Below are 69919 nucleotides of genomic sequence, written 5' to 3' on the forward strand. Positions count from 1 at the left end.
TCTTGTTCATTTTGTATACTTTTCCAGTTCTGTAATTAAATAAGAGTTTCTAGTGGATGCGCACTTAAAAAGGATTTTGTAGGAAGTGGATGCACACTTACAAGGATTTTGTAGGAAGTATCACCTAATCATGGTGGATGCCAGATTCAACCATATTGTATGTTAAAACAAGAAGCGATAATTACCTATTTCTTTTGTGTTTTCCAGTGTTTTCGATTTAGCCTATTTGTCCCATGTGTTTATCTCAGCAATCAATGTGGTGCTTTCCTATGCTAAATCCCTTTAGCTAGTTTGGTGCCCGTGTTTTATCTCTTGAGCCCTTTCTATCCCTGTGGTGTACGATTTAACACCACAATCAAGGGATCATATTCCTTACCAGCGTTTACTACAGGAACCAATAATATACTCGACCCAAAAAAAATATGAGTATTTTATTCTCTCATATACATTAAGTGGTAGTACCACTTGATAATAATTAATGCAGACTTAGTAGCCACTATTGGTTATCACAGTGCTTTACCATCATATACTGCTGAAGTAATACAGTAGTCGAGCTTCAAGGTTGTAGTATACGGTGCCGGCCTGGCCCATTCGTAGTGGGCTTGGAGCTGGCTAGGTCGGGGCTTATTACATTTTTAAATAATAACGGGCCGGGCCAGACTTTATTGTAAATTGCAAGATCTAAGCCCATCCATATAAAGTGGGCCGGGCCTTGTGGGCTTTATTTATAAATAAGTCTTTAAAGATATTAATTTTTTATAAACCTATATTTATATATGGATTAAATACTTGTTACTCCTCAAACTTTTTCCTGAAAAACAGTTTAGTCCCTCGCCTTTCAAATTAAACTGGATAGTCCTTATTCTTTCTAATTCTCACACAACAGGTCCAAAACAGGTCTAAAATGACTATTCTACCCCCAAGATCCTTTTTTATTTTTCTCTCTTTTTTTATTTATTTTTTCTGCTTCTCTCTCTCTCTCTCTCTTCTCCTTCTTTCTTCGTTCTTCTTTTTTCTCTGCTATTTTTTTCCCCTTCTTACTCTACTCTATATTCCAATTTAATTTAATCTAGAGCCAATCCTCTCCACAAAATTCCTCCACCTCTCCAAATTCACACTCCCAAATCCAAGAGTAACCCCATACCCAAATTCACCTCCAGCCCCCTCCCCCTTTCTTTTCTCTTCTCCTCGGACTGGACCCAAATTCCGGCGAAATCACCGCAGCCGGACCCCAGTTGGACTCGACGTCGGCCATCAAAGCTTCCTCTCTTCCTCCTCCTCCATCTCTGGTGAGGATTTTAGGTGATTAAGCTTGGATTGAAGCAAATCGAAGAGGAGAGAAAACCGAAAATTTGTGATTTCTTAGTTGGGTTTTTGGTTTCAGGTGATTTTTCGGCTGGAAACCTTGGTGAATCTTGTTGTTGGAAGAACACTGATCTTGTGGGTATGCTTATTGCAGCTTGAATCGACCGGTAGAGGAGAAATTCGAAGGTGAACAGTAGCTCGCCGGAAATCCTTTTACTTGGGCTGTTTTCCGGCCTTTTTGTTTGGAATTGGACATTCTTGCAGGTATGAAAGTTGTTGGGCTTGTGGAAGAGCAGAGAAGAACAAAGACAGAAGCTAAACTAGTTGGGCTCATGAAAAAAAAAATAGCAGAGAAGAACGAAGAAAGAAGGAGAAGAGAGAGAGAGAGAGAGAGAGAGAGAGAGAGAGAGAAGCAGAAAAAATAAATAAAAAAAGAGAGAAAAATTAGAAAAAGAGAGAGAAAAAAATAAAAAAAGGATCTTGGGGGTAGAATAGTCATTTTAGACCTGTTTTGGACCTGTTGTGTGAGAATTAGAAAGAATAAGGATCATCCAGTTTAATTTGAAAGGCGAGGGACTAAACTGTTTTTCAGGGAAAAGTTTGAGGAGTAACAAGTATTTAATTCTTTATATATCATACACTTCAAAGAGCAATCTTTATTAATTCAAAGAAAATTTAGCCAATTTCACCATATTTTTGAATCCGATCGAATTGGTCAACCGTCGTCACTTGTATGTCTTTTTGGTTGACCGATGGCTTGACGACCATGAAACATGCTTATTTTTTCACATCACGTTTGTAAATATTCCATCGATGGATGTGTGTGGACATAAGATAAAAATTTCAATTTTAATTACAGAGACGTTGGCCTATACTAATTTGCCTCCTAAAATTGTATGACTTATACATTGCATTTAAATTGTTGAGGTTCATTCTAAAGCAACTATGAAGTGGAAAATAAATTTGGAGAAACCAACCACTCGATGGAGAGATTGTAATGTTTTATGGTGGTCATAGAAAATCCAACCAATTTGGTTCTCATTTCAAATTCGATCAACTAGGTCAAACTTAGTTACTTTTATATACCTATATTTATATATCATACACTCCAAAGGGCAACCTCTATCAATTCAACGAAAATAGGAAAACCGACCTTTGGATGAGATTATTACAATAAATTATGAGTGTGGTAAAAAATTTAGCCAATTTCACCATATTTTCGAATTCGATCGAATTGGTCAACCGTCCTCACTTGTATTCCTTCTTGGTTGACCGATGGCGTGACGACTGCGGATACGAGGCTTTGGATATAATAATAACACGCACTACATGACGAGTCTGTGAAATTTTTCTTTGATTATTTTGGACACCCAAGCTATTTTAACAATTTATGGGTGTAAAGTAAATAAAATTAAGCTAATTAAATTAATTTAAGAGCATTTTCGGGTAGGGCCAGGCAGAGTTTTAAACCCCTAAACCAAGCCCAACCCTTTACCCACCGAGGCAGGCTTTTATGCGGGCCGGACCGGGCTTTGAGCCCGCAGACCTTCATTGGCCCACTTGATCCTAAGAAACATCAAAACTAGATTCAAAATCCAGAAAATGCATTTTCTTAGGGTATGTTGATGGAGTTAAGGGGTACCGCCTATGGGATTCCACCACCCACAAGGTGATAATCAGCAGAGATGTAATATTTATAGAAGACAACGTAAAAGGAAAAGAAAATGATAGCACTTCAAGAGAGCAACCAGAGACTTTGCAGTTCAAGTTGAAGATAAACAAGAATAAGAAGTTCCAGATTCTTCTGAAGCAACACTTGATCACAAAGAACAAGAACAAGTTGAGTTTGAAACTCCACGAGTTCAACAGTCAACTCGAGAGAGAAAAGAACCAGCTTGGCACTCATAATACATTATGGAGGGAAATGTCGAATACTGTCTACTAATAGAGGATGGAGAGCCGTCAACTTTCCATGAGGCTACAAAAAGCCAACAAGCTTCTTTGTGGATGGCAGCAATGCATGAAAAATTGAAGCCCTCCATAAAAACAAGACATGGGATCATGTTCCACTACCATAAGGAAGGAAGGCCATTGGCAACAAATAGGTCTACAAGATCAAAGGAGATGGCAATGACCAAGTGGAGTGGTATCGTGTTAGATTGGTGGTGAAAGGATTCGCTCAGAAAGACGTGTAAGGTCCCGAACCTAAATTTACCAGTTTACGAGCCTTTTGATCTGTAAACAACATTTACATTTATTTTTCGGCTCCATTTCGATCTTTTAGGGGGCCTTAAAAGTTGACTTTTTGTTCGGGTTAAAATTTGAGAAAATTTTCTTCATGAGAGTCATAGAGGATGTTAAACAGAGTGCGTACATATGTGGTTCGTAAAAATTGGAGTTCGTATGTGAAAGTTATAAGTGAAAAGGTAAAGTTATTGTTCATGGTAAATTAGTATATATTCGAAAATTTACTGTGGTAGATCAGTTCTACCACTCTCTCTCTCCTCTCCGTTTCTCTCTCCCCGACCCCGTCAGCTTTGGCCGACAATTTCTCCCTCGTCTGGTGACTGATTGAGGCCCAGTCTGCGGCTATGAACTCGTTTCTTCATCCTCTTTATGATAGTGGCAGCTTGGTGGCACGATTTGGGCTGTGGGAGGCGCAGCAAGGCGGTGAACTCGAGGTGTTCAGTCGACGTTTCGGGTCGCCGATGTTTTCTCAATTTTTGGCCATTTCAGGCCGATCCACCACCACTCCTCAATGCTGTCTTCATGTTGGTTCGATCCATGACAGTGGGTATCAACAATTTGGCCGGATTAAGGCGGATCGACTGTGAGAAACCCTGTACGGATTTGAGGTAATTTCAACCCTTTAGACTTGAAATCTCACTTGGTCACAGTTATGAAAAATGCTTAGGATGATGAGATGGTGTTGCTGGTGAAATTTGGTAGCTAGATATGGTGGTTGACCCGGTGCGTGGGGCCCAAGCGTAGCCGCCTGTTTGGTCTATTGGGTTGTTTTGGTCTGTTGGATAGTACTTGTTTTTACTAATTTATAGATATGAGTTTGGTAAGAATCAGAAGAGATTTGGGTATCGATCGGAATTTTCAAAGTTCGATAGTTTGGTTATTGATTTATGAGAATCCCATCGTTGGATTTCTCTCAGTTCTGCCCTAGAAACTTTCAATTAAAGAATTGGTACAAATGATGAAGTTTTGGTTAAATCGGATAAGAAATGGAAATGTTGATTTATGAGGATTTGATGTGGGAATCGTATTTAATTTCTGGATTGTTATTCACAAATTGTAATTGTGTATAGGGCGACGTGCCGAGCTACTGCTCGACATAGGAAACCGGTAGCGTGGTCGCCTAAGTAGTACTGTGAGTGGACATTTGTTTTAAATTAATTATGCATGCAGTATTATTATTATTTTCCAATTGAGATTTAATTTATGATTGGAATTGTTGAGTTTTATGGTTTTATGAGCTTTGGTTTATTGAGATTTATTTATAAATTACGAGGTTAATATTGAAATTTGTTCCTGAGGGCTTTCAGTAGATTTTCGAGATAGTTATTTATGAGTTATTGAGTTGGGAAATGATTTCGGGAAGTGGTTGATTATGAAAATATTATGAGAATTATTGATTTCAAATATCGATTTATATGAGGATACACGGGCATGAATGTTCTATCAAATATTTGATCATGATTGAATTATCGAGACTTCTTGAGTTTTGAGTTCCGCACTTATCAGCTTTGAAGTTATATTGAGATTTCTTTCCTAAAACATTTATTGATTTATCGAGTATTGGATATATGCTTTCGAGGATTTATTGAGATATTGAGCTTTGAGTTATTGAGATATTCCTGAGTTATGCTTTCGATGAATTATTGAATTAATATCGAGTTTCTTTCTGAAAGCAATTATTTGAAAGAGGTTGATTCCAGTTTATTGAGGAGGTAAATAAGTCAACGCATGCATGCATTACCTGGTCAGTAGCCCCCTCCAGGTAAGTTTGGTCAGCAGTCCCCTCCAGATGGCATGAAGTAGTTAGTCGGCACTCCCCTTTAACTACCTATGGTTAGTCGGCAGTCCCTTCTAACCATCACCTCCTCGTCCGGTCGGCAGTCCCCTCCAGGTGGCATGAGATGACTAATCGGCAGTCCCTTTTAGTCATCGTCTATATTGAGATATGAGTAATTTAATGAGATGTTTCAAATATCATTATGTATTTGAGGGATTTGAAATTTTAGAGAGATTTTGAGATGTTCTATTTTACGTGATTGAGATTTCAGTAAAGATGATGATTAAGAGTGTTTTCAAGATTTTTATTGCATGAGAGCTTTTAGAGAATAACTTGGGAAAGCATTAAGTTTCACTTGTTTATTCGAAATTACTTATTTTTCGTCCACTCACTCTAACGGTTTTCAAATGCTTTTCCCCTGGGCCCTTCGGTTTCAAATGCCCAGTTTGCAGGCCAGATTAGCTTGAGGTTGAGCCTACATGGGGTTGAGGCATAGCTGTCATAGCTTCTGCATTATAAAAGTATCAGTCTTTTATCTTATATTCTATCCTCTTGTACGCCTGTACATTAGATTGCTCTAGCTGTCATAGCTTATGCATTATAAAAGTATCTGTCCTTTATCTTATATTCTATCATCTTGTACGCTTGTACATTAAATTGCTTTGATAACCCCTGAGATTAATATTCTTAAGTTCAGAATTGTTTTGTGAAATAGGAGATGTTGTGATTTAGGGAGCAGGGTGGCTCCAGAAGAATAAGGTTGGATTATTTTAGAAGTGTAAATGTCTTTCTACAGGTTTTGGGTAGTCCACTTTAAGAGGAAGTTCCGCCAAATTTTTGGAAGAATCTCTTCTAAGGTGGGCTCCACAGGGCCACTTCGGATTTCAAGGTGAAATCCGAGGCGGGTCGTGTCAAGAAGGCATTAACTTCAACGAAATATTCTCTCCTGTTGTTCGACTCACAACAGTTCGAGTAGTCATGCAATGTGTGCTACATTTGACTTGTGCTTAGAGCAGTTAGATGTGAAAACAACATTTCTTCATGGAGAACTTGAAGAAGAGATTTACATGCTCCAACCAGATGGATTTGAAAAAAAAAGAAAAAGAGAACTTGGTTTGCAGGTTGAACAAATCTCTATACGATCTCAAACATGCACTGAGATGTTGGTATAAGAGATTTGATTCCTTCATTATGAGCCTTGGATACAACAGACTCAGTACAGATCCTTGTGCTTACTACAAGAGATTTGGTGATGGTGATTTCATTATTCTGCTATTGTACATTGATGGCATGTTGGTAGCAGGCCCGAACAAAGATCATATTAAAGACTTGAAGGCACAGTTGGCTAGGGAGTTTGAAATGAAGGACTTGGGACAAGCAAACAAGATTCTAGGGATGCAAATTTATCGAGACAGATATGGTAGGAAGCTTTGGCTTTCTCAGAAGAACTACTTGAAGAAAATCTTGTGTCGCTTCAACATGCAAGATTGTGAGTCAATCTCTACCCCTCCTCCTATTAATTTCAAGTTATCCTCAAGTATGAGTCCTAGCAACGAAGCAGAGAGGATGGAAATGTCTCGAGTACTTGTACGCATCAATAGTGGGTAGCTTAATGTTTGATATGGTTTGCACAAGATCAGACATTGCACAAGTAGTGGGAGCAGTTAGTCGATACATGACTAATCCTGGTAAATAGCATTGGAGTGCTGAAAGAGGATACTAAGATATGTCAAAGGTACCTCAAATGCTGCATTATGTTATGGAGGATCAGATTTTACTGTTAGAGGTTATGTTGATTCAGATTATGCAGGTGATCTTGACAAGAGCAAGCCCACCACAGGTTATGTGTTTACTCTTGTTAGGGGAGCTGTAAGTTAGGTTTCGAAATTGCAGTCTATCGTGACTACTTCTACAACAGAGGCAGAATACGTCGCAGCTACACAAGCTAGCAAAGAGGCAATATGGTTGCAAATGCTACTAGAGGAGCTTGAACACAAACAAGAGAAGATTGCTCTATTTTGTGATAGTGAGAGCGCTTTGCACCTGGCAAAGAATCCAGCATTTCACTCAAAGACAAAGCACATACGAGTTCAATATCACTTCGTTCATGAGAAAGTGGAAGAAGCAAGTATGGATATACAGAAAATCCATACGAATGACAACATAGCAGATGCTCTAACAAAGCCGATTACCAATGACAAGTTTATTTGGTGCCGATCCTCTATTGACCTAGTAGAAATGTAAGCAGCATGGACATGGCAAGTGTAGAAAGGATGGAAGAATTGCAAAAGTGACTTTTACCGGGAGATATTTGGCGGTGAAGGCACTTTTACTTCTTGCTTAAGTTTTTGAAAAGTAAAAAATGGTGGATTCGGTGGATTCCCTGCAGTAATGTTGTGATTACAGCTAACCTCCAGCCAAGTATTCATATGCTGTAAGAATACTAGTTGTAAGCGCCTCTATCTAGTATAAATAGAGGTCCTATGTTATTGAGTCTTGATTCCATTTTATGAGTTAGTGTATTTCCTCCTGTTATAAGAGAGAGTGTACTGTCAATTGTGCTCTCCTTATTGTAGAGAGAGAAATTGTTGTATCTTTTTGTTATAGTAAAATCTTTCTGCAATTTGCCTATCAGTTTGTGCTCCATATCACAACATCCTAACAGTAATTGGAACACTGACATTGTATAAGAATATATAGGTTGGGCCACTGCCTTGATAAGCACATATTTACCTGCTTTTGATAAAAGCTTAGTTGCCAACCTCGAAGGTGACGGTCAAGCCTTTCATGAATCCATTCATCTAGCTTTGTGTGGTTTTTGTAATAGAAAAGAAGGAAGAGCTCCCTCATTGTCTTTTGGAAATTCTTATCTGCACTTTTTTTTTTTAATTCGACATATGTTTGGAAAGTTATTGTAGGAGAAAGATAATTCCAACAGTCTCTCTGTCGGAAAAAAAGAAAAAACAGGAAGAAGAAGCTAGTTTTATTGTTATTTAGGCTGAACATGACCATGGAAACTATGTCACTCCTATGTTTTCTGTGGTATATTATTACACCTATGTTCCTTTTAGCTCTTATCACTCCTTTCATTCTAAAAGCAACAAAAATGAAGTCAATGAATCAAAGTACAAAATAAGTTGAAAGCTAGAATATATTCTTGATATACTTGTTATTGTTTACAATAATTAACATCAGCCAATCCAACTCCTTCATTGCATAAATCCCAACTGCATTCCCATCAACTACAATTACATACTTAAACTCACAGTAACATTTCCTTTAAGAACCATCTCTTGCTTTCTCGCAATCTGCTTAATCATTTTGTTCAATGGTCTCATCCCTACAAGTCCAATTCAATCTTGAAATAGCCAGACATATAAGAAAGATGGCAGGCAAAAGGGAAACTTTGATCGGATCTTTACCATACCGAATGTAGTAAACATACTGAATCGTCGAGCAAATGCACTGAAAGATGCCACCAACTAATCCGAAACAATTGGGAAGGGTACCAAGAAGTACGTAACGGGAACGGGGATAATGAAACCACCATAACATTCCACAACGCCTCAGCACAACTCTTTCCTTTATACCCTTGTGAATGAGCTCACATATGCAAGTGAGTAGAGCTGCAATTGCTAATAGCATACCAAAGAAAGCATACAAGGGTTTACTTGGAGATGATTCCTGGTCAACGAATACTGAAGAAATCTCTAGGAAGAGACCAACGAGTAAAAAGGCCCAATCCGCTGAAGTAGCCTACATTACAAATCAATAATAGGAATTATCAACTAATTGGAGCTTTTAGATATATATATATATATATATATATATATATATATATATATATATACACGGAGGCGTTCCAAAGAGGACGTCCGCACTTTCGTTAAAGTGCGGACGGCGCTGCTGCAGCTCGGCTCGGGGCGCGACGGAGCAGCGAGGGTTGCCGGAAGGACGCCAGGGGTCGGGCGGAGCCGTCTGCAGTAGGTGGAGTCGCCGGCGACGTCGTTGGAGGGCTGCCCAGAAAACCTGCAGTTGCAGGTCGGGTTGCTGCCCAGAACCTGCAACCCCGACCTCCTCCGACCGTGAACACTGCCCAGAACAGTCCAAGATGCCTCCGGCCTCCCTCCTGCAAGCCGCGCGCCGCCGCCGCCTGGAACGCCTCCGCTGCATCGCCGTCCGCACTTTAGCGAAGTGCGGACGTCCGCTTCAGAACGGGACTCTATATATATATATATATATATATATATATATATATATATATAAGACAATTTTGGGATAAGAGTTCATGATTTTAGTGCTTTTAATTGAAGGACACAACATGAAAATGCAATTTGGAAAATGTGGACCAGAAGAACCGTATTCAAATTGTAACTAGAAGCCAAAACATCAACCCTGCATAATTGCGAATTCACAATAATTTGGTATATAGCTAGTCTAGTTGCTAATTTAGACCAATTTGAGTAGGATGTAATCAATCCGTTCTCGACAACATTTTACCATTAAAAAAAAATTCTGAATCTAAGTCTTAAAAATTAAAATTAGGCAATTTGACTTTGAAAATGCGCAACAAGCTTGGACTAATGAAATATGTTTTTAATTGTTTGAAATTTGAAAAGAAGAAGAATAACTGAAATATCTGTTCAAAGAAACGTTATATTTGAGGGTTAACTAAAATTTTAGCACTTTATATATTAATCATTAATTATTTTAACAACATTTTTTTTATAAGTAATTATTTTAACAACATTAATGTGGTAAAAATGATAAACAAGTGAATTATTTACATTTTTAACGAGCAGGCCTGTGGCAGATCGTGCTCAAGAGAAGCCCAGCCGGTCTGGCCTGCCCTGTCTTTAATTATGCCCATGCTATACCGCGCAAACCTCAAGCGGGCGGGACTCCTGCATGGTTTGCTTACCTCTACAACATTATTGTTGGAGACGTACTATTTTTTTTTTTTGGGTACAATGGGGGTACCCAGAACAGGAAAGGAAAAAAAAAAAAACTAACAATGTCGTCAAGCAACATGGTTTGACAAATAAAGGAAGGAGCTGAAGGACACCTGCATAATCCAAACTCTTGATCAGTACTTCTTTTAGCTAATCCATCAGCTACCATATTTCGCTCCCGATGAATGTGTTGTATGGAATGAAATTCAAAAGAATTGAGCATAGTTTGACAGTTGGATGATAAGGTTCTTAAAGGATATCCTTAATTTTTTTTTTTTTTGACAGTTGGAATTGAGCATATTTCGCTACCGTATTTTTTTTTTTTTATGTACACTAGAGCAGATCAAACCCTTGCTTTAACCTAATTCTAACATAATCACTCTCGGTAACCACTTAGGCTAACCCCAAATACGTTTGAGACGTGTTGGATGTAACAATTTTCCATGGACAAAAATTCGATGTCAAACATCATTAGGAACATCCAAACCAAGTAAAGGACCTGAACTCATTTAGAAATATATATATATATATATATATATATATATGTGCATGCATTATGTGAGTTATAGAAAGTTGAAGAAATCCACCTTTGAGAAACTTTTAGCAGTCAAGTATAAATCATCTGGTCTGGGCATCTTGATCACGATGTCTTTCCATGAATTCAGTCTATTTGTATCCTGAAAAAAAAAAAAAATGACACCTCAAGTCATTTAACAAATTAAAAGTGAAAATTTTCAAACATTTCTATTTTTTAAGATTTCAATAATTAAGTAATATTCTACATAAGGCCTTGCTTCCAGTATTAAATTTAGTAAAACAAAATATATGATTTTAAATATGAACTTACAGTGTTTTCCGTTAAAACATGGTTAACATCCTTGTAGAACCATAATCTACTAGGGTTTACAGGCTTTAATAGAGAGTCTTGACGAACTATGTCTTTGCCCATTTCTTCTAACAAGTCAATCATCTGAACATGATTTTCATTAATATATATCAGAGACTTTTCTCTGAGTACTTCAATACCATATTCCGGGTCGAAGTGGCAACTATCCAACATTTTTATCACATAGTTCTTATCTTTACCATTTAAGAAACATGCAATGTCAAGAAATACTTCTTTGACTGAGTCTTCCAGTGCATTATAACTTATTTTAAGAATTTCTTGAATCTTCAAGTTAGGTGCTCTTTTATAACCATCGAAAATTGTGTTCCATTGATCTATAGTTTTACCACATAGAAGTGATCCTAAAATTATGAGACCTAATGGAAGCCCCTGAGCATAGTTTACTATTGTAATTGTGAGTTTGGCAAAATCATCCGGAGGTTTACTTCTTCGGAAAACATTCCAACTAAAGAGCTCGAATGCTTCATCAAAATCTAATTCCTTAACCTCGTATATCAAGTTAACTTGATGAGAAGTTAGTAGATGTTTATCTCTTGTTGTCATGATAATTCTACTACCCAAGCCCAACCATTCAGAGCCTCCAATTAATTTACTTAACTTGTCCATTTGATTCACATCATCAAGAATCAAGAGAACCCTTTTGTGTCTCAACATTTCCCTTATCATGCTGATTCGTTCATCAACATTGGTGATCACCATCTGCTTTCCCCCTAAAATCTCATATGGAAGAATCTCTTGTGGTTGGATTGGCCCTCCATGTGTAGGTGAATTGTCTTGAATATTCTCCAAAAAATAGCCAACTTCAAACTTATGGACAATTGAATTATAAACTGCTTTGGCTATTGTTGACTTGCCTATTCCAGCAATCCCACATATACCTATCGTGCGAACATCATCTACACCAACGCCTAAAAGTTGATATATATCTCGTGAACGGGACTCTATTCCAATAGGATACTTAGCCACATTCAAATAGGTACGATTTAATACTTGTACTGAAATCTCTTCGATAATGTTTTCAATAAATTTAGACTCGTGCCTGCAATTTGAAAGAATCCAACATAAAGTAGAAAATAAGTACATTCAAAACAAAACAAAAACAAAAAAACAAAATTCCTACATATGATTTAAAACAATAGGGATATGAAGTGAAAAGACATAAATACCTTAATATTCTCTAAAATTTTATGAGCTAGTTTATCGTTATAGGGAGTTGGTTAACATTTGATGAGCTGATACCTTAATATAGTGTAAAATTTTTCATATTATGTAAATAAAGAGAAGCGTAGGGTCTTGAAACTTAGACCTCTTCTAATAAAAGGATAGAAAGATCACTAAAATATACTTAACAAAATAAAAAAATGTAGTAGCTAGCTAGGAGCACCAAGATAAATCACAGGTTGATATACTACAAAATTTTTTGGTTATTTCAAAACAGAAACAAATAAATTATTAATGTCCACAAATATTTGGTTTAATGACATAATTAGTCTACATTCATATATATATATATATATATATAAGTAGGACTGTAGGAGGTCCTAGATTTGATTATAGCAATAGCAGAGCACTTGGCTCTATAGTACTTAATTCAGAGAGTGACTGTTAGAAACCCAAGGGGTCATTCCCTAAGCAAGGTTAATTTCAAGCAGAATCGATCTTATTGGTAGTTTCTTTGAAAGTGGATTGTTCATGTAGCATTGGATACTTATTTCCAACGAGCAATGAACTATATAGTAATAATTACCAACCTGAACTCCTATTTGCACATTTCTAGTTTTTTAAGTAGAGTGAAAAAAGAAGAAAAATATGAATCAGTAATTAAAATGGTTAGAAGTTTACCCCTCCCTGAAATACCACCCAGGCAAATTTGCTGCATCTGTAAGGGCTGTTCTCCACCTCAGCACCTTCTCCATGTCATCCTTGAATTTGGATTCATGGTTAACAAGTGCCTCACCAAAACTACCTTGCTGGTTTCTTACATCCAAAGGATCCACCTTGTAATAAATTGGCCAAACAATTTGATTCTTTGATTCTTTACATTGCATGATCTCACCGAGTTCATCCAAGCACCACTCCGAGGAAGCAAAATTTTCAGAGAAAACAACGATAGAAATCCTGGACTCTCCAATAGCTTGGAAAAGCATTGGCAATGTTAGTTCCTCTCCTCTACTCATAACCTCATCAGCTAGGAAGGTTTTGATTCCCTTTTGAAGCAAATTGCTATGCAAATGGTCTGTAAAACCATTGCGTGTATCCGCGCCTCTATAACATATAAAGACATCGTATGTCCATGAATGAGCGAAAGAAGTAGAGGAAGAGGCTCTTAATCGAGTACTAGTCTTCATGGAACAGAATGGTGCTGATCAAGCCAAAGCCTTTTCTTGTTATAAATATGTATCTTGCGTAACTTCACAAATACAAATTAAGCAGTTTCCTGGTACCTTCAACAGACGTTATTCTTCTTCTTTGACATCAGCTACCTTCAATAATTAAATAGAGATGCATGAATGTCATGTCAACTGAATGTGAAGCAATACTGTCCTGGTACCTTCGTTGCAATTGCAGAGTTTACAAATTCAGTTTTAGGTGATCTGAAGATGACGTTTAGTTATTAACTTATTATTATTGGTGAGATATAGACTAATTCGTTTAACATGTTCAGTATTCTTTGATAATGGTTTCTCATAACATTAAAAGTAGGCAGAAATATCACTTTGGTCATCGAACTATGGCTCGCTCGACACTTTGGTCATCCAACTTTTAAAAACTTCATTTTGGTCATCGAACTTTATCATCGCATATCACTTTGGTCATTTCGTTTGTTTTTTCTGTTAACTCCAAGGGTATTTTGGAGATTTAAAGTTTTACTCGCCATTTTTTTAACTTAATCCAACTTTTTCCGTCTAAACATAAAACTCCATCCAATTTTGCCAACTTTTCCCTCCTTTTATAATTCCTTGATTTATTAAATCAATATTTTTCTTCCTCTTATATTCCCTCCCTTTGAATCATTCTCTGATTTGATTATTTTTCTCTGTTGTATGCTTTGATTACTGATGATGAATGCATGAATAAAAGGAGGGAAAAGTTGGCAAAATTGGATGAAGTTTTATGTTTAGGCGGGGAAAATTGGATTAAGTTATAAAAATGGTGGGTAAAACATTTCATCTCCAAAATACCCCTAGAATTAACAGAGAAAACGGAGAAAATTGACGGAATGACCAAAGTGATATACGGTGATATAGTTCGATGACCAAAATGAAGTTTTTAAAAGTTGGATGACCAAAGTGTCAAACGAGCCATAGTTCGATGACCAAAGTGATATTTCTCCCTTAAAAGTATTTACATACATTCAACTTGGCTTATAACATTAAAAGTATTTACATACATTCAACTTAGCTTATGACTCTCGATCATTTTTTCTTTCTTTTTTTTACAGCTTCAAATACCGAAACCGATCCCGTCTCATACCAAAACCGATCGGTTCGGTCCCAATCGGTTTCAACTCTGAAAATTACCTATCCCGACCCGTCCCGTACCGAAAAGAAAATTCAGGATCGGGCTCGGTTTCAGCTCAATCCTGGACCGTCCTGGCCCGTGCCCAGCCCTACCAGAAAGTGACCCAGAGTGACTTTTTATGAACAGTATCTGACCTGCCAACCTCAACGGGTAGACTTGCTCTAAACATGTAATCTACGCGGCATGAGTATGTCTTTCCAGCCAGAAATGTTTTTTTAGAAAATAAACGGTACAGAAAAGGAAATTTCTTTTAAGGAGAGAAAATTGAATGAATAATTTTCTTGTTTCCCAAACAAGATCACACAGACAGAAGCCTTTATATATTGTTTTAAATTTTTGGGAATCTCTCACAATTGTCAGCGAAAAAGTGTTCCGCATTGCTCTATTGCTGGTGCGCCAAACAGGGTCTTAGATCTGAATGAGAACCCACATTCTCTGTAAGTCGAACCAATTTCAATTCTTTCTGAATTTCATTTCAATGTCTGTTTTCATTTATCTGGTAAGAAACCCTTTTCCCCTGCTCTGTTGGGTTTCTCAGAAAAGCTGAAATCATTAAATTCGGGAAAACGGGTACTAGAAAATCGTGTTGCTTTGATTGAAATTGCTCGGAAACTCGGGGGTTTATCTAATTTTCTTCATTGGCTTTTCAGGGTTCAGGGAATGTGCATTCGAATTCTAGATCTTGAGCTGTAAATATATTGGATTTGTTTGAAACTAAGAGCTTAGAATTCTACTTGATTTTTTTTTTCTTCAAAAAAAGTGAGAAAAGATGGTGTTTTGGGAAGGGTATGTGAGTGATGAGGCAATGGGGACGTTTGCACCAATTGTGGTTTACTGGTTGTATGCGGGGTTTTACCAGTTGTTGCCGCCGTTGGACAGTTACCGGTTGCACACTCAAAAAGAGGAGGACGAGAAGAACTCGGTGCCCCTTCCCTCTGTTGTAAAGGGTGTTTTGCTTCAACAGCTCGCTCAGGCCACCGTCGCTCAGGGGCTCTTTGTGGTAAGTTACTTCAACTTCCACTCATTCATTTGGCTCGTTTCTGCTGAATGTGCTTCATTTTCATGGTCCACTTTTATATAATGTTTGGATTTGAATTAATGGCCGTGTTGAGAAGTAAGCATTACGCAAGTAAGCTGTTATTTCTGCATTTTAACATGGTTGAAGTCCTTAAGATTACGCAATCATTTTTTTAATCTATTTCATGTCAGTTTGTACTATGGGAGTGGGATCTTGCTCATTTTGTATACTTTTCCGGTTCTGTAATTAAATAAAAGAGTTTCTACCGAAAGCTAGTGGATGCGCACTTAAAAAGGATTTTGTAGGAAGGATCACCTAATCATGGTGGATGCCAGATTCAACCATATTGTACGTTAGAACAAGAAGGGATAATCACCTATTTGTTTTGTGTTTTATCCAGTGTTTCGATTTAGCCTATTTGTCCCATGTGTTTATCTCAGCCAATTAATGTGGTGCTTTCCGTCAATTTGGTGCTAAACACCCCCCCCCCCCCCCCCCCCCCCACAGCAGCTAGTTTGGTGCCTGTGTTTTACCTCTTGAGCCCTATCTATCCCTGTGGTGTACGATTTAACACCAAATTCAATCAAGGGATCATATTCCTTACCAGTGTTTACTACAGGAACCAATAATATACTCAACCCAAAAAAAATATGAATATTTTAATCTCTCATATACATTAAGTGGTAGTACCTCTTGATAATAATTAATACGGACTTAGTAGCCTCTATTGGTTATCACAGAGCTTTACTATCATATACTGCTGAAGTAATATAGTAGTCGAGCTTCAAGGTTGTAGTATACGGTGCCTTTTCTCTTTCAATTTGATGTGCCTGTACTGTGTAGACTTCTCAGGCATTTAGTTTATTTGCCACTTCGCAAGATACTTTAGCATTGCAACCTAGTGTATTGGATGTGTATGAACTTCGTCATGTTTATGTCACTAAAAGTACACACATGATGGTTTTGACACATATTCTGAGATATATTAGATTTCATTTTAATGAAGAAGGGTAAAGCTTCTGTACACCATACATATGAATTTAGTATGTTATTCTGAAGTCACAGTTTGATTTGTTAAGAAACAAGGATGAGACTTAAACTATTTATATATGATGGACAGCGCTTAATGCAAACAGCATTGGTGACTGATTGCAGTGACTTCAACAATTATGTTTTTTTTTTATAAATTTTTTATCTTTTACCCCTTTTGAGACATTGATTATGCAAAACAGGTTCTGCCCTTTTCCAAACAGATAAGGATATGACAAGAAGTTATGAATTTAGAGTCTCTACCCCTGTTCTATATGGGTTAGGTCCTTGTAAGATGGCATTACTTTTTTAGTCAGATTTATTCTCATTTTGAAGGAACAATGAAGTTTGTAAGGCTTTAGTTTCTATAACTAGTGACATCAGGGGAGAGGGCTCAGGATGTTGGATGTGGTGTAAATAAATGCTTTTAACTATTAGAGCTACAAGTCCACAATCACTGGAAGATAATTTTGCTATATTTCTCATGCTTAAGAAGGAATCATATTACCTTATATTGCTTAGGGTGAAATGACATGTCTTGCTGACTTGGTTTATTCATAATAATTTAAAAGACTTTCTTCCTTGTTCTTTTTGTCCATGTTGAATCTTCAAATTGTGTAATATTCCAATCTTTGTTGATCTGTAAAATTTGAGACTGTAAGTGATGGACTCCTTTTTCACTGTTATGTATTTCTTACTTTTCTTTTGTTTCTCATTAAAATAATGAAAATTGGTACTGTAGATCCTCTTGTTTGTTTTTATGTTTGACGGCTGGATTTAGTAGCTTTACTGTGGAATGTGCGGGACAGTTTACCTTCTGTATGATTGGACAACTGGACAAGTCATTTAACTTGGATAATTTTACATTAGCCAATTCATTTTCCGTAGTGATCTATGACTCATGAATACAAAATTTACTCTTCCTTTCAGAAAAGTAGGACTTTACTCTTAGGTATTTGGTTCCCTGGAATGAACCATGGGAGAAATGGTCATGACTATGCCATTATTTGGTTGTAAGAAAGAAATAAAGCAATGGACATTCAACCCAAATTATGGATACTAGCAATTACCTTCCATTCTTGTTTTGATTTCGATACATTCTAGTCTTGGTTCCTGTTCATTCCTGCAATCAAACAGTAAGCTAGGATGTCTGTGTTAGGTTGGAAGGTTACTTTAGCTGTCTTATGACTAATGCTCATGCATTTTTGCTGCAGTTAACCAAAAAGGCCAATACATCTGGTGTCACAAATCAGCCATCCATTCTTGTCCAGATTGTGCAGATTGTTGTTGCAATGCTAGTCATGGACACATGGCAATACTTTGTGCACCGCTACATGCATCAGAACAAGTTCTTGTACCGCCATGTCCACTCTCAGCACCACAGACTTGTTGTTCCCTACGCAATTGGAGCCCTTTATAACCACCCACTTGAGGGTCTCTTACTTGACACTTTCGGCGGGGCTATCTCTTTTCTAGTCTCAGGAATGACTGCACGGACGGCTGTTATATTCTTCTGCTTTGCTGTGATTAAAACAGTAGATGATCACTGTGGACTTTGGTTGCCTGGTAACATCTTCCACATTTTCTTCCAGAACAATACTGCTTATCATGACATTCATCATCAACTTCAGGGCTTGAAGTATAACTATTCTCAGCCATTCTTCCCGATATGGGATAAAATTTTTGGAACTTACATGCCTTACAGTCTTGTAAAGAGACCTGAAGGGGGTTTTGAAGCGAAGGCAATGAAAGCAATGCAAGACTAGTTGGAAGAAAACAGTGTACTAATCCAAGCTCACTCCACACAGGGAAATTATTTTGCGGAGGTTGTCATTCAGAGGAAAATCCGAAATAGATTTGTTATGTTGAGGTTATGGTCTAGCTCTAGCAGGAGGGTTTTGTCATCTGTGTTAGTTTCTTTTTCTGTTGTGGCATATTTTTTCGTTGATTGGTTGTGTTAAGTTTACCGACCTGCCTTATGAATTGTAAGTGTGAGATACTGGGCTGTCGAATTTGTAGCATATTTGTTCACAGTTATGCGACAGTTAGTTTTCAGGAATCAGACCTGTCGAGATTGATGTACTTGGACTTGTATGTTGCTTGAGAAGGTTAGATTTGTTTAAGAAATAGATCCTATTCTTTCAGAAGTAACGTCACACATTCTCTTGACTGGAAAGTGGAAACTACGAACTTCGTAGTACGAAGCTGTCGAAGCATAGCCAAAGCAATTCCCATTGAAAAAAGCATGCGCTAGTGCATAATTAATGGAACAATTTTATTATTGGTCCTACTCAAATTTCTATTTTGTTTGGTGATTTTGGCTCTGTTTGAGATCGTTTAGTTAGAAGAGGTTAGGTTACCAACCGGTTTTGTTAAAAGCTACACAGTTTTCTATTAAGAATAAAGTGCTTTGATAGGAAGGCATTTTTCTTTTGGATAAAAAATTGAGTGTATCCGTTAAAGAGTAAATGAAGATAACATTACACAGTCACTTACCTAACAATATGATTAGAAAATTCTAAAGTAAGTAATTAAACATAATGTTATCCTAGAGTGAAGTTTTAAGTAACTAATAACCTGACACTATCAGAGAAAGTTTGGAACACAGTAAAAAAAACCTTCCCCAATTTATTCATGATCCTAAAGGTGTCCCCTACACAGAGGGGTTCCCCAAAACTACCAATAGAAACATCCATGCCCTCTGCCTTGGGAGGGGGTTTAGCCACTGTAGAAACCCTAGCAGCGCACTTCTTCAAGGCTTCTTCGGTTAAGCCTACATAGTAAACTTCCGGGACTTCAAACCCTCAACTTTGGGGTTATTTTTCCAACCAGGAGGACGAACTACCCTTCGTTTCTTGAAAGGTGACACTAATAGAACCCCATTTTTGTTCTTCAAAGCTAGAGCAGGTTCAAAATCAAGTTGCACTGGAGCATGAGTTTTTACCGGTTCTTCTTGGCGCGTATGCTTACTGTAGGTTTGCAATGCCATAGACGCCTCTTTGAGCTCGAGAGGGCTATAGCAATAGCTTTAGCTGAAGGCCACCTTGGCCTAACTTTAGGATATCAATTTGAAATTTGGGTGGCACTATGGCTGCGGGTATGAAGAATCAACATCAGCAAGGTGAGGACACGGGCTTGTTTGGCTGGTGGCATGGTGCCGATGCCGTCATTGGCGAAGGCTATAGTGTGTTGCCGGCGCGTGCTAGCTTTAAAGTGGTGGCAATGAGGTGGCTACCAGGCGGTAAGAATTCCTTCTTCTCTAGGGAAGGAGTTCATAGGATCTCGTCTTTGGAATATGTCGCAAAGAGTGTACGCAGCATCTATGCCCCTTTGATTCTCGTGGATGTTTGTAGGGTAGTTTTGATTGTGCTTTATGATCTTTAAAGTGTTGAATTGTTTAGATAATGACTTTTTTATTAGTCTCCGTTAAAGTGAGTCGTTATGTGTAATTTAACTGATCAATAAAATGAATGGATATTTTTCTTAAAAAAAAAAAAAAAACTTTATTAAAACTATAAAAGCGGGCTGCGCCGAACTCGTCCAAGTAAAGCTGTGCCTATAATTCACTTGATTGATTCTCTTGTTCAAATTTGAATAGGAGACAATGAGCTTAGCACTCGTCCAGGGTTATTCTTCCTCTGAAGAAGAAGAAGAAGCAGAAGAAGGCCAAAATGGCCTCCATTACCATAACTCATCGGACGACGACGGCGACGGCGTTGAGCACAAATTAGCATCCTCCTCCGTTTATGAGTCGTCCCGACCCACCGCCTCCAATACCTCCGCCCTCCCGTCTGCTTCCGACGCCTTCTCCGAGGTACCTCTCTTCTCTCTTCTTCTTTCTCTGCAATTCGAAATTCAAAATTAGGGTCTCAGAATTGAACTGTTTGTTTGTGTTTGTTGTGCATTCCTGGAGATTTCGGGACCCCCTGCTTTTCTGAACAACTGCGTCCAAGAATACTCCCCCCAGCAAGTGAGGCATGATGCTCGTCACAACAAACATCGCAAGGAAAAGAAAGACTTACCAGCTGGTATTCAATTGCTCCTCTGTTTTCTTTTGTTTTGCATTATCATCCATTATAGACTCCATTACTACTTAGGCTTATCAAGTTGGGGTGGATCCATGTATGCATGAGTGGGTGAGATCTTAGTGCATTATCTACTATAATGTGTGAGGTGATTATCCTTAAAGAGCCACACACGACTAGCCGGACAATTTTGTTCCAAGGGCTCAAGTGATTAGACAATGTAAAAACATGTGATATTCAGTCACTCCCAGCCTTAGGGTTACACATCAGTGTCTTTTTCAGCATGACTCTAAAGCTTTGCTGCGCTGAACCATATTACCGGTATTAGTCTTCCCTTGAGCAATAAATCCAATCTGACACCTGTACCTTAGGCTGTACTTTAGCCTCCCAAATTACAAAAGGAATAGATTGAGTCAAAAGGGGTTGTCCATCAAGTCCTAGAATAAAATGTACAAGAAAACTTCCAGCAACGACCTTCTTCTATGTGGTCTAGAAAAGAGCAGCACCACACTCTATTTGAGGTAATTAGTACATGAGTTCCTCACTTTCTGGATCATTACCATTCAATTCAAACCTAAAATCATAGCTTATAGGAAGGAAAAAAGAATTAACACACATATGAATGAGGAAAAGAATGTGACAATGCTAGTCCAACCCAACTTTCTTCCAAAAAGTTTACCCTTCCTCCATTCCCCATCATAAAATTGCAACAAGCAGAGAATCGGTTGATGCCTAGTGTATGTCTTTTGAAATAGTTTGAGTTGAACCCTGAAGCATCATATTGGAATCCCAGCCATTTACTTGCAGCCCATATTTGCTTTTAATGGCGGCATAATGGGTCCCTTTCCTGCTGGCATCTCAATATCCATTTCCAGAGCAAAGAGTTATTTTCTCTTTTACTTGCGACATTAGTTGCAAATTTGTCATTGGTCTTTTTCCATTTCTTTCCTTCAACCACCCTTCCTAGGAACAGTTTCTCATCAATCTCTATTTCTTTTTTACCTGACCAGAAGGATTCTAAAATAGAAAGACAATAAAATTGGTAAGCTCAAGGCTGATTGTACCAGTGTTAATCTCCCTCTTGATAAAAGTCCTTCCAACCTTTTATTATGTTCAAATTTTCTGCCATCAGATCTCAAAAGCTGAGTAGCTGACCATCTTTCTACCCCTCGATTCCCTCTTAGAGACAGCCCCAAATAATTGATTAGTCATATTCCCCTATCCCACATCCTAGGGATTCAGATCTCAAAAGCTGAGTAGCTGACCATCTTTCTACCCCTTGATTACCTCTTAGAGACAGCCCCAAATAATTGGTTAGTCATTCCCCTATCCCACATCCTAGGGATTCAGTTAACCCCTCCACTTCTTCCCGAGTGCTAATCCCAGATTTTGAGAATTTTCCGTCTGTTGATTGTCAACTGAGAACATACTTAACAGGATTTAGTAACCCTTAAAAGATTGGCAAAGAAATGATTCTCCTTGAGGAAAATAAACAAATGGTATCATCTGCAAATTATAGATGAGAGATTTCCGCTACTCACCCCACTCTTCAAACCTGCAACCATTTGCACCTCCCTAGCTCTATTTAAACTTATTGGTCCAAAGTCTTCAACTTGAATTGTATCTATTTATTTATTTATTTATTTTTTGGTGTGGAAACCAGCAAATTTAGGTCTCATTAGTGATTGCATTCACAACCAATGCTGCAGAAAATTTCATCAGACTTTGATCCAGTCCCCCCTCGGCATATCCCAACAATGTTGATAAACTGATTAAATTCCCACCAAAGATCCTTTAGGATGACCAGATGATGCAGGACAGAGACAAGAGTGGGCTAGGAAGTGTAGAATCTTTAAGAAATAGGTTATTTTAGAAGAAAGAGGAGGTTTTAGCTGCTGGAGTTTTTGTGGAATTAGGGAATAGAGAGCAAAAGGGGGGAGAAAACAGTGAATGGGATAGGAGAAGAGAAACCAAGGCACTGAGCCTTTGATAAACCTCCATTTTATTTCACTCCAATTCAAGCTTTTGCTTACGATAGTTAAACCTATTACAGGCTTTAGACTCACAGAAGATTAAAAGACAATAAAGACAAAAAAGACAAGTTACTTATCTTAAGACTTAATAGACTCTTAAAAGCACTAGACTCGTATAAATACCCTTCATAAAACTGAAAATGACTCTTGGTTTGTTTATTTATTATAAATTACCAATTTAGATTCAGCTACAGACACTTCACTTTGAACCAAAACGGGCTAGGCTTAGTCTTAGGCTTCCAAAGAGTGTAAATCTTTACTAACCAAGTTGTGGCCGCCACATTACTAGGTGATTTTGGCTCACAGCCTTCATCATCTCATCCTCCTGAAAAGGTCTCTCTTACCAAGTTGCCTCATTTTCCCCAATGGCATCCATTCCAGGTCTTTGATTCTGCCTTTGTAATTCTTCTTTAGCACAAATAATTTAATAAAATCTGGTCATTTTCTTTATTCTTCCTTCCTATTCAGCAATTGTCCCATCACTGAACTTGAGGCCATTCTACATTAAAAAATATAAAAAATGTCTGTTACATCAGAATTCATTGGAATTGGATAGACAGCATATCAACATAAAGAAACTGATGTCTATTTGGAAAATCTTTGTTATGCATTATTTACAATATGGTGTCTGATTGTGGTTTGTACTGTCTGTGGATGCATTATTTACAATATAGTGCTTCTTCATCAGGAAACAACTTTCTGATAGATGAAAACATAGAACAGAACTTGGTCGTTGAATTTAGAACAAAGTTTTGAAATTAATCATGCATTTAGTACCATGACTTTTAATAGTTCAGTATCATTTTTAATAAAGAGATGGTTTTTTATATGACCTTTGTGTGCCCTTTCTTTCGCCTAAATTGAAGAGATTCGGACTATTGTTTTATTGTCTATAGGTGCAGTAGTGGAGTCCAAAGCTCATTTAGTTGGTATCCATGAACGAGTAAGAAGTGATCTTGATGGTAAGCAACCTCCAACAGTAGCTGATGCAAGCACAAATCAAGGAGGCAAGCGTGTGGCAACTGTAACAAATCCCAGTGCAGAGGATGCTGCAGCGCTTCTGAGGTACATATTGCCTTCTCTTGGATTATTCTTTCCTCCTAAGAAACTTGGCCTTGTAATTTACTAATGTGAAATATTTTGTCCTGATAGGATGTGTTTGCAATGTGGAATACCCAAGACCTTCTCCAATGCACGGGGAATGGTCTGCCCAGCATGTGGTGATCGGCCTGTAGAGGCAACCGACGACTCCAAGAAGAAGGGGTCTACAATCAAAGATAAGGAGAAGAATAAGAGGATGAAAGGCCAGTCATCTCATGCTACATGGAAAAGTGAAACTGAAATGCAGCTTCGACAGCAATTTGACTAGTAGGATCATCTCAGGTATTACCTGGAATGGAACAGCATAACATGTCATAGGTTTATTGTTACATCCATGTAGCTGCAAATCAATAGTTAGTAGGCCCAAAGTGCAACAGGTGAATGTGATGTATGCTATGCTCTGGTATCGTGTCAAAATGTGTTCTGTACTTTTCTTTTCACCTATTACTAGAGGTGGCTCTCCTTTTCTGGTTGGTAATAACTCTCCTGGTTCAAAGCGTGGCGAAACGTCAAACTGACTTGCTTGATTAACTTTATCTCAGTAGAATGATCTTGTATTGTTGAAATGGTCTGTTTTGTATTTTTTGGTCTGATATATTAAACTAATTCCTCTAGATTAATTTTTCTTCTCTGGCAAAGAAAAAGAAAAGAACAGATGGTCATGTGGGTATAAAAACTGAACGTGAATATAATCTGCAAATGGCATGGGCAAGAGGCACAAAATTATCCTCGAATTAATCATATTTTGTCTGCTGCATTTCATGTCATTATCATACTTTTCTTCTGTGAAAAAGGAAGCCTACTGTCATGATTTACCTCCCTGACGTTTACACCTTAAATTAGTGCCATATATTTTTTTAATTTACTCATTTGATGCACCTTAAATTAGTGCCATAAATTTTTTTAATTTACTCATTTGATGCCCAAGTCCGTAAATGTATTAAGATTAAAAAAAGTAATGATAAGTGAATAATAAATGCCTACCATTAATGAACAGAAAATTTGTATATAGATTGCCTCTGATGTGGGATAGGTTTGTCTACAGTTGTCCTGGAAGTTTACCCAGGAGGGTTGTGAACTTGTATATAGATTGCCTCCCGGGCAGGATTTGGCCTGTGTCCTTGCCTGAGTTTGGTGATAGTGGTTCCGTATAAGCCCTTGGTTACTCCAGCAGGCTGGTGGTATAGCCGGAATAGTCACCATATGGATGCTACATGGTGGTAAGCAGTATGACATTTTTTTCTAGAAAGTGGCGTGTTGTTTGTAATACAATTGTGCGCTTAGGCAAACAAATGGCTAGTCGATTATTTTTGCTTAGAATACACAGTCGTTATTTTTTCGTTACAACGCAAAGTTGTTCTTCTTTTGTAAAGTATGCTTTTTTGCGAGCTTAATTTGAACTTGGAATGAAATGATATTAGGGGTTAGACTTGAGAGAATTAAATTGACTATTTTAAGCGTATGTAAAACTTGGTGGGAATTATCTTTCATATTTTGGTACAAAGATGAAATTATTGGATTTGGAAGTTCAGCAGTTCCAAGTTCAAGATAATCTCAAACAATCAATTTCACCACCTTTATATGTCAGCATTGATGTTAACCCTCGAATTTCTTTGGTCAAAGTAGCCGGCAATAACATAATCCTTGTGGGTTAGAATAATTGGAATATTTACTGATTGATCATTGTTTGTTTCATCAAACAAGATGAACTGATAAAGTAAGATATAACTAAAAGATCAATTAATGCTTATAAAGTAATACTACACTCAAAGACCAACTATATGTTAATGTCAACAAGTCTTCGGTGACCTTTAAATTATGCTATAAAACATCCAACAAGCTCAGTGCCATTGTACAATTCAATACAGCAACGTTGTCGCCATAGCCATTTCCAATAGCAGAGTTATGGAGATCAACTTGTCCAGCATCACCCTCCGTCCATTCCGGCTATCAGATGTCGAAGATCTCATGACATATGCCGGCGATGAGCAAGTGACTCAACACCTCAGATGGAAGACTTTGACAACCAAAGAGGAGGCTCTCACTTTCCTCAAAGATGTTTGTATCCCCCACCCTTGGCGCCGGTCAATATGCATTGATGACCATTCAATCGGCTTCATATCGGTCTTTCCGTGGTCAGGAGATGAGAGTCACAAGGCTGATATCGGGTATGCTATATCCCCAAAGTACTGGGGACAAGGAATAGCCAGTGAAGCAGTTAAGACTGCTGTCCCTCAAGTGTTCAAGGACTTCCCTCATTTGCTTAGGTTGCAAGCTTTTGCAAATTCAAAGAATAAGGCCTCTCAGAGGGTTTTGGAGAAAGCTGGGTTTCAGAAGGAGGGTTTGTTGAGAAAATATGGATGTCTTAAGGGAGAAATTATTGATTTGGTTGTTTATAGTTTTCTATCAACAGATTAGACTAGTAGACGTCCGAGAATCCAGCAATGAATAATTGGTCTTCTATGCTAAATATGGGGACTTTTATGTATGTAACTTTTTTATTATAAGTAATTGTGATAAACTTTGCTCCTATCAGCTGTGTTATAACACATCTGGTTCTCTAATTTAGATGTCTACAAGCTTGCAAAAGAAAGTGTGCAATTTCCCTAATTTTTTATCAGTGAGGCAAAAGGATAATACATTGTCACTTGCATCCAAGGAATATATGCCTACTCTTCCCTTATCCAATACTCTCTGGGACTCCTGACTCCTGAAAAATATTTCTTTGTAAAAGGGAAGAGCAGGGATATTGTTTTACATTGTGGTTAACAATGATTAGTCAATTATTTGCTTTTGTCCATCTCATGCACATCTTTCGTGAATATAATATGACCGCGGATGCTTTGGCTAGATGCAGCATTGATCATGAGCCTGGCCTCATCACTTTTACGGATCCTCCTATTCAGGCTACCCAATCCTTTCTTGATGACCTTGCTACTGTAACTAGAACTAGGAGAACTGTTTCTTCTTAGCTTTTTCTTTGTTTCTGTTTGGGACTTTGGGCCTTTTAGGTCCCGCTTGTAACTAAAAAAAAAAACCAATAATTAGTCAATAATCAATTGTATGAAAAAAGAAGAGGGAAAAAACAGAAGAAGCTGTGGAACAGAAGTATATGTATATATAGCTACATTTGCTGCAGCACCATCTCAAACAGAAATGTGTTTTGGTATCAATTAGATCAAAAGGAGGACAAACTATTACTATTTCTATGGACACTGTACAAAAGACCACAACGTACCTAGACAGCTGAAGCTTTTGAGTCGCTCAATGAAATGAACCTTCGGGCAAACACACCTCATGATGCCAAGGCCTTTAGCACTTCCACCATCAAAACTACCCGATTGATTGATGCCGACAACCACTCCACCACGGTGCATCGCCAAAGAGAAATGAGTTGATGCTAGCTCCACCCAAGAGCCACCAAAGAAATCAAGGGGAGCAACTCTATTGCTGTTTGAAAACCTTAGAGCAAGCTCACTCGTTGGGTCATCAGGTCATCCACTATTCACTACAGTTTAGTTTAATTTCACCTCTCTAGATTACGGGTATAGTGTATTTTGTGCCCTGGGTCACTCGGAGTCACTTTTTGGGTCACCATCGTAATTTGGTGACCGAGGTGACCATGAAAACTGTGCCTGTGACCCAGATGGTGAATATTAACACAAAAAAATAGTATCTGATGAGTGATGACCCAACGGGTGACTTGCTCTAAGCAGGAGTGTTTGCCTATGGCTATAGTTGGTTACTTACCAATTTACCATAAGAAAAATAGAGAAGGCACTTCAAAAAAAAAAAAAAAAGGGGTAGGATCTGTAATTTGTTATATATTTATTTTATTTTTTCGCAAAGCGACCTTCAAAATTGGTCAGACTCATAGTTCGATCTCTCTTCTAATCTGAGGAGGAGACGATGTGGAGGAACTCGGTGAGTTTCTCGTCCAAGTTGATCAATTCCAACAAGTCGCTGTTCAATCCTTCCAGTTGTTCTGGAGCAAACGACGTCGTTCGGCCACTGCTGCACTGCCGCTCCGAATTCCACCCGTATTCCTCTTCACCCCCGTCGTCTTCGGATTATCTCAAACTAGGTTTTCAGCCGTCCGATGGACTCCCAGCCCTTTCGGCTGCCGCCGTTGATCTCGCGTCTTTGGCCTCCAAATCTGCCCAGCTGACTCGTCACTATGGCCGCTGCTATTGGGAGCTCTCCAAAGCTCGCCTCAGGTACACGTTCAGTTTACTGTAAAGAATATCATTTCTGGGAGGTTATGACTGATTTTGATTTTTGGTTGTGTTTGTCCTAATTGAAATTGTTGATATTTGGGAATAGCTAAAAATAGAGCTTGTTGATGTTGGATTGGAATTCCTTTTGTAATCGCCTATTAAACGTATGCAGTCGTTCATTGGTGATTATTTGTCTGTTCTGGATAGTTGTGATCATGTGGTTTCGTTACTTCTTTAATATCAGAAGCACTATATCTCGCTTTCGTACTGGACTGACTCTCGTAGGGGCTTGTGAACTTTTTGTCACATGAACTCGGTTTAAGAAGTTGTCTGACTATTTTTTGTTTTTTTTTTTGTTCAATTGCAATTCAGCATGCTAGTTGTTGCAACTTCTGGAACTGGATTTGTTCTTGGAAGTGGCAGTGCCGTCGATTTTGCTGGACTTTGTTGCACATGTGCTGGTACAATGATGGTTGCAGCATCTGCTAACTCTTTAAACCAGGTTTGTTCTTGTTCTTGTAACACTTTGTTTTTTCTTCTTCTTACACACATGTACATAAATAAATGTTTTCTTTTATGTCATTCTCATGTTATTTCCGATAAACAAGTGGTACTAGCAATGACATGGCAGTGAACATTAAGTCATTATTTTGTTTAAAGTATGAAGGCCAGTCATCCTATTGAAGATTATATTGATAAATGCTTACGAATATATGATACAGTAGGTAAAACACTTTTTACTTGCTTCATTATCTTCTGCGTGCTTATTATATTTGTATGGTGCAATAACATTAAATTCCGCATCTTACTTCACAGACTTTTCCCACATTCTCTAATTATGTTAATGAAGAAAACAACTGAGAAAAGGATGAACCCAACGGGGTAAAAAATCACTCCTAATACAGCATTAAAGGAACTTTAAGAGCTCCCTTTTTCTGTTGACTGATTATGGTACATTTTTTACTTTGCGATAGTAAAATTTTGTTCAGCAGTTGATCTTGAGGTGGTTTATGTGGTCCAAGTAGCGGAACATTGCACACAATATCTTTACTCTTTAGTGTTTTAATGTGACTTTCTGACTCGATAATGTGTTGAGCTATTGTTAATTTTTCTGTTATAGGTGTTCGAGAAGTATAATGATGCCAAAATGAAGAGAACAATGCAAAGACCCCTACCTTCAGGACGCATTACGAGGCCTCATGCAGTCGCCTGGGCATGTACTGCTGGTTTAGCTGGCACTGCTTTGTTGGCAAGCAAGGTGGCCCAATAAAAATACTCGCTTCTAAAACTATTGTATGACATTAGAATTTATCGGCTATCAGTTTGGGACTCATGTTGCAGTTTTTCTGACAAGGTTGTTGCAGGCTAATATGCTGGCTGCTGGTCTTGCTGCTTCCAATTTAATACTTTATGCATTCGTGTATACTCCATTGAAGCAAATTCACCCAGTAAATACATGGGTTGGCGCTGTTGTTGGCGCTATCCCACCACTTCTAGGGTAAAGTGTTCCCTGCTTCTATAAGAAATGTTCTTTCATTGAAATTCTTGCTCTGTTAGTAGCTTTGACTTTTGAAAAAATGTGTTATAAAACGCTAAGTAGCTGTAATCCAAGTGTTTGTGAGTGTGCGTGCACACACCTTGTGCAATTGCTTTTGGCTCTAGGTTGGGCCATTTACTTGTTAATCTCATTTTCTATGTTTCTTTCTTTTGTGTTCATGCAATTTCTCCATGCTACATTCTTATGCTCTTACGAAGTTCATATGTTTGTTTCTCCTATGAACTTCAATTTTAACCTCAAAAAAATAAAAAAGTTTAAAAACAATTTTGCTCCTCAAGGAACTTTGCAAGCTTGCTAATGTGCAGTCTAATTAGAAAAAGAATATGTGGAATATGTAACTTTTTAAAGTTTTCAACTACGTTTGTAGATGTCGAGTTTATTACTTATTGTGTGCAATCCTAGCTGTATATGAGTTCTTGTTTCAACTTCTGGGAAGTGAACTATAGCACATCTTGCAGAACATTATATGATTGTTTTCCAGTTATGGACATGCCTAATCCTGTAGGATATGACCTTAAAAATACAAAACTGGAAAGAAAAATCTTTATAAATGTGGGAAAAACTTTTAGAAATTCTTTCCTCACAATCAACTTATTATGCAGTTGTTATTGACCTCAGTTTATTACCACACTAAACCAGTTGATATGGATTGAGTTTTTATGCAGAACCATATATTCCTGCATGCTTTCTCATGATTCCTCTTTCGGACTTTCAGTTGGGCGGCAGCATCTGGCCAGGTTTCACTCAATGCAATGATTCTCCCAGCTGCTCTATATTTTTGGCAAATACCTCATTTTATGGCCCTTGCATACTTATGCCGCAATGACTATGCTGCTGGAGGGTATGTATGTTCTTTCATCTGAAGTCCTGATGTGTGAAAAGTAATTGGTGACTGCATGTCACCAGTTCTTTCAAGGTCTTACTTTAGCCATTTTGGCATCAATTGGATTTGCTCACCTGTTACGTTGGGGAATTGTTTCAAAATGGGGTATTTATTTTCTACATCTGTTCCATGATATATGGTTATATATCAAGAATTAGTCAATGTTTGAGAATGCGCTACGAGTACAATGCAGATATGAATATATCACCCAAAACAATGCAGAAATGATTACATTAACCAAAAAAAATCTCTGGTGTAGTGGTGTTCAATGTGCTTTGTGGGCCACAATTATTTGTGCAGTTCACTAGTTTCTTTGGTGTGACACCCTCTAATGTTTTTCTTATTTGCTGTACATTCAGGTTTAGGATGTTCTCTCTTGCTGATGCTTCTGGTCAAAGAACAGCTGCAGTGGCTTTAAGGAATTGTGCTTACCTTATCCCTTTGGGATATGTGGCATATGATTGTGAGTCAGAAGATTCCCAAACAGAATAGTTCATGCCTTTTAATCTTATTTTATCAAAGTTTCATTTGTATTTTGTATCTGGCATTGGTGTTGTTACTTTGTTTTCTATCCTTCAGTATGGGAAAAATTTATTGCTTCAGATTACTTGTGATTTCACAGTTGATCTTTTTGTCTGTAGGGGGTGTCACTTCTGGATGGTTTTGTATTGAATCTACCATTCTTACTCTCGCAATAAGTGCAACGGCATTTTCATTCTATAAAGACCGTACGACACATAAAGCTAGGAGGATGTTTCACGCCAGCCTTCTTTATCTTCCTGTATTTATGTCAGGGATTCTGTTTCACCGTATCTCTGATAATCAGCAATGCCTTGTTGAAGGGAGTTCACAGAGTATTGCTGAGCTTTCAATGTCCTCACAAGATGGAAGTGTCATCCAGAAAGACAAGTTAAAGAAGCATCGCCCACCTGTATCATATGCTTCTGTTGCACCTTTTCCTTTCCTTCCTGTTCCATCATATGTGTCTTCATGAATATTTGAGTCCCCGGGTTTTGTAGAATAAAGGTCGAAAGCAGCCTAGTAAATATTTTTTGTGCAAAGATGCACGTATATTTTCCAAAGTAAGCCTTGCATGACAAGTTGAAAGCCTGTCTTTTGTTGCAAATGCAATCCTTTATTTTTTTTTGCCTTTTCCTTTACCGGCAAATGTTGTATTTTGCTTTCACGAGGTTTAAATACTTTTGAATTATACATGTATTGTTCATTTGAGGTCTGAGAAATTAGGCCTACTTTCAACAATTTTCTTATCACGATTCACCTCATTGTTCAGGTTTCAAGTACTTGCATTGCTCAATCTGGAGAATCAATAGTTGAGAGATGAATTCGCCTATAGTCTCTTGTTTCTCAATATCATTGGTGCTTTTGGCAGCTTTTAGCAAACAAAATAAAAGAAAACATCTTATGAATGATGGAGCATCTCTAAGTTACAAAGTTGATTGCTGTGTAATCCAACAGTTCGTTCTTTGGCAGTGCAATGATATGAAAGACGCTCTTTACATGTCAAGAACATCAATATGTGCCATATGTTTACATTGGAGGCATCTTTGTCGGCTTTAGGTCAACAAATTCTTCAATTTCTTCTCTGTTAAATGGTATACTTTAGGTTAAGAAACTCTTCAATCTCTTCTCTGTTAAATGGTAGAGGTAACACCGCATATGCATATCTTTGCACCAAGCCAGGTTTCTTTCATGCAAATCACCTTATATTAACCAACTACAACTGAGAGGCTTCAAAACCTCAAGTTTCACTAACGACCAATAACAACTTCATAGAGGCTTTCATCCGTTCAATTTTCCTCTTTTACCATATAACCGTGACGATGCAGGACATCGACACCAAGCTATCATGCTGAGTAATGATTTCACTGCACTTGCACACATCATGGTATGATCAGCTACAGATAGACAATAGCCTGTGTTTCAGTATGACAATAGCCATCCTGGAGCTGTCGGGCTAGTTTCTCGCGATGGCGCAGTGAACCACATCTGGAAAAACGTTTACCAAAAGCTGCCAATGATCAAGGAAGCAATGCTTCGTGAAAGGAGAGAACCTACTGGTGTTTCAGTTCCACGCCGTTGTCATTGTACATGACTCATACGCCTATACTAATTCATTACTGTATATATATCTTGTGTTGCAATAGTTTTGGTCCCTTTTTCTATTTTACGCGAAAAGTCAGATATCAACGGTGATTCACATTAGTAATTCTGCCTTGTAAACTGCTTTCTCTCTCTGATGCTGCCTTCCTTTTTTGTTATCATTCAGATGATTGCTCCAGCTTGATGCTACGATCTAAGAGATTTGTAGTGACGTTTCGTAGCGATTTTATCATTTCTAGTTTTTTTCTTTTTTTTTCATTATCTTGAGAGTTTTTAGCAATTGAAAAATTCAGAAACTTAGTAAAAGTTATGACTTGCCTCTTCCTAAACCATTCTTTGGAAGTCCTTGTAAAAATCCTTGTTGAGCCAACCTTGAAGTTATCTTTCAGCCCGAAAGGAGGAAAAGAAAGTGAATAGACTAATCCAAACACCATGCATTTACCAGTTCTGTGTCTCCGCTGAACGGAAAAGCATAATTTTCCCATCGTACATAAATTACTACATAACAAGAGTATCTTTGAGGGTGACATGAAAGAACTACAGCAGCCATAACTCTCCGTAACAAAAGAACATGCCTCTTTTAACATCTAGTGTACAAAGCATCTCTCGTCAGCAAGAAAGGATAACCAATTCCCCTTCTCTTGGAAGGAAACAGCACAAAGAAGATAGATACTACAAACCCAACCACCAGAGGAAGGTTGTTGGTGATCCTCTTAGGCATTGCTGGATAATAACAACCCACTACATCATTATGTGAACCTGCAAATGTTAGAAATGCAACCAGAGAAACTGATGCATGGAAGAGGTCAGCCCACCTCAGCCTATAATCAGATGGAACGCAAGGCCTCTTCCGGCCACCATTGAAAGTCCAGATTCCCCGAAATGTGGCCACTCCATAGTATAACCTGCCTGTCGCTGTTTTAAAGCTATCAGTGAAGGTGAAAATGATGCAGGAGGCTGCTGAAAGGGCAATGAAGAAACCCATCAGCCAGCGGCTGAAGTCGGTGCATATGCCATCATTGGTAAGGAGAGGAGCAAATATGGCGAAACAAAGAATGGTGGCTGTAGGTAAAAGAACATTGAGGCGTGCAGTGCCACTCAATATTACATTCATGACATACATACAATGGGATTCATCAGTGTCATCTTCTTTAAAGCACAAGTAATCATCACCATTACCGTGGTCACTGCTATCAATCAGGTCATGGTTGATAGAGACGTCGTCCATTTCCGAAGAGGCAGTTGATGAGTTGAGGTGGTGATAAGCAAGTACTTGCTTTAAAGAATGCAAAACAAAGGTGATTATACAGACTAAACAGGATTCTTTGTTGAGGTGAGGGGGCAAGCAATTCCAATATTCCAAGAGCTTGTTGCCTTTTCGTTCTACTTCATAATTTATGGTCCTCCAGGACTTCTATTTTTGATCTAAACTCTAACATGTAGAGGGTAACGCTCCATGATAATTTAAAGATGTAAAGTGAACAGTATATCATTTAATCGAATGAAAAATCTTTTGGTATATTAATGTATTGATACATCAAATATACATAAACCTTACATCTCAAAACTAAAGTAATCACGGTACCAAATTCAGGGACTATTCTTTTGTAAATTTCAGTCGTACTGAAAATTAATCACAGCAGCCTCTTATGTAGAGCAGCTTGAAAGGACAAAGCTTTGAAATTCTACGACTGGGGCCATGTGTCCATTAAAGGTGAAACTAATAGTGATTTTGATTTTTGAGCTTGTAAATGACCGGGATCAATGTGCCATATGAGTTTACAGCAGACCATACACTTATGCAGTTATGCCCACCTTGGCGGTCAAAAAGTATGCTTTGTGTTTTTGGATTCACATATAGGATGTGCCTCATCGTTCATTGCTCCAGTATGTACGCAAATCATTTTTTTTTTTTGGTTAAACCAGTGTGTGCCGACTTATTTTGTTGAGGTAAATAGTTTAGTGAGGAAGAGTTGAGAATATCCACCTAACATGTTGCTAATTTGGTTTTCGTCCATATGCATTGGACCAATTTCATTGTTAATGAAAAGGACAAGCACCCAACAAAGAAAAAATGATACTGATAATCCAAGAATAACATTTTCATATACAAAAAAGAATATCATGCATCAACAATAACGCCAACTTGTTCCTTGATCACTCGCAACTCTACTTCCTAAATACGCTTTCCGAAACAATTATACTTGTAATCTGCACATTATGACCTACACTACTGACACTATCCCCAGAAATTTGCTAAAAATTGCATAATAACAGGGCAGAACTGAGACGACCAACTATTTACAGTATCCAAAGCTGTAATAGTAGCGCAAATTGCCATGAGGGGGATATCTATCAAATCCTGATCGTCTATCTTCTTCTTATGCAGATGATGAAAAGCAATAAACCAATCAAAAACACAAATATGACACATCCCATACTGTGAATCAGAAAACCTTGCTTACAATAGAGTAACATAGTCACAGCATTGTGAAGCCTTGCTTACAATAGAGTAACATAGTCATAGCATCGAGTATATACTTCACAGATGCGCGAGCAGAATGTAAATGAGGATGAATTGTGCATATGCATATCTTTGCACCAAGCCAAGTTTCTTTCATGCAAATCACCTTATATTAACCAACTACAGCAGAGGCTTCAAAACCTTAATCATATCTTTGCACCAAGCCAAGTTTCTTTCATGCAAATCACCTTATATTAACCAACTACAACTGAGAGGCTCCAAAACCTTAAGTTTCACTAACGACCAATAACGACTTCACAGAGGCTTTCATCCGTTCAATTTTCCTCTTTTACCATACAACCGTGACAATGCAGGACATCGACACCAAGCTATTCATGCTGAGTAATGATTTCACTGCACTTGCACACATCATGGTATGATCACTACATGATCAGCTACAGATAGACTTGGAACTCTACTTTTTAACAGCAGGATTCTGCCAACCCAAGTATGAGTCTAAAAATAGTAGCAGATATCCGTAGACAGGTCACTGGAGAAACAATGAATGAAGTCCTTCCTAACCTATTTCCCCCGGGTCCAGGAAATACGCGTACTTGAACAAAACAAACTGTACCACTAATTGTTGATTCGACCTCCAGAAGTCTACTCTTCACTTGACACTGAAGGAGAAAATGCTGACAGGAGATCTAGTTTATGGATGCAATCTATTTCCGTTCGGAACACCTAACTGAAATCATTCTCCCAAATACCCCATCCCCTGTTTAGCTATATGTTAGAACAAATCTATGTCACCAATAATCTCTGCAAGAACAAAGTCCATCTTGAAATCTGTGAAACCGGGCTCGATCCCTTACAATAATTTCCCTATTATATATTTCTGAAATAAGTTTCATCACGACATGACAATCATCACATATTCTTAGGTTCTTAATCACCTGAATTGGTGTCCCCTCATCAGTGCTGATCAAACCAAAAGCCACAGCCAACTTCTCACAATGGTAGCTCAATGCATTTTCTTTGTCCTCCTCCCCAATATCATGCAACACATGATTTGTCTTTGCAACATATCCATAGGCTTTAATCCTGCATTTGATCTCATCTAGCTTTGAATAAATCTCATGACTATTAACATGGTTTTGATCACCATTCACAAATTTGTGTATCACACCTTCAACTTCTATGTAACCGAAACCAGGTATCTTCTTCACATCCCTTCTCTTCATGGCTTCCCGCACCCTGCCTACATCATCCCATCTATTATGAGCCGCATAAACATTTGATAACAACACGAAATCACCACAACCCTCAGACCCCAACTCAACCAAGTTCCGTGACGCCATCTCTGCCATTTCCACATTCCCATAGGTCTTGCTGGCACCAAGCAAAGTCTGCCACAGTACTACATCAGGAAACATCGGCATAGATTTCACAATCTCATAAGCCTCTTGAAGTCGCCCAGCTCGTCCCAACAAATCAACCACAGTCCCATAATGCTTAACATTCGGTACCATCCCACTCCCCGCCATTGAATTAAATAACTTAACCCCATCTTCCACCAGTCCTGCATGATTGCACGCACACAACGCAGCAAGATACGACACTGCATCAGGGCACACTCCATTTTTACCCATCTTCTCAAAAAGCTCAAGCGCTTTGCAACCATCACCATGCATAGCAAATGCCATTATCATCGTATTCCAAGTTATCAAATTCTTCCCACATCTCATATTCTCAAACGCCTCATATGCTCTATCCACGAACCCGCATTTCGCATACATATCAATAACCGCATTGCAAACAATGACATGCGTATCAAGCTTGGCATTCACTATATAGGTATGTATTCTCTCTCCACCTCTCAATGCACCCAATTGAGAGCACGCCGAGAGCGCGCCGAGGACAGTGACTTCATTGGGCTTTAACCCCTCCTCCTCAGCCATTCTCTCAAACAAAGCTAAAGCCTCACTGGGTTGACTCCCCTGAGCCAACCCAGCAACCAAAGCATTCCAACAAGCTATATCCCTCTCAGGCATTTCGTCGAACACCTTCTGCGCAAAACCCAGCTTCCCAACTTTCGCGTACACGTCAAGCAAAGTAGTTCGCAACAACACATCACGTCCAAACCCGAAACGCAGAAGCTGAGAGTGAATCTGCATGGCCTCGGACAGCGCCAAGGCGCGTGCACACGCTTTGAGAGCGAAGGAGCAAGTGAGCGCGTCGACCTTTTGGGAAGAGCGCGACATGGTGGCGTACCATGTGACGGCTTGGGTGGGTTGGAGGCTCTGGGCGAGGCCTCGAACGACGGCGTTCCAGTGCCTGGTGGAAGGGCTTTGGAGTTGGTGGAAGAGGGTTGTGGCGTAAGGGAGATTGGTGATGGGGGGAAGAGCACAGAGCTCGAGGAGCTTGATGGTGATGGAGGGGTAGAGTTGGAATCGACCAATGGTTAAGAGGTGGGCTTGGAGCTGTTTGATGTGGGTGAGAGAGTCGCATTTCTGTAACAACAACTCCAATTTGGCCATTCCATCACAATGACGAGCAGGTCCGGAGGCATTTGTATCTTGTTCCAATCCAATAAAGAGGTTTTTCTTTTTTATGGGTCTTTTCCCGTACCCAAAAAGCCTGGGTATTTTTCCCAACTGCCCAACATTTTGGCATTACACTGTTGTTGATAGAAAAAGACTAACATGGGTGGTTTAAACAAACAAATGCCTTTTGTATCCTATGTTGACCTTTGAATTCTTCTACAGTTCTATTCAACAAAAAAGAGCAGTATTTAAAACGTCAAAACAAAAACAAGACTAGCCTTCAACATGTTACATTTCGCCTAACGACTCCTTGTCTAAGCGGCTATTCACAGGGCGGAATCACTGCTGCTTGTCTTAATTTTTTCTGTTTTAAAACTGATTCTTTCAGGTGAACAGTAAAGTTTTAGAACCTTGGATTTCCATGGGATGCATGCATTTTTTTATAAAAGTAAACTTATGAATGACAATTATCATGATAGACATGGACTGCTAATAACAAATGTACTCATAAAAACTATATTGGTTAAAGAAGTGGGTGAACATCCATCTGAATTTACTTATTCAAATATACATACATGTAAGACATTCAGAGCCTCATTCTCAGGTAAACAGCAAAAGCTGTTTAGCTATCCATAAGAATGAGAACAGGTACTTACTTGATGAAAGCACACTACTTCACACTTAGACAGGAAGGGAAGCACACTGCTATACTACTTGAGAGAATACTCTTCTGCTCAATTTTCTAAATTTTAACTTATAAGAGAGTTATTCGATGTTTTTTCGAATGCCTTCTAAGAGAAGCTAAGGCTCCTTATATAGGGAGCGGAACTCAAACTAGAATTCAAAATACAAAAATGTACAGAACAACTCCGTGACTCTTTGCTTTTCTGAGTGCTCCTGCTGGTGGAGGGCGTTCGGGGAAAAGCAAAAAGCAAGTTAGGTGAGAAGTGAAGTGTTTTTTATTTGTCCTTTTCTTTTGTGAAAAGGAAAAAGCAAAAGTAGCTTTTAGAAAAGTCTAAAGGTCTACAGTTGCTATTTTGGTGCTGATTCTTCACCTGTAACTTCACATGTTCTCGTCTGTTTCAGAATGGTGGCCAAAGACAAAGGAGTTGTTGTCTGCCTGGGCCATGCGAGTTATTGTTGCATTGTCCTCAACGTCTGTATCAACATACATTTTGTGGTGGTTGTCATTTTCAAGCTTTTCCACCCAGCGCATGCATGCCATCGTCGAGTCTATCTCTTTTCTGGTTAGGGATAGGAATAGGTCACTGCTGACTACGTCAGGATGATCGTAAGCAGTGATGATTGTTTTTTCTCCTGCTGCCAGGAAGGTATTGCTGATATCTTCAGAGATGATCTTCTTCATGTATTCCAAGGCCATGGCCTTCATCCAGGGAATGCTTGAATTTGGTTGACCATTGTACCCAACACAGGCTGGTTGAAGATATTTCCTTGGGATAATTCTCACATAATGATATGGAGAAATATATTCAATTTCACCGTTTGCCTTCTGGATCCATTCTGGAGGAGTGGATCTGAACTTCAGACGAATCATACAGTCATTTTTCCTGATGTTTTTGACTGTGTTGACAATGATAGGTGGCAAACCTTTTAGATCATCATTAGTTTTAGTCCACAGATTATGGACAAAACCATTTTCAACAAGCCAGAGCTTATGTTCTTGAGGATGTTCACTCTGAACATTGACCAGGTATCTTCCCACATAAGGTCCTGCAATGATAAAGAGAGTATGGGGAACTCGGTCTTCTGAATTATGACTTCCTATCAGACTATGGAATTCATGCCAGTCTGATTCATTGAGTGCCATGATAGGGACCCTAGCACTTTCTGGACTTTCGAGGAAGTGAATTTTCTCTTTTCTTACAGCACTCTGCTGCATATGGATCTCTTCAGTCTGTGGTCTGGCATTCTCATAAAGTTCTTTAGCTAGAGCAAAGAGTGCCGGGAACATTAGACCACTGCTTCTTTCCTGGAAGGCAAATAAGAGGTTATCCAGGATTGCCTTCTGGTAATAAGCTAGTCTCCTGCCAGTTTTGAACACAAGAGTATCAAAAGTTCTTAATTCATAATTAAAAACATTTATAACTCCACTTGGAGTTGGTTTGCTTTTTGGCAAAGCAGCAGCCATCAACGGTCTTGATGTGCCTTTACCGTCTGTCGTTTGAGACGGGCTAGCCAATCCTTTACCCTGGGATTAATAAGTTGAGGCCAAGCCTTTTGAGCTTAGCAGAAACCTTTTAAGGATTTTTTCCTTGGTTTCTCTTGGATCCTATTCAGGTTCCTGTTCTTTCCCAGTTCTTCTGCTTCTGGGATTACGACCTTCATCGTCTTCTCTTTGGCTGAACATTGCCACTTCTCTGGTCAATGCGTTGGGAAGATAGTTCTTGTTTCCTGCAATTAATTCAACAATATAATCATATTGGTTAAGAAATAATTGCCAGTTTGCTAATCTTCCTCTGTCAGCAGCTTTGTCTAGTTTAAAATTTTTAAAATTCTTTACTCTGGCACAATCGGTGTGGACAGTAAAGGGTTTTCCAAGATATGCTGGAGAATTTAAAATCGTTTTCTTGACAGCTAAAATTTCCTTTTCCCCTGTGGGATAATTCAGTTCAAGGCTGAACTTGCCACTACAAAATTTGCAGATCTTTTCAATGTTAGTTCCAGGCGCTCTCGCCAGAACCACACTGGACCAGTAATTATCACTCGCATCTGTCTGGAGGATAATTTCATCATTTTCCTCTAGTTGCTGTAGAGGAGGGAGGTTTTTGCAAAGATTTTTTATCTGCTTCACGATCTTTTCATCATCTTCAGTGAAGTTCCATTTTCTTTTGGAACTTGTCTTGGGTGATAACATTGCTGTTAACCCTGAGATTTTTGGGATGAAATCTCTCCCATAATTTATGACACCAAGGAATCTCTCTAGACTCTTAGCATCAGGAATTCTGTCTGGAAACTTCCAGATCTTTTCAAGAATATGTGGTTGGAGTTTTATCACTCCATTCTTGATGTTTATTCCTAGGAAATCAACTTCATCGAGGATAAAGAAGATTTTCTTCTCACTTAGGATAATTCCATGCTGAACTATCAGCTTTACTACCTCGTGGAGGTGTTTCATGTGTTCTTCTCTGTTTTTGGAGAAGACCAGAATGTCATCTATGTAGACGACGCAGAACTCCGCAACATGTTTAAAGATGTTGTCCATCTTTCTTTGGAAGATTGAGGGAGCTTGCTTGAGACCAAAAGGCATTACCAGCCATTCGTAATGACCTTGTGGTGTTCCAAATGCAGTGAGAGGAATGCTCTCAGGATGCATCTTGACCTGCCAGAAACACGACTTTGTATCGAATTTCGAAAAGACTTTGGCTCCTCTGAGCTGGTTGATCAACACTCTTACTTGAGCTATTTGATAACCGTCTTTGACATTCTTCTTGTTGACATCTCTGTAGTCAATCACCATTCTAGCTTTTCCTCGTAGATTTTCTGCATGATTTCTCACGTAGAATGCTGGAGCATGATGAAGGCTAGTGGAAGGTTGAATTAATCTCTTCTTCAGGAGATCTTCAATATCACTTCTGAATTCTTTCTGATATTCCTCTTTGTACTGAGGAATGACTTTGACATGGAAGATGGTATTCATGTCATGCAATCTCAATTCACAGACCACTGGGTTTTCCCAAAACTTCTGAGGATTTGTATCCACATTCTGTTCTAGTAGTTTCTTGATTTTTTCAAGAGTGGGAATTTGCTGAGACTCAAGCTTGTTCTGAAAGTGTTTGAGGTTGTGCTCATGGATGAAACTAGCTTCTTCATCTTCACTAGTTTCTTCTTCTTCAGAAGATTCTTCAACAAGTAATTCTTCTTGTTGCTTGATCTGGAGTATAGGCTCAAATTTGGGCTTGTAGGGGGTAAGATCACCACTATTCTGTTGCGATCTTTTATATTGAGTAGTAAAACCGGGACCTACCACACTTTTTGCTTGTGTGAGTCGGTCTGCCCAGAACACCCGTTCTCCTTTCCTGAAGCCTATCGCTTCTTCATCCTGAATGAATCGTTGTTGGAGAATAAAATCATTTCCCAATAAGAAATCAGATCCTTGGCCTTCAGATTCCCAAACATTCTGGATGATAAATGTTCCTCCACCAATGGTGATATGAACATTTTTTGCTACTTTTTTCATGGTGAGATGGCTCCCATCAAATGTAACACCAGTAGCAGATTTTTTTCTTATCTTCTTTCCAGAGTTCATCTGGAATTGCAAATCTCTTTGCAACAGTAAATCTTGATCCATTATCTACAAAGGCATGTAGATGATATTTTCTATGATCAGGGAATTTTAGTCCAATCTCTATGTAGTTGCTGTATCTACTAGTAGAGACGACTTTCGATTGTTGAAGCTCATTTTCCTGAGCTTGTTCCTGAGGAATGAATGGTTTACATTCTTCTGGAACAATTTCTGGTGTTTCAACCAGTTCAATATCTTCATCGATTTTTTCTTCACCGGTGATTTCTTCCTTTATTTCTGAGGAAGAGGGTTCCATGGTTTCCTGGAACAGAGTTTCAACTTCTTTCGCTTTTTTCTCAGCGAAATACTCTTCATATTCTTGCTCAACCAATTGGCTTACAAGGCCATTCTTAGTTTTCCTTCTTGCTTTAGCTATGAAGCATTCTTTGTGATAAGTCTTCTTAGACTCTTCACAAAACATAGGGAGACCATTCTTTTCGTGACAAAAGCAGTAGTCACAAACGAACGTATCAGGGTTCACCTGATAAGAAGACATGAAAGCTTCTGTCTTGCTTTCTTCCCAGTTTTTGATTCTTAGAACATTCATCAGTCTAGACTCGAAGTACTCTACTTCAGAATCTGACTCATTTTCTGATGAATTTTCTTCTTTAGACCAGGCAGAGTAAACTGACCTGTCGTCTTCTTCATCATCTGAATAGGCTATTTCGTAGCCTTTCATGTTTTCTACTTCTACTATCTGCTCATATTCTTCAAAGAGAGCTTTAGTAGATCTTTTACCCTTTTCTGGGTATTCATTGGCATAGTGCCCTTCAGCTTTACATAACCAACATCTACAAGCTTTCTTGCTTGGTTGCTTATGCTGATGAGTATTCTTCTTTTTCTTGAAGAATTTCTTTTTAGGATCTTCATCCTGCTGTTTCTTGTAATTGGAACTTCTCTTGAATTTCCAATCCTTCTTTTGATTACTCTTTTTGAATTTTTTAGAGTAATATTTTTCTTTCTTCTTCTTTATGTGGAATTTGGATTCATGGCATCCCCAGTTTGTGGCAATATCGAGTATTCCATAATAGAAATTTTCAACTCCTTTGAGTTGCTTCTTGGCCATCTTAGCTCTAAGATTGGCTTTGCATTGCTCCTTCAGTAATTGCCGGATTCTGTCGGCAATTCCTCAAACTGAAAATCTTTCAATTGGTTTCTCAGCTATGCTTTCTCTCACAGCTGTTCTCCATGGTTCAGGGAGCTTTCTGTGCAACAGATTAAATAGATCAGTATTCTCTAGTTCCCCAATTGTACAGTAATATTCCTGAAACTCATTCAGGTATTCTTCGAAATATCTCATGTCACAGATTTTGAGAGCATAAATATTCGATTTTGCCTTTTCCTTGGCTTTCTCACTCAGATTTGAGAGATCTCCATAGAACTGATCGTACAGGGGTACTGCAAAATCATACGGAGACTTTGAATTTTTTATCTCTTCAAGCCAGTCTCTTCCTCTAGCAGTTTCTTTGAAGGATAGGTAGTACTTTTTTGCCACTCCAGTAAGAGTAGTTTCATAGTATACCTGCAAATCTGGTGCTTCAAATTTGCCAAGGGTAAGTGCAGAAGCCATCATCAGGCTATCTACCCATTGGTCAATGGTTTTTCTTTTGTCTACACTCTTGTCTAGATTTAACCAGATGTCGTAGTTCGTGATAGGAACTCTTGGCAGATTGTCCTCTGGGACAAATCTGGGACAAATCTTTGGGAATTTCTTTCCCTTTTTTTACCCGTGGGGTCTTTCTGAAATGGGAGTTTTGTTTCCCTTGTTTCTCTTTTTATGAAAGTTCTGGAGCTTTCTCCATCTTCCATTTCAATATCTTGATAAGGAAAGACTTTTCTCGTCTTTCTGAATTTGAACTCTTTCATTTCTTCGATTAGTTTTTCTAATCGTTCAGGATTTTCACAATTCTCAGCTTCTTCATAAATATCATAGAGCCTCTCAGCTCTGAGCATATGGACTGGTCTGCTTAGATCAGCTTCCAAATCTTCTTCTGATATTGGCTCTTCGGTAGTGGGTTTTGTACCACTGACACTAGCTTCTTTGGTGCTGTAGCTTCTTCTCAGAAGACTGCTGTTTATCCTGAGGTTCTCAGGACAGGCATCACTTTTTCTGTGATTGTCAAAGTTGAGGCTGATTTCTCCAGTTTTTCTACTCTCATAGATTTTTGCTTTTGCTCTCTCCGGCTGCTTTCTTGGACCGGATAATTTCCATTTAAGAGGAAAAGTTACTTCATTCCAAGTAACCTTATGAATCTGCTGTGAATGGTTCTCCTGATTGGTGAGAAACCCAGTAGTAAGACCTGGGATATTTGTTATCCTTGTCTTAGGGGCTACTGTGGTACTCATCAATTTATAGTATATTCTGTCTTGACTCTCAGTCGTAGACAGTGAGCTGCATCTTTCAAGCTGGTGGTGAAGTTTGGGAAGCAGTTGAAATATGTTATCTGATTGCACAAGGATGCTTCAAGAGTTCCAAACAGACTAGCTTGGAAGTCTGTTAACCTGTTGTCCTGTAGAACACATAGGACTGAACAGTTTATGCCTTCACGAGCAAGCAGATTTATGCCTACTTGGACTGCTCTAATATGCATAAATTGATATTTTTTTGCTTGTGCTCTGGCAACTTCTGAAGGAGTGATCAGCAGAAGATCAGTCTCTCCTCCTGCTGTAGCGGGGGTTGTAATCTCCATTAGTTTAAAATAATGGCTATCCATTAGATCAAACTTTCCCCGTTTGTAGATTTGATTGAAATCTAACTTTGGGATTGAGGCGTTTTTTGCCTCTTGTTCAATTTCGTTGAATTCGAATTCTTCAGCATTTAGGAGTTGTACTCCTTTTGTTTTTCCCAAAGATGCTTAACATCTTCATTTCTCTTTTTCCCGGGTTTTCATACCGGATACTAGTCTGACTAGTAGATGGTTCCAGAAAAATCATGTTTGGAACAAGATTTGAATCTGGTTTTTCTAATGGTTTGAACCCATTAGCTTTCTTTTTTACTGTAGGCACTTTCTTGTCATTCAGTATAGAATCCAGCATTTTTTGCTGTTCTTTGATTTTTCTACCAACACTCGTTAGCTTTTCTTCTTCCGTTTTTGGAAGTTCCTTGATATAATCCAGTTTGTTTTCCAATCTTTCCAATTGGTGGATTATAGCAGGTAGTTTTTCTAGATGAGTTTGACATCTACATAATTCTAGTAACAGCTTCTGATATTTCTCATCAGAAGATTTCAGTAGAGAATTTATTTTCTCTAATAACAATTTTGACATTGTTCCCATTAAGGAGGGGTTCTCCTTGAGCTATTTTACAAGCTCTGATACCAGTGATGTGCGGATCTAACCAATGCTCAAATAATCAAGAGGTTTTTGTTCCTCTTCCAGAACATATAGGAGATTATCAATCTCTTCTTCTATTTTATAGATTCTAGTCTATAAATAATATCCCAATAGTTGGGAGATTCTCTGTTAAGACTATCTCTATAGGCTTTCAGTTTTCTCAATTTTTCTTTTTCTTTTTGCAATTCTTTGCTCGTATTTTTGCAGATAGCAATCAATTCAAGTCTGTCTACAATCGAAATTATGAATAGTAAATCGTACTGTTTACCTTTTGAATTTAGAGGATGACTGTCAACTCTGTATATATATTCAAATAAAAACTCTGATGGGCCCACCACGTTTCTAAAACCTTTTATATAAGCAATGGGGTACTAATGGTAGGGATTTTGAAACGATGGGTAGGTAGGAAAGAAAATGAGAAAAGTTTGTGTAAGGGGGAATAAAAATAATACACTGGGGTGTATGAGAAGTATTTTCCCGGATTTGGGGTGTTTGAGCATTAACCAATCTTCTTTTTATTTGCTTTGTTATTTTTGAGAGAATTTCACAAATGGTCACTCAATTATGACTCATTCGACACTTTGGTCACTCGATTTTCAAATATATTAGTTTGATCACTCAACTATTAGTCTATCAATCAATTTAGTAACTGAATGACATTTTGTCTCACTTTAATCACTTTCTCCAATCATTTCAATTCAAAATTTTCAATTTCTCACGATTGATTAGACGAAAACATCCTTGAAATTGGGGAAAATAAATTTTTGTTTAAGAAAAAAAATTAACATAGTGACTAAAGTGAATAACAGAGTTAAAGTTAAGTGACCAAAGTGATATATTTAAAAAAAGAGTGACCAAAATGTCGAACAGGTAAAAGTTGAGTGACTATTTATGATATTCTCCCTTCTCTAAAATAAAATATAAAAAAACATGAAGAATATGTGTGTGGGGGAAGACTAGATTATAGCAAAATTATGTAAAAGTTCTTGACAAATGATTGTTTTGCAACTACATCCATAACATTAAATTTTTTTTTTTTTTTTAGAGGAAGAAACAAACTTTATTCCAAATTTTAAAAAATTACATAATATGGGAATGACAGGTGGTGAACATAGGTTCCCCACCCTCCTCTGTGAAAACAACCTCACTTACGGTTTCGTCATCAATGTTGACATCCATGAGCCAAACGAGCCCAGCCATTTACCAACTTAATCACTCATTTTTCCAGGCTACAAAACAAGACAAATTCCGAGAGTCAAGATAACTACTCACCGCCAACACTGAAAACAACCACGTCACCCTCTTCAACACCGTGTTCCCAAGCAACCTGACCACTGTAAGGATAAACCGTTGTCATATTGACAATAAGAAGCCACCGATAATACCACATGTAGTCCTCGGTAATAACACCAAATCAATGGCTCATCAATCAACCTAATCCATGACTCACCACACCTCTTCGCAGCCAATCTCAAGAAGAAACTTACCCCATTCAACACCATGATCCAAAACCGCAAAATCATGTTCAAGAGCTCTTCCCCATTACCTTGATCACAAATAAGTACGGAGATTCCATGGAATTCCTAGACATGACACCCAAAGAATGGCAAAGCCATTAAACCAAGACCCCTAAACCCTAACTCAAATAAGTAGGGACTAAAACGAACTAACCAAAGCCTAACCAAACACTAAAAGACATAAACCTAATAAAGTAAGAAATATGACTACCATGAACACTTGTTCTCTTCTGCAACATTGACTTCGGCGAACCCAAAATGCGAACCGGTGACACCCTAACTCTTTTTAGATTCTACTTCTTCCTCTCTCTCTCCCCACACATCTTCTTTGGCGTCTGCATGGTTGAGTGATTGATTTCTTTTCAGTTATCTGCCACCAGATCTAGACTTTCCTCCTCCTCAGCTACCTTGTCTTATCATCTGTTTTAGATGGTCTCCACTTCTCTCTTGCTTTACGACTGTTTTGGCCTATACCCTTCCTCTTTCATGCTCTGCTAGATTTTCGAATCTTCTCCTTCCTACCTCGAGTTGTCCTCTGTTTGCATTAATTGCACTAGAATATTCACCTAACCCCATGATCTCGAGTAACTGCTTTGGTGTCGCTTTGGGTCTTAACCTTCTTGCCATTTGGCATCCTTAGTTTACATGAAATCCTCTCGCCTTTCTTATCACATTAATGGTAAGCGGATTTCTGAAATTCCTTCTGTTCCCCATGAACAATCGCTTCGATTCTCCTCCTACCCTTAGGTTTGCAGGCTCTGTCAGCTGCTGTTCTTTATGGCCCTATTTATACTCGGCTTTGATTTCTAGGTTGGCCATGTTTCTTCCTTCATCGCTCTATGCCTTCAACTTTTTGCTCTCTGTTGCTAGTGTGAAGTTGCTCATGCATCGCAATCCCTTTTCCCCCCTCCAAGATGAAGAGGATAGCGCCTCTTCTCCTCACCCCCCTTTCTCTGCTCCTCTGCCCGTTCTTTTTGGGGAAGACCCTAGTACTGGTATTCTTCAGTCCACTGACCCTTTACCTAGCCCTCTTGGTGCAGGGCCCAATACTGCTGCTCACCATTACTCTATTGCCTCCAATCTCCCCACTGAGACTCCTAATGTCTCCACCCTTCCCAGAAGCACCAGAAGCTCCGCTCTCCCCCAATATCTCTATGCGGATGCTTTGCGTAGCCATACGGAGAATATTGTTCCTTTTACCTCTGTTCCTTGGAGGTGCGGCTGGACGATCCCCCAATATCTCTGTGCGGATGCTTTGCGTGGCCATACGGAGAATACTGTTCCGTTTAAAGTCAGATTTTTTGCTTTAAGGCGATGGGAACCTAGCTTCCATCCTGCTTATACTATATTGGATCACCTTATTGTCTGGGTCCAGTTTCCTTTTTTACCTTTCCGTTATTGGAACACTCCGGGCATTACTCGAGTGCTTAATCAGTTGGTCATCTGTCAGCGCATTGACAAGCTACCCTAAACCGGAAAGCCTTTATCCTTGCTCGGGCCTGTGTCAAGATCTCTTTGCTTAAACCTTGGCCTTGTGTCCTTCATTTACTAGTAGATCCTCTCTCAGACACAAGCATTTCCCTTAAATTGCATTACGAGACCATTCTGGAAACCTGCTTCTACTGTGACCGCATTGAACATCCTCTTGGTTATTGCCCCGATCATGTGGAAGATTGTCCTTTCTTGATGATTCAAAAATTTCTATAAGAGAACTAGCTTTACCCCTCATCTGCTCAATATGATGAAATGTGCTATGGACCTGTACCGGATAATGTGATGCTTGTCTTTCTGAAAGCTCGTAAAATGTCTCGTCACAAGCTGCTAATTTGGCCTCCCCTATCTGCACTCTAGTTCATGCTCCAAATTGGGGTTATCCTGCTGATGAGGTTACTAGTGACTCTGAATAGCGCACTGTCCAGCGCCGGTCCTCTAGGAACCCCCGTGCTCGCACTCAGAATCGATCTACCCTAGTTCACACTGACAAAGGCCTCATTTGAGATCATACATACTACCAGCGAGAAATCCCTAGCCCTCTTGCCTCTGATCTTGCTTCGCCTTTCTGTCGCAGCGTTAATATGCAGAGTATCTGTCGTGAGCCTGTCCTTCACATGGGACTATTTAAGAATGTCCCTTTTTCAAAAGCAGTTTTCATTGAGTAAGATGATGATTCGTCATCCACCCCTTCTCTTCTTTGCAGCTCTTCGGATTTTGCTCCCCTGAATGACACTAGGCATGCCAAGGTGAGTTCTTCCTCTTCTTTTGACAGATTTAATCCTGCTGGACATACTTTTCACCATTTTCTTTCCTTGTTTGTGAATGATGGAGTTGTACGTTTCTATTACTGCTGCTAATTTAGCTGAATTGATTAAGTTTGAGATTGCCTTTCCCAATCCGCAATGTCCTGGCCAGTTTTTTGTCAATGACTTTCTGAACACCCCAATTACCATTATTTATGATCCTAATATGCAGCCTGAACATCACACCCTGGAGGAGGATTTTCAACCTGCTCTTTCTGAACCAATGTTGCCTAGCTGTTGTCGCTCCTTTTCTTAGTCCCAGGAAGAGGACTCGTGACACTGATGAGGACTTCTAAATGACCCATGTAAATGTCCCAGTCTCCCTTAATAAATCTCCCAAATGAAGTGGGGCTTTTGGAACCATAGGGGTGCTGCTAAGGATGGCTTCCTTAGTGAGGCCCTTCATTTTACCTGTTTTCCCCGGATCTTTTGTTTTTTCTTGATACCAAGTTAATAGAGTCAGCAGCTTCTAGGCTAGTGACTAAATTTCCTTTTAGTAAATCTATGGTTGTTGGTAGTAATGGATAGTGTGGCAGCCTTATCCTCCTTTGGAATGATGTTACTTTTTCTGTTAATGTGGTTTTAGATCATGAACGTTTTCTACATTGCTATTCTTGATAACATATCTCTTATTGCTTGGTTTGCCACATTTGTCTATATGATCCCTCATCGAGATCAACATCTGACTATTTGGAATGCTTTGAAAACTCTAAAACCTAATTCATAACTTTGGCTCATGATAGGAGACTTTAACTGTATCATATATCTACAGGAAAAGAAATGTGACATGCGTAGAACTGATGCCTCTATGACTCATTTTATAGATTTTCTTAATACAATTAATCTCATATTTTTACCTGCTACTGGCTTTCCTTTTACCTGGTGTAATAAGCAACAAGGCTCCAATAGAATCTATGAACGCTTGGATCGTGTCCTTTTATCTCATGATCTACTCACTCTTTATCCTAACATGTCTCTTTTTAACAACCCTATTGTATATTTTGCTCATAGTCTCGTTGTCTGGACATTTGAACCCAATTTACCTACCATAAAGAAACCTTTTAAGCTTGAGGCTATGTGGCTGAAACATCTTTCCTTTCCTAAAATTGTAAGACAAGATGCTTCTAATTCTTACACTGGCAATCCTTTACAAAATTTCACATCTTTTACTCATTGTTTCTAATACTTAGCTGTTGGATCATAATTCATATACATATTTGCGCTCTAAAACATGTAAATTACTTGTTCTAAAGTCCAATTTAATATTGACTAATCCAATTCCATTATTCCCCTAATCTTGTACTTTTGCTTAACTTTTGTGTTTATTTACATATATTTATTAGGTTTTCCTTATCATGCTAGGAAATGATGGAGAAGCATGGAAATGCACTGAAAAGTCAACCTTAGCACATTTTCTTACTTTGGCTAGGAGAAAGCAAGCTAGACAAGGAAGGAGGGTCGGAAGCTGAACAAACAAACTCCAAATGAGTTAAAACTTTCCAGATCCATTCTAGACATCCTAATGATCATTTTTATGAAGAGTCCAAGAGCTAGTTTGGAGTGAAAGGACTTCAAGAGATCGGTGTAAGTTTCTGACTAAAAGACGAAAACGGGAAAACCGGACCTGTACGGATTCTGGCAGAATTTCAGGCCAAAAATAGTGAACTAAGCTCTGAAATTTTACCATGATTATCTACACTTATAGAGGAACATTTGATATGAAGAAGTCGAATGCTAATTCGGAAGTCTCAGAGGAGATTCAATTGAAGGAAGCTTCAGAGTCGTATCCTAGTCAAAACATGGCATGGCAGTTAGGCCTAGAACCTTCTTTGGGTGGATTTCTTGTGCATTTTAGGAAGGTCTATGTCTCTATGATGCTGAAATTATCAAGGAGAACCCTAGAAGAATCTTACAAGATTATGGCAAGATTAGTCCATCATATTATCCTTTGGATAATAGGCATCCCTGTGCACCTTCTCTCATTTGGTTGTCACATTGACTTTGGTGACCCAAAGCCACCCCAACACTCTTCATTTTCTTGTTTCCCATGCACAATAAAAAGAGTAGCTGCTCCTCTCTTCTCCTAAGTCATCTTTTCTACTCTACACTCTCATCATTACTTCCCTCTTTTTACTCCATCTCTTTCATACCTTTTTCCCTTGTTTTTAGGATCAATTACCACTCTCATACTCCACCTCCATGTTTTTTACAATGCTTGAGCTGCTTCTTTTGCTTCCATTCATCATTTTACTCATCTCTCTCTTCTCTATATAAGCACCCCTTCATCACACTCTTAAGGCATCACCCATTTACATCTTCTTTCTCTCTTCATCTCCTTCATAAAACCTCCATATCCACCTCCCATAATCCAAATTCATACTATCCATACTACTCTATCTCCTCTATCACCACCACCATTTCTTATCCTCTACCTCCATTAACACCACCACCATTTCTTATCCTCTACCTTCATTAACACCACCACTACTACATCATTTCTCCACTCTCTTTTCTATCATCATTTTCTCCATCTACTCCACCTATTCACACAATACATAATACAAGGTTCACTATCTTTTATCATCAACTCTTCAAGAGCAAGAAGGAGAGGGAATCACCACCACCACCATCACCATCACCACCAAGACGTGAGCTTGGGGACCATCCGACACACCACTAAGCCAACTCTATCCCTTTTACTCTAGATTATATTTTGGTGTTTAATTTAATTATGAAGTTAGTATATGTAATTATGATTGAGTAGTACTTTGTTGGGGCTAGGGTTGAAAGCCCTACCCAATCTTGTATGAATTGATGTTTTAATTTACATTTGAAGTTATTTGTGATTTTCATCTTCATATGCTAATTCAAGAAGTGAATGCATTCATTCAAACTTAACTACTTTGAATGTGTTGTGTTTGTCATTTCATGAAAACATGTTTAGGGAGTAGTTAACCTTGAGCATTGATAGCATGATAGCATCCTCTATGTGCATGTGAAGGTTGCGAGTTAAAATCACCTAGATCTAGGATTGGTTTGCTTGCATGATTATCCAAAATCAAAACTTTATGCATCTAGGAACAATGAATTGAGACTTAACCAGTAATAAGATTTGTTCTTAGGTAGTTAATTCTAGACTTATCCGGTTTGAATTGATAACATTAAAGGAGTTTAAGCCTTTGTAGTCTTATCCGGATGCAAAGAGGGTAATTGGGAAATTAGAATAGCATCACTTGTATTTGAACTTCAATACTTGCAAGGGAGGTTAGTGGTAGACAATCCAACCCCTAACTTCATCTATTATATTACTAGTTTAGTTTAGAGTAGTTTAGTTTACATTTGAACAGTTATTTTAATTTGCGGTTCACCACTCTATCCGACAAACAATTTCACTATCACCACAATGCACATACTCACCATGAGCCTAGATTTCCTTGTGAATTTAGGTTTGTGATTGTACATTTGCATATTCTAGCTCTTCTTAGGTTAACACCCTAGCTAGTGAAAGGAATCCAATCCTCGTGGGTTCGACAACCTTTCTTAAATCCCTATACTATTACTTGTACCCCTTATACTTGAGGGTGACTATTTGGCTAACGTTAGCCAATAGAATTCCAAAGTATTTGGTAACATTTTCCATCAAGAAAAAATTCCCTTCTGCAACAAGTTTTTGATATTCAACATCAACTCCTTTGCTCCACTGATCCAAATTTGCAACTTATTGAACATTCTCTACACTTTCAATTAAATGATATTGCTCTTTCTGAAGAGGTCTTCTGGACACAAAGGGATACTGATGATTGGCTACATTTATGGCACATTTACTTACTTGGAATGGAAAATAATCATGAATCAGAGACAACTAGAATGGGAGAAGAAAGGAATTGGTATTGATTCCGAAGAATTTGATTCCTAAACTCATCTCCCCCATCGTAATCAAATTCCTGAGTATTTAGGAATCGATTCCTTATAAGGAGTTGGGACTAGACCTGTAAATGGACCGGATTTGGATCAGATCGACCTAAATCCAAATCCGTTTACTTAAAAAAAAAAATTCGATCCAAACCTTCTCTGTTAACCCGGCGGATCATTGATAGTTCGATCCATATCCGTATCCGCCGGATTAACGGATACCCGATCCGCTAATCCGGCTCGTTTATAATTTCAAATATTTTAACATTCTAAATAGTAATATTGAATTTATATCATGATACCTTATAAGATATAAATAAAATATTAAAACAACATGAAGAGTATCTCCAAAAGTAGAGTTACATTATCAAAAAATTTAATGCTTCTTGGAATCTTAGGTGATGGACTGTCCCTTAGATTTCTGCAAAAAAGTTGTATTAGAAATTCTTAATATTTTATATTTTTAAAAAATAATAATATATTAATAAAAAATAATATTTTATTATTACGAAAATGGGCCGGATCATTAACTGATCGGATTAACCTAAATCCGTATTTGATCTGTTAAATAAATGGTTTAACGGATTCGGATCATTAACGGATCAACGGATCAACGGATCAAAATTTTCGATCCAAACCAGTCTAATAACCACGGATTTGGAGCGAGTCCGGATCAAAATCCGTTCCATTTATAGGTCTAGGTGGGACCTACACCAATTCTGATTCCTTTATGTGTTAGTAAACGTAGGAATACTTTTACCCGGAATCATTCCAATTCCTTAATTTATGTGTTAGTAAACACATGAACATTTTTACCTTGTAATAATTCCCTCCCATTCCAAGTAAGTAAACGTGCCCTTAAGGGATAGAAATAATAGATTTTTTTCAAACTCAGGCCTTAATCAGATGAAAATACAAGCAAATTATTGAAATTACTCACCTTACCAGTGAGCAGGGTATTCATACCTCTGATCTTGACCAAATTTCCAAAATCCTTACTGATTTCTTTATAAAACAGTTTACACCCGATTCTCATCCTTCATTATCTGATCTTCAAGATTTTACCACACACATTAAGCCGGTTATAGATACTACTAATAATAATATGTTGTTGGCCTCTATCGCTCGCATTGAGACACAACAGGCTGTATTTCAAAATGGTAGTCTCAAAGCCCCTGGTCCAGATGGTTTACCTACTCTTTTTTATCAACATTTCTGGCCTCAAATTAAAGCACAAGTCATTCCCTTTGTCACTGATTTCTTTAACTCAAATACTCCTCTAAATTTAATTAATCATACCAATATTGTGCTTATTCCAAAGAATAATGATCCTACTACTGTCAATCACTTCCACCCCATCAGCTTATGCAATGTAAGCTATAAAATTATTTCTAAATTACTTGTTAATCGATTAGGCCTGCTACTCTCATAATCAAGGTGCCTTTGTTCCTAGTCGATCCATTTTTGACAATATATATTGATCGCTCATGAAATGTTTTCCTCCTTTCAAAGGACCAAGAATAAACATGGTGCCTTAGCCATCAAACTTGATCTTGAAAAGGCTTATGACTTCCTTCATTGGGATTTTATTCCCTTCTATTTATCTAAATTTGGTTTCCACCCTAATTGGATAAAACTCATTATAAATTGTATCACATTTGTTAATTTCTCCATTCTCTTAAATGGTAGCCCCCAAGCTTCCTTTACTCCCTCTCGAGGAATTAGACAATGTGATCCTCTTTCCCCGTACATCTTTATTCTGTGCATTGAACCCCTTATTCGACATTTAAATGCCTTAAGCTCTGATACTAAAAACCAAGTAGGGATTCTCTCTTCTCCTGGTGGCCTTAGGATTTCAAACTTATTCTTTGTTGATGACTGTCTAATCTTCTATAAGACAACTACTATTGCGGCTAGATCTGTTCTAAACACTCTGAACCTTTTTGCTCGTGCTATTGGGGAACATATTAACTACCATAAATCAACTCTCTATTTCTTTCCCAATGTGACGACCTCTATTAAACTTTCTATTTGTAATAGTTTACAAATTCAGCATAAATCTACTATTGGTCGCTATTTAGGTATTAATAATGTTGTTTTTTTGGAAAGATCTCATCAATTCTAAATACCTCATTCCGAAATGCAAAAGAAACTTGCAGGTTGGAAATCTGACTCCTTATCTAGAGGTGAAAAACGTACTCTGCTCAAGGCCAACCTTTCAAGTATGCCTAATCATGTTCTGCTCTGTTTTAAATGCCCAAAGTCTACTATTCAATCACTTAACGCTGAATGTAGGAAATTTTCTAAGGTTCTCCTAATTTTTCACCTATAGCTTGGTCTGCTATTTGTACTTCTAAGTGTAAAGGTGGCCTTGGTGTTCGTTCTTTTGAGCATTTTAACGAAGCTGCTCTGGCCAAATTACGCTGGAAGATTCTTACTAACCCTCTAGAGTGTTAGAAGGAAAACCTCTGCTTCCTTAGCTTGGCGGGGAATCCTGGATGCTAGACCTCTTCTCTCTTCAGGTTGGAGGTGGACAATTGGGGATGGTGCAACTACTAATTTTTGGCTTTTTAATTTGGCTTTTCTTTTAGCCTCACTTAATTTTATTCTTGAAAATGATCAGCATGCATTCCATCAATACTACTGAAGTAGTTGCTGATTATATGTATAATTCTACTTGGAATTACCAGAAACTTAGGGTTGTATTGCCTACTAATGTAGCTAATCAAATAACTCAAATCCCTCTACCTTATTTTCCATCTTCTGATCGAATGGTTTGGGGAGCCACTAGTTTTGGACATTTTACTATTAAGTCTGCTTCTTTACTAACTCAGGATGTTGCTGCTCATTCCAAATCAAAGCTTTTTCTTAAAATGTGGAAATTGCCAATCCCTCCTTAAGTCAAAGTCTTTGCCTGGAAACTCATACGTCAACGATTGCTGACCAGAGATAATTTATTCACTTCTAGGCCTATTGATCGTAAATGCCCTTTTGTGGTTTACACCTTGAAAATCAAGACCATCTATTTATGTAGTGTCCTAAAGTTCAACTTGTTTGGCATACTACTTTTCCTACTCTGCAAATACATACTTGGCAAAATTCTTTTTTAGATTGGCTTGAGCTTTTAGCTACTAACCAGGTTTTTCATAGTCTAGATTGCCTCAGTATTGCCTTGATCACAGCTTATTATATTTGGAGATCTAGAAATGATTCTATCTTTCGAAATACTACTTTTTCCTCAAGTCATGTTCTTCATGCTACTTCCTGAACTTGGGTTACTCATCGACGAATAGGTTTAGGCCCTTCTTCCTCCACAAAGACAGCTGCTCCTGCTAATATCAAATGGAATCCACTTCCTACTGGCCGCCTCAAACTTAACTTTGATGGTTCTGTAAGAGCTTCCTCATCAGCTGCAGCTGGTTTCGTGTTTCATAATTCGGATGGAGATCCAATCTCAGCAGCTAGTAACACAGTTGCCTCACCTGACATCTTGATTGTTAAAAGTTTGGCCTTATAAGTAGATTTACATGCGGCTTGGATCCATGGTTTCTCTAAGTTTGAAGTGGAAGGTGATTCCAAGATCCTCATTGACAGCATCAATGGCATCAGTTCCGTTCCTTGGAAAATCAGACATCTGGTGCTGGATATCAAACATCTTGCTCAGTTAGTTCGTGTCTTGTCTTCCACCATACACATAGAGAGGCCAATTTCTTGGCAAACGCTAAAGCCAAAACTGGACATGGTTCTCGACCTCAGAGTTGGTCTTCTGCTCTTCCCCTTTCGGCTAATCAGGCCTTTCTTTTCGATAGTTTAGATGTTGGTTGTCTTCGTGGTTTTTGTTTGTAATTAGTTTTTCTCATAGAAAAAAAAATTGACTTCGGCGACCCGACAACAACATCTAAGGAGTGGGAATTCTCTATTGCAGCAGCCCACCTCCAAAGGTCAAACACATCCTAGAATTGTCCTGACTCGCATATGTCTTCCAATCTCGTCAAGAAAAACAGGCCTGTCACCCAGTCACCGCATATGTTTTAAATATATCACTTTAGTCACTCAATTTTAATTCTGTATCTCACTTTAATCACTTCTTCCAATCATTTGAATTCAGACTTCTCAATTTTTAACAATTGGTTGGATGAAAATATTCTTGATATTGTGACAAATAAATTTTTTTTAATGAAAAAATTAACAGAGTGATTAAAGTGAATCACAGAATTAAAGTTAAGTGACCAAAGTGATATATTTAAAAATTGAGTGAACAAAGTATTGATCAGGTAGAGAAAAAAAATTTCTTCTTGACCTAGCCGCTCTGCTAGGGTTACTCGTTGGCTTTTCGTCCTCGATAAAATTCCCAAATCTTATGGCAGACGCCATAGATGGTATCGCTGCTGTGCTTGCCCCCTAAGACGATGTCGACCTGGCGAGGGCTGACGGTGATGCGCCGCAAGATGGTTTCAGCCCTTTGGTGTGTCGTGGTTTTCTGCTTTTCTTTCTGGTGCTTGCCATGTTCAGTCTCAGCGGGTTTGATCTGGGCTTGGATCTGGCTCAAGTTGGTAGTGGTATACGTCCTATGGGGGCGGTATCTGTGGGTGAGAGTGGTGGCTTTGCCTTTCTCGTGGTTGAGAAATTGATGGGGCTGAGATGTCAGGCTGATCTGCTGGTCGGTGGCGGCGGGTGTCGTCGGAGTCGTGTGGGTATAAGGCGGGGCTTTCCTCATGATGTTGAGGACGGGTTCGTTTCTTTAAAACCACAGAGAAGGCATATGGTTCTCGAATTGGGTACGACTGGTGATGCAATTGGCAGCAGTTTGGCTGCCGAAGTTGGAGATCACTACAGTGATCATGGTGGAGGTAGCTTCGGCAGTAATGATGGTTGTGGTGGTGGAGTCTGGCGAGGCGGTCCTGGCGTTTGGCTTGCTGGTTTTGGCTTAGGACATAGGAGTGTTTGGGCCTCGAACTGGATGAGTTGGCTGCTTCATGGATTCTGCTTTGGTCCACCCCTCTGGGGTGGGGCTGGTTGGGCGGCGGCGTGACCTGCGGCTTTTGGTTGGAAAGGTACCGGTGGTCTCAATGGGCTAGGGTTTTGGCCTACCCTACTGCTTGGGCCTGCGTTGGAAGTGGCTGGGCCTCTTGGGTATTAATCTAGTCTGTGGGCCTCAGGATTGGGCTCATTGGTCTAAGGGCCCAAGTGGGCTGGAGTACCCTGTTGCTAAGGGGCTGGATGAATTGGGCTTCTATGGCCTATAGTATTGTTTAATTTTTGTTTGGGTCGCAAAAATCAGAGCCTTAGTTGGAACCTTTTTATGTAAGCTTCGAGGTTTCTGGGTTTTTGTTAGAATAAAAGTGCGTGAATTTATCAAAAGGTGGGTGTACTAGAGATTTTTTGGGATTTTATTCTTTTAGAATAGGGTTTCATGAGGTTCTAAGGGACAATTTTTTCTGTCGACCCTAAAGAAGTATTTCGTTTTTATACTGCTTGCTGAATTATAATGAAAGGGTTGACCCTATTACCATAAAAAAAAATATATATATACATTAAACAGGTAAAAAATTGAGTGATAATTTGTGATATTATCCTTAAATTCATCTCCAAGGGATGTAAAGAAAGTCTAAAACGAAAGGAAAGAATGGAATCGTGCAGAACCATCCAGACGCAATGAGTAATAGAAAAAAAAGAAGCATCTAGACCCGTTGGTTACCACTTTACTGCTCATAAATCTATAAAGAGCAAAACCCCTGTGCCTTTGTTCATTCTCTCTCTCTCTCTCTCTCTCTCTCTCTCGGAAGTGAACTCTGCGTCTGTGAAACAATCAATACGCCACCATGAGGTATGCATAGCTTTCCGCTCCTTCCCTGATTTATTTTACATAATTTCTGATTTTGGCTGCGGTTTTATGTAAACATAGAGTTTTGAGTTATAGGTATTACGCTGGTTTCTTCTTTTCGATTTTCAATCGGTTAATTCCCGAACCAGTCTAGGGTTTTTCTTTCAATGGATTCCGCAATTTTCCTTGAATGGAATGTGCTATATTCTCTACCAAGATTCCCTTTCTTTTCTTTTTTTAACTCAGCAACCGAATTAATTATCGTTTTTTTTGAAACTGTAGAAATCTGTTTGAAACTGTAGGAAACCAAGATTCCTTGATTTGTGTGTAGAAATCTGTTTGAAACAACTGTCTTGTAGGACAATTATTACTCTCGTTCCTGCAAATTTGGAAACTTGCTCAAATTGAAAAGAATAGGAAGAAGATGTGTTTGCGTTTTGTTAAAGCCACATCCCTATAAAGCTAGAAACTTGTGAAAGAAGCCCTGTTTAGCGTGCAACTTTTACTGTTTGAGCCTACAAAAGGTTTGATTCTGTGAAATATCGAAGGTGGAATCCAGGCTATTCAGGAAGTCCAAGTTTCCTTGTTTCTTGTACCTGCAGGGAAGAAAATTCTACTAGAGATTCTGTTATCTGCATCGTTCTGTTCTTTAATCTCGGTGCAGCCAGCATGTAATATAATTCTAGCGTGTTTATTTATTGCGATAACAGAATTTAGACAATGTTTTACTGTCTTCACGGCATCAGAAGTAGTGAAAGTTATGGTCTTGGAGAATTATTGTGCAGTCGTTCAGCAGTCTGATAACCATTTTAATATGTGATTTTTCAGCCGACATCCTATTGTCAAGTGGGCTCAGCGGCCTGATACGCTTTACATTACTATCGACTTGCCTGATGCCCAGGATGTAAAGGTCAAACTGGAGCCTGAAGGAAAGTTTCTATTCTCTGCTACCACTGGACCAGAAAAGACACCCTATGAAGTTGATCTCGATCTCTATGACAAAATTGATGTAAATGTAGGTCGACACTTGCAAATCTCTAACCAGCATGTATTTTACTAAATTGTTCACTCTTTATAAGTTTTGTTATTGACTCTGTTCTTAACTGCAGGAGAGTAAGGCTAGTATTGGCTTGAGAAATATCCGTTACATAGTGAAAAAGGCTGAAAATAAATGGTGGAGCAGATTGATAAAACAAGAAGGAAAACCTCCTGTGTTCTTGAAAGTTGATTGGGATAAATGGGTAGATGAGGATGAGGAGGAAGGCCAAGGACGTGAGTATTCCTAAGATCTTTTAAAATTGTTATCCATGTTCTTTATAGTTTCCTGGAAATATTCTTACCCGGGTTTGCATTATCTGTAATTTTGGATTTCAGTTGGAAATGACATGGACTTTGGTGACATGGATTTCTCTGTAAGTATCTATACCATGGTTTGTCAAATTGTATAATGATGGATTATTCATGAACTTAATCAATTGCTATGTCCTGTTTTCAGAAGCTGAATATGGGTGGTGGGGGCGATGGTCTTGATGGTGAGTTCCAGTAATACTGCTATGTCATCTAGTTATTATTCTGTTGGAACTAGACCTAGAAGTGAGCTCCAGTGTTTACAGTGTATATGCTGACTGTTAATTACTTGTGCTACTAGAATTCGACGATAGCAGTGACACTGAAGACGAGACCGCTGAAGCAGCACCATCTGCCTCTGCTGAATCTGATACCAAGCCTACTGCAAGTATGGAGCATGAAGCAAAACCTTCAGTCTGATGAGAAAGCTTTCAAGTGGTGGGGTGTGCCTTCAGATGCTCAAGCCTGCCTGTTTGACATATTTTAGTGCCACATGTATAAGCACATAACGAAATAGAAGGGTAGGATTCTATAAGCACATAACGGAGTGAAATGTAGTGTTCTTTTTGTTTCTGGTTTTGTTTTTCTTGTAGTAGATATTCTCTTTTACATGATGCGGTACTTATATGATGGTGATGGTTTCTATTCTTTGTACTGCATTAGATCTGAGGTCTTATCCCGTTTCCGTTGATTTGTCCAACTATATGTGGCCTTCTAGCATTAGATCTCTATGTTGAGCTTGACTGAGGAATTAGCAGTTCGGAACCATGCTGGCACTAAAGAGTTTCTTCTTTCTTTTTTTATCTTTTTTTGGTCATTTTAAAGGATATTTTGTGGGGTTCACTTTTTACCACATAGCAGCATTTTGACTATACAATTTTTATGGCTTCAAGAATAGATCGTTTAGGTTTATAATCGTAAGTCACAGTCATAAATGTCATAATGATTTGGTCGAAAATTTACAGAAGTGGTATACTCTAAATTTAAAAACTTAACGATCAAGATGGTTATGATTAGTTGGTCTAATAAGGGATTTTTAAAATGGCTACAAAAATGCTGGTAGGCCTTTGATATAAATAGCCAGCTTATCCTATTAGCCTATGCAAAAATTGTATCTACATAATTCATAATTATTTGGTTATTTAAAATTATGTAAATAAATGTACTCTCTGTATGATTAAATTAAAATGCTAATCAAGTTGTAAAACGTTTTCTGATTTGGCTAAATTTTTGTAGAATTCATGTGTGCATGTAACTAGAGAATGAATGATTTAGATTATTAAACTACATGTTAAAAAATATGTGTTTTAACTCAGTTGTTAGAGCACCCACTACCTAAGATCGATGTTATGGGTTCGAGTCACCATGGGGGTAGGAGGGAAATTCTTTGATCCTCTTTAAAAAAAAAAAAAAAAAGTGGATATGTGTTTTATAGATCCTCTATAAGATATGTTTTTAAGGATCTTCTATCTAGATTCTCTATAAGATATGTTTTTAGGTTTCTAGGTTAATTGAGCCACGTCATACTTGAGATACCTTGTGATGTTTCGTTTTTCTAAATCATAATGATTTCTTTGTGTTAAATTTAGTGTTGCTTAACTTAGGTTGCATTTTAGAAAATACGTTAGTTGTAGAGCTTTTCTCTCACTTAACGTACACATAAGAAAAGCAATAGGTTAATTCTAACAATGAGTTAACTTAAGCATCTTCATCCATGGATAGATAAAACTAGGTTAAACATGTTGTGCATATATAATTGATTGGTGGTGGATCCAAATATCTTAACTCGTGTTCTTTTTATTTTTAAAACCCTAAATCAAATATGGTTTTGATTATTTTCGGAGTCATTTACTTTTTCATGTTTATTAAATTATTTCACCGACCACAACACCTTCAAAAATAATCAAATTATATCAATAATTAGTTTGTTGTGTCCAAAGTCTCTTTGTAAATTTTTGTGACATTTAGAATAGTTTAGAATTGTATGCCAATCACTTACGGGAAGGATCCCAACTTGCCCATACTACTTTGGACATTCTTGTGATACGCTCGAAATGAGGGTACTCACTTATAATCACAAAACAACAAGAATATACAAGTATGTATCACGAAATCAAAGTGTATTTGTAAAACAAGTATTTCAATAAAGTCAAACACATAATCCAAATTAGACACAGATTAGGAATACGAGTTACAGTCAAACTAGGTTTTTTTATTGACACAAGGAATACTAAGTATATACAAAGTAGGAAACCAAATCTAAATAGAAAACAAATTCTAAACTAACACGAATTAGAAATCAAATCAAACACTAAAACAAACACATTCATATACAACACAAACACAATAACATGTAAAACATCAAAAACAAAAACCTAAAACAATATTTACGATTTACTTAACACAAGATCAGATTATATTCTTTATTATTTATGACTTCAAGTAACCTAAAAAACTAAAACGATTTACACATATACAAGAACACAAAACACAAACAAAGATGGGGGTTTTGAGATTGAAAACGAAAAATTTCAGACTATTAAGAAACATAAAAAAAATTTATGATGGAAAGATGAATGAATGAAAACTTTGAAAACAATTTATCACCACAATTCAAGCTCAATTTGTTACACATGCATCCTTAATCCTTTACTAGTTACCATAAAAAGTTATCAACCACGAAACAAAGTTATAAGCAAACAATGTCCCTTATTTTACTTTCCTTTACACAATTGCTTCAGCAAAGCACCAAAACAATATATTTCAAAACATGCCTCACACAATCAAAGCAATCATGAAAAAAATCATATTTCGAATCATTAAGTTCATGTGAAAGTTTGGTTAATAATTATGCAAATCTAAGTACACAAAGCATGTCAATTCAAAGCATAAACAATCTGATTTCGACTCTTGTCCAAAGCCTTTACTACTTATTCGAATTAGGGTTACAAAGTATAAACCTAATTACTAGCTCCAATTACATGCAATCACTCTATGTTTCGAACCAAAGAATAAACACATGTAAAAGATATCAATAACACAAAAATCATATCATCATTCCATGAAATCGCAACACATAAATCGAATATTACATAAAAAAAAGGGTTTCAAAATTGTTCCCAAAAATTAGATTATGAACTCATAGTTTTGGTTTTACACAAAGAAAATCGAAAGCAGAATTTCTATCTACAATTACACCTAACCGTGAAGATATTATGATGAAGGTGGTATGAACAACCCTTGATTACATCCCAAAGATCCACAGAAGCTTTAAGATGGTGGCACAAGGTGGTGATCACGGCAATGGAAGGTGGATGGCACGGCTAAGCTTCTTGAAGATGTGAAACCTGAAACTAGAGAGAACACAAGTGAGAATATGAAATTATGGAGAAAATGATGAGGCCTTGACGTCAAAAGCTTGTGTATATATAGTGAGATGTCAAGCCTTGAGTCACAATTCGTATCTACTTGCTTTCTCTTAGTTTGTATTGATCCAGGCTTTTCTTTGAATTTTCTGATTGGTTAACGCATCATTGGACCAATAAATTAATTCCACATCATTAAAGCTGCATCATAAGTCCAATCTGTGTTCTTCTTGTCTTCCATGAAAGTAGGATGACAAAAGAATCCTCTAGAACCCTCTAGTTATCACGGCAACACAAAGTAGAATGCAATCTGGTCTCCTACTTCAACATTGGGCTAAATACTGGTTACTATCCTGTGGTTTAGGTCCAAAATCAATTCAGTCCCTAGACTTCTAATTTCATCAAAAACACCCCTGTACTTTCAATTTTGATATAATAGGTCCAATTTGTTAATATTTTATTATGGGTTCAAGTTATAGTTGGATTATTTGTTGAAAAACTATTTATTTTTAATAGTAAGACTCACTCCTAAATTGACTATGCAGGTCACCTCGACACCACATCATAAAACATAGGCCATATATGAGCTACGTTAACAAGTTAAATAACTCAATTGTAGGAAAACTAACAAATTGGACCTATTATATCAAAACTAAAAGTGCAAGGGTGTTTTTGATGAAATTCTAAGTTCAGGGACTGAATTGATTTTGGACCCAAACTACAGGGTAGTAATATGTATTTAGCCCTTCAACATTTATTCAATATCCAAATTCAATATGTACTCCATGAGATGTTGCACGACACATGACCTTCTAGAAACTTCCAATTCTCACGACAAAAGCAATCAGAGTTCAATCCAGAATCCTTGTTGCACATTTATTCCATTTTCCTAATTAATAATGTATTACACAGCCACATACTTTGCACATGACGTCTAGACATCTTCTAGGAGCTTCATGATCCTTCTTTGACGTCTCCTGGCTTCCACAGGTCTCTTAGTATCATCAGGACTCCACATGCCAATAGGTTTCCTAGTCCAATAAGGACTTCTTCCACGAAATGTTTCTAGATGTTTCCAGAATCTTCTCGAGCAATCCTTGTTCAACAGGGACTCTTTCTGACACTAGGTTTCCTTATCTGACTCGAATTGGGACTCTTGATTCAAGTAGAACTCCAAATTTCCGCGACTTAAGAGTTTGAGTCCAAGTCAGTTTCTGATTCCTACTCCAACTGGGATTCATTTTCCTAGTAGGATTGGGAGAACTTTCATTTCTTTATTTTTCTTCATTTCTGCGCCACTTGTGCCTTGCTTTAGTCATTTCTAGTCTTTGAGACTCCATTTAGCTCCTAAAGTATCTCCACAAACATAATGTACCTACAAAACACTAAGTTAATATGATCAAGTTAAAGGAAATTACTTAGCAAAATATAAGGATTTAGACATTATAAACGTCGCATTTTATACTCCTATCATCTTGTAGGGTTAAGTTATACGCATTTTTGTGCATTTGTTTAGGTGAATAGAAATAGCTTATGACGCTGCTATTTTTAGTTTGCATTTCAAATATTAATATTTTGTTGTATCTTTGTTCATGTAGAATTCTTCCCTTTTGCTTGCAGTATTAGATTCTAAAAATCATGTGAGTTTGGGTAGTGAAGCCTCTATTGACCAAGAGATTATCCGACTGACCAAGAAATGGTGAAATGAAGTCTAGTGCTGAAGGTGGCAAAATAATGCCTTGGTTAGTGTAGTGTGGTAGAGCTTCACAACAAGAACATCAATGGTGGCCATTTGAAAAATGACAATATCATTACAACATTGACAGTAGTTTTCTAATAGATTTTCACAACTACGGTAGTGACCTTTTACAACTATGAAAATAGATTTTAAATAGTTATATCATTGTTGAATCCTGCATACTCTTTGTAACATTGAATATGTTTGCTTTACCAATTGCTGTAGCATTTTTATTTTGGTATTATCATTTACATATCCATAGTTTTGTTAGTCTCTGAGAATAACTTTCTTAGTCTCTGGAAATAGTTTTTGTTCTGCTTGGTAGTAGCTTACAAGATTGATGACTAGCTTTTGGCGTTGGTGAGTTGGTGAAAATAGATTTTGGTATTGGTGACAGTAGTTTTTGTAACCTCACCGGAGGTAACCGGAAAGTTCACCAAAGACCCTCACCTAAGGTTGCCGAAGATGAGGGGTGTACTGTACCAACTAAAGATGCTCTTAGGTTCAATCCACTAAGCAACACCAACTAGTTAAATAGTTATGAAATAGTCTGAAAAATTGAAACTAGAAGATACATTCATTTAGACATCATTCTAGGGAGTATATTGCATTCCTCATGGCCAGAAAAAAAATATGCTTTACACAACACAATGAAGAATAAAAAATCCATGAGGTGCTTTCAATTGACAGACTAGACATCTCAACTGTGAAGTAGCAGAGTGACTCTAAGATACCAAATGCAAAGGGAAGAACATTTCAGAAAGTATAACATACCAACCAAGTACACACAAACAAAAATATTGCTAATCACACTGTCAAGCAAATATGTGAAGAAGCATATGGTGGTCTCTCTATTGCGATAGGCCATAGAATGCCACCTCAGCTGTCAGGCAGTCTCATCACAACTTCAGCTGGTGGTCTTAGAGTGCAAACCATTTCTTTCGTCTTCCCAAAGTAAACCTGCGATATAGATCGTATAGTAATAGAATTTCAAAATTCCAACCAACTGCACAACTTTTTACCTCCCAATTGCATGGCTAAAGTGGTAAAAGAACTTGCACAATAGTTCACTACTTTTGAAATATTGTTTTTGACTGTATAACGGGAATGTAGAGAGTTGAAATACACACAAAAGAAACCACAGTACCTGATCCAGTGAGTTTCGCAGCTTACTCTCCATTTCTTCTATCATTTTTCCCATATTACACAGATGGCCTTCTTGAACTGAGAGCCTCATGTTCATCTACAAAGCCAAACAGAGAAACTAATCATGATATCCCACCCAGGATATACTACAAATAGGCATATGCAAGCAAAGCATTTTATCTATTTATTTTTCTCTTCAGAAGATGGGAACCTTATCACTTCAAACTCAGCAAAAATCACAAACTGTCCAGAAGAAGTTGATGCGTGACAAACAAGATACCAAACCTATAAAATGATGCAAAGCATACAACTCAAAAACTAGCTAACAAAGTAGCTAGTTAAATGATCTCATGCATCCGAAGCATGGAAAACCAATAGTTTGTTAAGGAAACCAATCATGTGCTGTACTTAAACCTTATCAGCCACACTACTGTGACAGTATAATACAACTAATATTATGATTCTATCCAAGTCACATAAATGAAGGCAAAAGAAAAGAAAGTTTTATATTAGCTTCCTTTCAAAGCATTTTCGAACATGTTTTGGCATTTTGATTCCACTTTCTTCCGAATAACCAAGACAGAGTAAAAGCATTGATAAAACATGGGTTCCTAGTAATGCTTTTGGAATACATGTCACAAAATCATACAACTGCACGAGACTTTTCCCAACTGCTTCAGGTCCTCAATAGGAGTATATTCTCTACAGCTTATCTTCAATAATTATATTCTTTCCTTTCTCACTACTTCCCCCTGGTTAAATTCTTTCCCACCGTCTTCCCTTTCCCGGACCTTCCATGTTAGTGCATGTTCAAGGTCTTTAGTCTTTACTGATATGACCAAGAGATCTTACAAGCTACATGTGCAGAAGAAAAATCCAACCGCTTATTATTTATTTTGGGTTGGGGGAGAGGTTTCTAAAACTCTGTTTTTTTATTTCTATATCATGCACTTCATGGGATGGGTGGGAAGAGAAGAATGACATCCGCTATCTTGCGGCCGCCAAGATTTTGCAGCACTGTGATTGGTGTAGATTAAGTTCTATCTCTCAAAAATATCAAAAAAGACTCACTATAGCATTAAACTAAAGTCCATTTGCAACTACAAACAGAGCAGCAGTTTCCCGGATAAACAATGCCTTCTCTGAGGAACACTTTTACCACTTACAAGCTCAAGCCCAACAGAAATTCAGATGGAAGACATACTAATTGCCATTGCATAAATAATAGAAAACTCAGACCCAATGCATCAAGATAAATTTTCTTCAATATATATCAAAATAACGTAAAAAGTAAAACGAAAGGAGAGCTCTGGCACTGCAGTGAGCAAGGTATGCAATCATTAGTTGAAATAGAATCATATATTTACCTGTCTTCTAATTGATCCAGACAAACTGAATGTGCCAGATGATTCATTATCGGTAGTCAAAGATAGCATTACAGTGCTGGTTAAACGGTAATTGGTTGTTCCTTCCTCCTCTGGACCCACCTATGTAAAACCCAAAGATCCACACCGGATAAGTCAGTAGACAAACATTCTCACATAAAAATATAGTAATAAGTGTGAAAGCAGAGAGAGGTGTGATCGCATGAATGTCCTCGCCAAAGATCGATATTTTTCCACTATGGAGAATGGACATTACCTCAACAACATGTATAGCATCCCATGCCCCCTCCTGCAGATAACCTCTCCGACCTTGCCCAGTCTTGGAGCCATCTTCATTGTCAAATATAATAAAAAAATCAGCTAGTACGTATCAAAAAATAAAAACTAAATTAGCTTTGAAACTGATTTGAGATGGTTCAGGTACTATACCTTTCTTTATTAAAAAGCAGCCTACGAAGCCTTCATTATCATCCTCCCACATATAAACTGACGAAATGCCACCCTCATAATACCTACCAAATTACCGGTCAATCAAGCAAGTAAATCTTCAGAACGAAGCAAATAAACGATCTATACAGGCTAGAGATTCTAGTTTTCTTTGAAAATTAGATAACAGAAAAAAAAAAAGAACCAATTAAAAAGTGGTCTTTATTGATACAATTGTACTAATAAAAACAAGAACGAAGTAAGTAAAGGACCTCACTGGTCACGATAAACGGCAAAGATGTCGTTTGCTTCAATTTCAAGTTGCCTCAACTCCGCCGATGGGAGGCTGCCATCTTCCAACGGTGGATGATATACATTTGACCAAGGTGATCTACATACAAATACAGTAATATGAAAAAGAAAAGAAACAAGGTCAGCAGAAACTATGATTGCTACTCACAGAACAACAAAAAAAAAAAAAATTGAAAAGAGCTTCTTTAACGAATATGGAATGCTTTAAGCAAAAAGAGTGAAAATGAAGCAATTAGAAAACCAGCGGCTTTGAAGAACTCCAATTCGGTGAAATCGTTCGGTGTGTAAATCTAATAATTGAAAAAGGTGACATATATAGTTCCATTTCTCGAATCAGTCAAATCTAATCATGGATAACAAAGTCAAACTGAAAATCAAAATCAAAATTAAAGGCCAGATCTGTCATCAGACTGTGACTAGTGAATAGTAAATGCATTTCGGATAGGCGAATCGAACAAGTGTTGAAATTGATACTCGGCAGTGTTGATTTCACCTGTAGGAGTCTGCATCTCTATTATATTCGCACAAAATGAACTCCTTGCCATACTCGGCATCGCACAAAACCTGTTTACGCCAACAGAAACGCACAATTTCAATTGGAAAAGCGAAGAACCCTAACTGCAAATTCAATTCAATTCGATTGGATTCAATTTGGGGGGGAAAAAGCAAAGGGAGGGAGAGGACCTGGAGTGGCTGATCGACTTGAGAGAGGAGATCAGAGGAGTGCTGGGGAAGAAGAGAGAGGAGCGCGGAGAGAGCGGTGTCGATGTGCTTGGGAGGCATTCTTCGCATCAAACCCATCGCTGCTTCCATTTTCAATTTCTTTTTTTTTTTTTTCTCTGTCTCAGTCTCAGTTATATAAGTTATAACTGTCTGGATTGATTGATATTTATTCTCTGTATTTTAATTCATTCTCTCTGCTTGTTTGGGTTGGATATTTGACAACTCATTCTCACAAACAAAAGAGGCGCCTTGTTCTGTCTGATCCGAGTTTCCCTCGCGGGAACTGCTCCAATTACACCTTTTTTATTTATTTATTTTTTTTTTAATCAAATTAAGGTGTCAATCCATTACAAATTAATAGAAAGAATCGTATTATGTAATATGTACCCGCTCTATGAAGAGTTCGTCAGAAATGAGTTACTGCTAAGATTTCTAAAACCCTAGAATCATAAGTAAAGCCGCATTTGATTTTATTCACATTTCTTTTTCAAAGTCCTACCGGTTGATACATTCCAGACAAATAATCTCCGATTTCATTGATTTTTTCGGTTTATGGTTTTAATATGTATGGTTCGAATAATTGCAG

General features: G+C 38.0%; 9 protein-coding genes across 10 annotated transcripts; 5 read left to right on the top strand and 4 right to left on the bottom strand.

The window, feature by feature from the left end:
- Positions 1 to 8396: 8396 nt before the first annotated feature.
- Positions 8397 to 13536, bottom strand: LOC112171223 (disease resistance protein RPV1-like). Its single transcript, XM_040508517.1, has 6 exons — positions 13031 to 13536; positions 11129 to 12227; positions 10869 to 10958; positions 8920 to 9085; positions 8596 to 8669; positions 8397 to 8420 (listed from the first exon to the last, which is right to left on the bottom strand). Exons 1-6 carry the CDS (start codon positions 13534 to 13536, stop codon positions 8397 to 8399), a joined length of 1959 nt encoding a protein of 652 aa, XP_040364451.1.
- A 1414-nt stretch (positions 13537 to 14950) lies between these two features.
- Positions 14951 to 18904, top strand: LOC112174497 (very-long-chain aldehyde decarbonylase GL1-9). Its single transcript, XM_024312272.2, has 3 exons — positions 14951 to 15147; positions 15361 to 15710; positions 17972 to 18904. Exons 2-3 carry the CDS (start codon positions 15480 to 15482, stop codon positions 18521 to 18523), a joined length of 783 nt encoding a protein of 260 aa, XP_024168040.1. The 5' UTR covers positions 14951 to 15147; positions 15361 to 15479; the 3' UTR covers positions 18524 to 18904.
- A 1390-nt stretch (positions 18905 to 20294) lies between these two features.
- LOC112168854 lies at positions 20295 to 25095 on the top strand. 2 transcript variants are annotated; one of them, XM_040509815.1, is made up of 5 exons: positions 20295 to 20571; positions 20671 to 20785; positions 23712 to 23880; positions 23968 to 24198; positions 24962 to 25095. In XM_040509815.1, the coding sequence occupies exons 1-4, from the start codon at positions 20362 to 20364 to the stop codon at positions 24182 to 24184; spliced, it is 711 nt and encodes a 236-aa protein (XP_040365749.1). In that variant the 5' UTR covers positions 20295 to 20361; the 3' UTR covers positions 24185 to 24198; positions 24962 to 25095. The 2 variants fall into 2 exon arrangements, with proteins under 2 accessions (XP_040365749.1, XP_024161544.1); XM_024305776.2 differs by lacking the exon at positions 24962 to 25095 and having other exon boundaries at positions 23968 to 24482.
- LOC112168855 (uncharacterized N-acetyltransferase p20) lies at positions 25012 to 26446 on the top strand. The gene is made up of 2 exons (XM_040509816.1): positions 25012 to 25136; positions 25785 to 26446. The coding sequence occupies exons 1-2, from the start codon at positions 25120 to 25122 to the stop codon at positions 26332 to 26334; spliced, it is 567 nt and encodes a 188-aa protein (XP_040365750.1). The 5' UTR covers positions 25012 to 25119; the 3' UTR covers positions 26335 to 26446.
- Positions 26447 to 27772: 1326 nt separating this feature from the next.
- On the top strand, positions 27773 to 31845 carry LOC112173250 (protoheme IX farnesyltransferase, mitochondrial). The gene is made up of 7 exons (XM_024310842.2): positions 27773 to 28133; positions 28506 to 28635; positions 29254 to 29391; positions 29498 to 29631; positions 30407 to 30532; positions 30934 to 31037; positions 31216 to 31845. The coding sequence occupies exons 1-7, from the start codon at positions 27826 to 27828 to the stop codon at positions 31566 to 31568; spliced, it is 1293 nt and encodes a 430-aa protein (XP_024166610.1). The 5' UTR covers positions 27773 to 27825; the 3' UTR covers positions 31569 to 31845.
- Positions 31846 to 33275: 1430 nt separating this feature from the next.
- Positions 33276 to 33923, bottom strand: LOC112171225 (protein DMP7). Its single transcript, XM_024308436.1, has one exon. It carries the CDS (start codon positions 33921 to 33923, stop codon positions 33276 to 33278), a length of 648 nt encoding a protein of 215 aa, XP_024164204.1.
- An 839-nt stretch (positions 33924 to 34762) lies between these two features.
- Positions 34763 to 37768, bottom strand: LOC112174666 (pentatricopeptide repeat-containing protein At1g34160). The gene has a single exon (XM_040509688.1). The coding sequence runs from the start codon at positions 37697 to 37699 to the stop codon at positions 35969 to 35971; it is 1731 nt and encodes a 576-aa protein (XP_040365622.1). The 5' UTR covers positions 37700 to 37768; the 3' UTR covers positions 34763 to 35968.
- Positions 37769 to 58738: 20970 nt separating this feature from the next.
- Positions 58739 to 60938, top strand: LOC112172462 (co-chaperone protein p23-1). The gene is made up of 6 exons (XM_024309815.2): positions 58739 to 58894; positions 59720 to 59906; positions 60001 to 60163; positions 60266 to 60303; positions 60387 to 60423; positions 60540 to 60938. Exons 1-6 carry the CDS (start codon positions 58890 to 58892, stop codon positions 60656 to 60658), a joined length of 549 nt encoding a protein of 182 aa, XP_024165583.1. The 5' UTR covers positions 58739 to 58889; the 3' UTR covers positions 60659 to 60938.
- Positions 60939 to 65992: 5054 nt separating this feature from the next.
- On the bottom strand, positions 65993 to 69597 carry LOC112174862 (probable F-actin-capping protein subunit beta). The gene is made up of 8 exons (XM_024312692.2): positions 69295 to 69597; positions 69104 to 69174; positions 68576 to 68689; positions 68302 to 68384; positions 68129 to 68202; positions 67855 to 67974; positions 66489 to 66584; positions 65993 to 66301 (listed from the first exon to the last, which is right to left on the bottom strand). The coding sequence occupies exons 1-8, from the start codon at positions 69421 to 69423 to the stop codon at positions 66221 to 66223; spliced, it is 768 nt and encodes a 255-aa protein (XP_024168460.1). The 5' UTR covers positions 69424 to 69597; the 3' UTR covers positions 65993 to 66220.
- Positions 69598 to 69919: the final 322 nt, after the last annotated feature.

This window comes from Rosa chinensis, chromosome 6 (genome assembly GCF_002994745.2).
Source record: "Rosa chinensis cultivar Old Blush chromosome 6, RchiOBHm-V2, whole genome shotgun sequence".
In the NCBI taxonomy this organism is placed as follows: domain Eukaryota; kingdom Viridiplantae; phylum Streptophyta; class Magnoliopsida; order Rosales; family Rosaceae; genus Rosa; species Rosa chinensis.

Coding starts and splice junctions, on each gene's coding strand:
- LOC112171223 (XM_040508517.1), bottom strand. CDS start 13,536: ATGAAGACTAGTACTCGATTAAGAGCCTCTTCCTCTACTTCTTTCGCT. Junction 12,228..13,030: donor GGGTGGTATTTCAGGGAGGG/GTAAACTTCTAA, acceptor TTCAAATTGCAG/GCACGAGTCTAAATTTATTG. Junction 9,086..10,868: donor CTGCTAAAAGTTTCTCAAAG/GTGGATTTCTTC, acceptor TTTGTAATGTAG/GCTACTTCAGCGGATTGGGC.
- LOC112174497 (XM_024312272.2), top strand. CDS start 15,480: ATGGTGTTTTGGGAAGGGTATGTGAGTGATGAGGCAATGGGGACGTTT. Junction 15,711..17,971: donor TCGCTCAGGGGCTCTTTGTG/GTAAGTTACTTC, acceptor TTTTTGCTGCAG/TTAACCAAAAAGGCCAATAC.
- LOC112168854 (XM_040509815.1), top strand. CDS start 20,362: ATGAGCTTAGCACTCGTCCAGGGTTATTCTTCCTCTGAAGAAGAAGAA. Junction 20,786..23,711: donor AAAGAAAGACTTACCAGCTG/GTATTCAATTGC, acceptor TATTGTCTATAG/GTGCAGTAGTGGAGTCCAAA. Junction 23,881..23,967: donor GATGCTGCAGCGCTTCTGAG/GTACATATTGCC, acceptor TTGTCCTGATAG/GATGTGTTTGCAATGTGGAA.
- LOC112173250 (XM_024310842.2), top strand. CDS start 27,826: ATGTGGAGGAACTCGGTGAGTTTCTCGTCCAAGTTGATCAATTCCAAC. Junction 28,636..29,253: donor CTGCTAACTCTTTAAACCAG/GTTTGTTCTTGT, acceptor TTTCTGTTATAG/GTGTTCGAGAAGTATAATGA. Junction 29,392..29,497: donor CTGCTTTGTTGGCAAGCAAG/GTGGCCCAATAA, acceptor AGGTTGTTGCAG/GCTAATATGCTGGCTGCTGG.
- LOC112171225 (XM_024308436.1), bottom strand. CDS start 33,923: ATGGACGACGTCTCTATCAACCATGACCTGATTGATAGCAGTGACCAC.
- LOC112174666 (XM_040509688.1), bottom strand. CDS start 37,699: ATGGCCAAATTGGAGTTGTTGTTACAGAAATGCGACTCTCTCACCCAC.
- LOC112172462 (XM_024309815.2), top strand. Junction 59,907..60,000: donor ATGACAAAATTGATGTAAAT/GTAGGTCGACAC, acceptor TCTTAACTGCAG/GAGAGTAAGGCTAGTATTGG. Junction 60,164..60,265: donor TGAGGAGGAAGGCCAAGGAC/GTGAGTATTCCT, acceptor TTTGGATTTCAG/TTGGAAATGACATGGACTTT.
- LOC112174862 (XM_024312692.2), bottom strand. CDS start 69,423: ATGGAAGCAGCGATGGGTTTGATGCGAAGAATGCCTCCCAAGCACATC. Junction 68,690..69,103: donor AGAGATGCAGACTCCTACAG/GTGAAATCAACA, acceptor ATTTGTATGTAG/ATCACCTTGGTCAAATGTAT. Junction 67,975..68,128: donor ATGCTATACATGTTGTTGAG/GTAATGTCCATT, acceptor GGTTTTACATAG/GTGGGTCCAGAGGAGGAAGG.